This window comes from Bos indicus, chromosome 21 (assembly GCF_029378745.1).
Source record: "Bos indicus isolate NIAB-ARS_2022 breed Sahiwal x Tharparkar chromosome 21, NIAB-ARS_B.indTharparkar_mat_pri_1.0, whole genome shotgun sequence".
Taxonomy (NCBI): domain Eukaryota; kingdom Metazoa; phylum Chordata; class Mammalia; order Artiodactyla; family Bovidae; genus Bos; species Bos indicus.
In genome coordinates this window covers 37,107,071-37,179,159 of record NC_091780.1, presented here as the reverse complement: position 1 = coordinate 37,179,159, position 72,089 = coordinate 37,107,071, and positions in this window count along the sequence as shown.

Here is a 72,089-nt window from a genome sequence, read left to right as displayed (position 1 = left end):
ACATATACAGACAACAAGATAAGAAAAAAGGAACAATGGATCAAAAAAGTCAGAAAACAATTAACAAAATGAAAACAGTAAGTCCTTTTCTATCAATAATTACTTTAAATGTAAAGAGATGAAATTATCCAAGTTATTATCATCCAATGGTTAAAAAAAGACAAAGAAAGTCATTATTCAATGACAAAAGGGTCAATATATCAAGAAAGTATACCAATTGTAAATATTTATGTGTCCAACACTGGATCACCTAAATACAGAAATCAAAAACTGACAGGGCTAAAAGGAGAAATAAGCAGTAATACAATAATTGTTGGGGACTTTAACAACTTACTCTCCATAATAAATAGATCATCCAGACTGAGAATCAATAAGGAAACAGTAATTTTGAATAAAGCTATAGACCAAATGGACCATACAGACACATGCAGAACATCCTATCCAAAAACTATTCTGTACACAAGCACACATGCAACATTTTCTATGACAGACCAGATGTCAAGCAATAAAATAAGTCTTAGAAAATTCAGTAAGAGAAATCATACCACATATCATACCACATATCTCCTCTGACAATACTTTCATGAAATTAGAAATCAATACAAGAGGAAAAGCAGAAAATTCACATATGTGGACGTCAAACAACACTTCAAAAGAATTAATGGGTCAAAGAAAAATTAAAGAGGAAATAAAAGTTTCTTGAGACAATAAAAATGGAATTACAAAATACCAAAACTTGTGAGATGTAGCAAAAGCTGTTCTAAGAGACAAGTTCGTAACAATAAACACACACATTGAGAAGCAAGAAAGACCCCAAATATAGTTAAGTCCCTTTCATAAAAACCTTCAGGTTTCAAACTTTCAAAGCTACAAACATGCATTCCATCAACATCAGGCATGAGTAAATTGCTTGCCTTCTGTCTCCTATTGCTGATCCTTCAGCTTTTTCATCTCCCACCTCCACTCCCTCCTCCAGTCAGTAACTCTTCTTGTCTGTTCACTCACTGCCTAGTGCCTCTATGCCAGCTGTTGCACTCTACTACTGTACTTCTCAAGGTACTGTCTTATAAAATTTTAAATGTTTATATTTTATATATTATCTGTGTGAAAGTATTATAAACATCAGTATTTTATACTGATTGTGTTAGTTGGGTATCTGGCAAACTTTGTTGGACTTTACTATGCCTAACCAGAAAAAAGGGGAAACTGATCCAAAAGTTGACAGAAAAAGAAAAAGAAATAATAAATATTAGAACAAATATAAAATAGAGAACAGAAAAGCAACAGAAAGATAAACCAAACTAAGAGCTGATTTTTTGAAAAGAAAAATTGACCAACCTTAAGCTAGAATTGGCCAAGAAAAAAAGAGAGAGGAAAAATTAACAAAATTATAAATTTTAATATGACATTAGAATGGAAACCACAGAAATTCAGAGAATCATAAGAAGCTACTATGAACAACTATATGCCAAAAACCAGACAACCTAGAAGAAATGGAAAAATTCTTAGAAGCACATAATTTACCAAGACTAAATCAGGAAAAAATAGAAAGTCTGACTAGACCAATTAATAGTAAAGATATAAAATCAGTAATCAAAAATTAACTGAGAAGAAAATCCTAGGACCACACGACTACACTGGTGAACCTTACCAACCATTTAAAGAATTAACACCAATCCTTCTTAAAACTTGGGCTTCCCTGGTGGCTCAGAGGGTAAAGCATCTGCCTGCAATGCAGGAGACCAGGATTCCATCCCTGGGTCGGGAAGATCCCCTGGAGAAGGAAATGGCAACCCACTCCGGTATTCTTGCCTGGAGAATCCCATGGACACAGGAGCCTGGTGGGCTACAGTCCAAGGGTCACAAAGAGTCGGACAAGACTGAGCGACTTCACTTTCACTTCTTAAAATGTTTCCAAAAAAACAAAGAGGAAGAAATACTCCCATACTCATTCAACAAGGCCAGCCTTATCCTGAAATAAAAACCAGAAAAGGACAATATTAGAAAAGAAAACTATAGGCCAGTATCTCTAATGAGTACAAACGCAAAACTTCTTAATAAAATACTGGTACACCAAATTCAACAGCAAATTAAAAGGATCATTAACCATCATCAAGTGGGAATTATCCCTGAGAGGCAAGGATGATTCAACATAGGCAAAACAATGTGATACATCACATTAATAAAATGGGGAAAAAAAGAATCATGTTCATCCCAGCAGATGCAGAAAAAGCATTTAACAAAATTTAGCATTCATTAATGATAAAAACTTAACAAATCAGGCATAGATGGACATATTTCAATACAATAAAGGCCACATATGACACACTCACAGTTAACATCATACTCGAGTGAAATTTTGAAATCTTTTCCTATAAGATCAGGAATCTTATAGGAAATCTCACTATTTCTAGTCAACTTAGTACCAGAAGCCTAGCTAGAGAAATTGGGTAAGAAAAAGAACTAAAATACATCGGAATTGAAAGGAAAGTAGTAAAACTCTTTCTATTTGAAGATACATGATTTTATATATAGAAATTCCTAAACTTTCAACCAAAAATTTTTAATCAGTGAATTGTAAAATTGTAGAATATGAAATTAACATTAAAAAATCTGTACCATCTCTATATACTAAAGAATTCTGAAAAAGAAATAAAATGATTTCATTTACAACATTCTCTAAAACAATAAAACAGAAATAAATTTAACTAAGCATTTGAAAGACCTCTACTCTGAAAACTACAATATACTCATGAAAGAAACTGAAGAAGACACAAATAAATGGAAAGATAGCCTGTGTTTTTAAACTGGAAAATCAAATACTGTTAAAATGTCAATACTACCAAAAGCCAGCTATAAATTCAGTGGAATCTCTATCAATATTTCAATAGCACTTTTTTACAGAAGTAGGAAAGAACACTTAAAATTTATCTGAAACCACAAAAAAACCCAAATAACCAAGAAATCTTCCAAATGAACAAGGCATCACATTTTCTGATTTCAAACTAAACAAAGACATGGGTTTGATCCCTGGGTTGGGAAGATCCCCTGGTGAAGGAAATGACAACCCACTTCAATATTCTTGCCTGAAAAATGCCTTGGAGAGAGGAACCTGGCGGGCAACAGTTCATAGAATTGCAAAGAATAAGACACAACTGAGCAGCTGAACAAAGACAGACACATGGTCTTCATAACAATATGGTATTGTCATCAAAAGACAAATACACCAATGGAACAGAATCAAAAGCCCAAAATAGAGCCACACAAATACGGTCAACTAATATTTGATAAGGGAGCCAAAAATAATCAATGAAAAAAAGAGTATCTCTTCTATAAATATTTGGAGGAAAAAATGGATAACCACAGGCAGAAAAATGAAACTACATTCTTACTCCACACACTGAAATTAACTCAAAATGGATTAAAGACTTAAATGTAAGACCCAAAACTATGAAACTCCTAGTTTAAAAAAAGGAATTAAGCTCCTTTAAGCTCCTTGACATGCGTCTTGGTAATGACATTTTGCATCTAAACCACAAGAAATAAATAAATAAACCAGTCAGATTCAGTTCAGTTCAGTCGCTGTTGTGTCTGACTCCCCACAACCCCATGAACCCCAGCACTCTAGGCCTCTCTGTCCATCACCAACTCCCGGAGTCCACCCAAACCCATGTCCATCGAGTTGGTGATGCCATCCAGCTATCTCATCCTGTGTCGTCCCCTTCTCCTCCTGCCCTCAATCTTTCCCAGCATCAGGGTCTTTTCAAATGAGACAGGTCTCCACATCAGATGGCCAAAGTATTGGCATTTCAGCTTCAACATCAGTCCCTCCAATGAACACCCAGGACTGATCTCTTTTAGGATGGAATGATTGGATCTCCTTACAGTCCAAGGGACTCTCAAGAGTCCTCTCCAACACCTCAGTTCATTGTTCTGTTAGACATAATGCTATTACACAACTAGCAGATTACAATATAGTTTAAACACAACTTTCATATGTACTGGGAAACCAAAATAATTCATGACACTTGCTTTCTTGTGATACTCACTTTATTGAACTGGTCTGGAATCAGACCACTGCAATATCTCTAAGGTATGCCTATATACATGTTTCCTAAGCTCTTTGAACACATGAAAACACTAAGTTTGCAGAGCTTAAAACCTCAAAGTTATAGTTTAGAAGGAAACAGTTGAATAAATTAAATATCTGACTACAAATTGTGATAATTTTATTGAAAGGAAATAGCAAGGGGCAAGCAATACAATGATCCTAATAACTATTCCAACATGGTGGAAGGTCTCTCTGAAGAACCAACAGATAAGTGGAGCTATAAAACTTCCAAAATTTTGAGATAACAAATGTTATTTAATTTTCCAAAAACTATCATCCAAAATGTACTTATTCCAGTCATTTCAAACATTAGTATTTTAAGTGCTTACACATAATATACTTTTCAGAATTATAATTCAGAATCAGAATTATGATAAAAAACAGAAAAATCTTTGCTTGGAGTCTAAGATTGTTTCTATGGAAAAACAAGTTAATCAAACAAACAGCAGGTAAATTCTGGGACTATCCTCATGGTTCAGTGACTGACTCCAAGCTTCCAGTGCAAGCAGCCCAGGTTGGATCCCTAGTAAGTTTATTAGATCCCACAGGACACAACTCAGAGCTCATATGCCACAACTAAAGAACAAAAATTGATGCAATAAAGACTGACAACCCTGTGTACCAGAACTAAGACCTGCCATAGCCAAATAAAATTTTTAAGTAGAATATTTCATTTAAAAGGTCAACAAAATCGAAAAATGGGCAGAAGACCTAAGTATACATTTCTCCAAAGACATACAAACAGCCAGTCAGTTCAGTTCAGTTCAGTTGCTCAGTCGTGTCCAACTCTTTGCGACCCCATGAACTGCAGCACACCAGGCCTCCCAGTCCATCACCAACTCCCGGAGCCCACCCAAACTCATGTCCATTGAGTCAGTGATGCTATCCAGCCATCTCATCCTCTGTCATCCCCTTCTCCTCCTGCCCTCAATCTTTCCCAGCATCAGGGTCTTTTCTAATAAGTCAGTTCTTTGCATGAGGTGGCCAAAGTATTGGAGTTTCAGCTTCAACATCAGTCCTTCCAATGAACACACAGGACTGAGCTCCTTTGGGATGGAATGGTTGGATCTCCTTGCAGCCCGAGGGAATCTCAAGAGTCTTCTCCAACACCACAGTTCAAAAGCATCAATTCTTTGGCACTCAGCTTTCTTTATAGTTCAACTCTCACATCCACATATGACAACTGGAAAAACCATAGCCTTGACTAGATGGACCTTTGCTGACAAAGTAATGTCTCTGCTTTTTAGGTTGGTCATAACTTTCCTCCCAAGGAGTAAGTGTCTTTTAATTTCATGGCTGCAATCACCATCTGCAGTGATTTTGGAGCCCAAAAAATATAAACTCAGCCACTGTTTCCCCATCTATTTGCCATGAAGTGATGGGACTGGATGCCATGATCTTAGTTTTCTGAATATTGAGTTTTAAGCCAACTTTTTCATTCTCCTCTTTCACTTTCATCAATAAGCTCTTTAGTTCTTCTTCACTTTCTGCCATAAGGGTGGTGTCATCTGCCTATCTGAAGTAATTGATATTTCTCCTAGCAATCTTGATTCCAGCTTATGCTTCCTCCAGCCCAGCGTTTCTCATGATGTACTCTGCATATAAGTTAAATAAGCAGGATGACAAAATACATATATACAGCCTTGACATACTCCTTTCCCAATTTGGAACCAGTCTGTTGTTCCATGTCCAGTTCTAACTGTTGCCCTCTGACCTGCATACAGATTTCTCAGGAGGCAGGTCAGGTGGTCTGGTATTCCCGTGTCTTTCAGAATTTTCCACAGTTTATTGTGATCCACATGGTCAAAGGCTTTGGCATAGTCAATAAAACAGAAATAGATGTTTTTCTGGAGTTCTCTTGCTTTTTCCATGATCCAGCGGATGTTGGCAATTTGATCTCTGGTTCCTCTGCCTTAAACCAGATTGAACATCTGGAAATTCACGATTCACATATTGCTGAAGCCTGGCTTGGAGAATTTTGAGCATTACTTTACTAGCGTGTGAGATGAGTGCAATTGTGTGGTAATTTGAGCATTCTTTGGCATTGCCTTTCTTTGGGATTGGAATGAAAACTGACTTTTTCTGTGGCCACTACTGAGTTTTCCAAATTTGCTGACATATTGAGTGTAGCACTTTCACAGCATCATCTTTTAGGATTTGAAATAGCTCAACTGGAATTCCATCACCTCCACTAGCTTTGTTCATAGTGATGCTTCCTAAGGGCCCACTTGACTTCACATTCCAGGATGTCTGGCTCTAGGTGAGTGATCACACCATCGTGATTATCTGGGTCATGAAGATCTTTTTTGTACGGTTCTTCTGTGTATTCTTGCAACCTCTCCTTAATATCTTCTGCTTCTGTTAGGTCCATACCATTTCTGTCCTTTATTGAGCCCATCTTTGAATGAAATGTTCCTTTGGTATCTCTAATTTTCTTGAAGAGATCTCTAGTCTTTCCCATTCTATTGTTTTCCTCTATTTCTTTGCATTGATTACTGAGGAAGGCTTTCTTATCTCTCCTTGCTATTCTTTGGAACTCTGCATTCTAATGGGTATATCTTTCCTTTTAGCCTTTGCTTTTCACTTCTCTTCTTTTCACAGCTATTTGTAAGGCCTCTTCAGACAGCCATTTTCCTTTTTTGCATTTCTTTTTCTTGGGGATGGTCTTGATTCCTATCTCCTGTACAACATTACGAACCTCCATCCATAGTTCATCAGGCACTCTGCCTATCAGATCTAGTCCCTGAAATCTATTTCTCATTTCCACTGTATAATCATAATGGATTTGATTTAGGGCATACCTAAATGGTTTACTGGTTTTCCCCACTTTCTTTAAGTCTGAATTTGGCAATAAGGAGTTTATGATCTGAGCCACAGTCCACTCCCGGTCTTGTTTTTGCTGACTGTATAGAGATTCTCCATCTTTGGCTGCAAAGAATATAATCAATCTGATTTCAGTGTTGACCATCTGGTGATGTCCATATGTAGTCTTCTCTTGCGTTGTTGGAAGAGGGTGTTTGCTATGACCAGTGCATTCTCTTGGCAAAACTCTATTAGCTTTTGCCTGCTTCATTCTGTACTCCAAGGCCAAATTTTCCTGTTACTCCAGGTGTTTCTTGACTTCCTACTTTTGCATTCTAGTTCCCTAAAATGAAAAGGACATCTTTTTTTGGTGTTAGTTCTAAAAGGTCTTGTAGGTCTTCACAGAACCATTCAACTTCTTCAGGGTTACTGCCAATAGTCACATGAAAAGATGTTCATCGTTGCTAACTAGCAATTGCTAATTAGAGAAATGCAAATCAAAACTACAGTCACACATCACCTCACACTGGTCAGAATGGTCATCATTAAAAAGTCTACAAATAAAAAGTGTTGAAGAGAGTGTGGAAAAAAGAGAACCATATTACACGGTTGGTGAAAATGTAAATTGGTTGCACACACTGTGGAAAACAATATGGAAGTTCTTTAAAAAACTAAAATAGCAACCCCCATCCTGGGCATAGATCCAGAAAGAACTACAATTCAAAAAGATACACACATCCCTATGATTATAGCAGCACTATTTACAGTAGCCAAGACATGGAAACCACCTACATGTCCATTAACAGATGAATGGATAAAAAAGATGTAGTACACCCACCCACCCACACCCACACACAGGAATATTACTCAGCCATGAAAAGGAATGAGACAATATCATTTGTAGCAACGCAAATGGACCTAGAAATTATACCAAGTGAAGTCAGACAGAGCAGGACAAATATCATACTACATCACTCATATGTGGAATCCAAAATATGACACAATGAACACATATCTATGCAACAGAAACAAACTCACAAACCTAGAGGACAGATTTGTGGTTGCCAAGGGGGAGGAGAGTGGGAGAGGGAAGGACTGGAGCTTGGGCTTAGCAGAAGCAAACTGGTAAATATAGGGTAGATAAACAACAAGGTCCTACTGTAGAGCCCAGGGAACTATATTCAATATCCTGTGGCAAATCAGAATAAAAAGAATATGAAAAAGAATACATATATATATACACATATATATGTATAATTGAATCATTTTGCTATTTACAGAAATCAATACAATATTGTAAAGCAACTATGCTTCAATAATTTTTTAAAAGTCAACAAAAATGAAAACAGACTTTTAAATGAGTATTACATGTTTTAACTAAATTTACTGAACTAGTCCATGAAGAAAATGCAACCTAAAGCTAAATTAACCAAATCCTTAACCTTAAGGAAAAAAGATTTTATATGAGAATCAAAAGAACTAATTATAATTAATTATAATTATTGTATAACATCTTTCATGTAAATAATGTTGTCTCAAGTGTGAGGAAAAGGTTCTTAGCATTCCTGCTGATACAATATAGGAGGTTAATTATAATTAGTCTATAAGACTGATAAAACATTATTGTCAAAACATTCAAAGAGAGAATTTAGAAAACTATTGTGAGATTGCCTGGAGAATCCCAGGGACGGTGGAGCCTCGTGGGCTGCCGTCTATGGGGTCGCACAGAGTCGGACACGACTGAAGCAACTTAGCAGCAGCAGCAACATTGTGAGATTATACAGGTTTTTTTTTTCATCTTTTGTTTTTGAGAGCAAAAGGTGAAATAGAAACCAGTAAAAGAAAACAAGTTTGGACAAAACTAGTGGTCAAAATCAATAAAATAAAAAAAGAAATGTGAGTCTGGCAGTTAAGAGGACTGATTTCCTTTTATCTAATCAGATTGCTAAATTGCAGGAGTTGGAAGAAATAAAGCAATAAGACATGGTTCAGACACACAACTTAGAGTAAGAAAAGAAGAGAAACTTCAGGACCTAATTCTAATTGGTGGATGTCTCTACCATCAAGTCGGAGATGAAAATGGCAACCCGCTCCAGTATTCTTTTCTGGAAAACCCTATGGACAGAGAAGCAGCCTGGCAGGCTACAGTCCATAGGGTCGCAAAGAGTCAGACACGACTAAACGACTTCATTTTCACTTGCCACTGCCAAGTGACCTGAAATGTACAAGTAAATGCCAAAGTCATTGGCCTCATCTCATCTGACATTCATGACATCTCATTTGACATTCATGATGAATCGTATATCAAGTATACAAGATCTCATTAGAGTGAACCTGCTTTTATAAACCTTTTATTTTTGTTTTCTAGCAGCTAACATCATTTTATAGAAAAAAGTGAAACAGTAAAATTTTGGTGGGTATGTTACAGCTGACAGTTGAACTGAGGCCACTATCCACAGCAAAGAAAAATATAATCAGGTATTAATGACTCAGGCTTTCCTTGTAGCTTAGTGGTAAAGAGTCTTTCTGCCAATGCAGGAGACACAGGTTTGATTCCCAGGTCAGGAAGATGAGCATGAATGGAGAATGAAACAGCAACCCACTTTAATATTCTAGCCTGGGAAATTCCATGGACAGAGGAACCTGGCGGGCTATATAGTCCATGGTGTTGCAAAGAGTTGGTCACAGTTTATCCCCTGTGCTGTGCTGTGCTTAGGTGCTCAGTCGTGTCCGACTCGTAGAGACCCCATGGACTGTAGCTGACAAGACTCCTCTCTCTAAAGAACACTCCAGGCAAGAATACTGGAGTCGGTTGACATGCCCTCCTCAATGAAGCCACTAGTTAACAACAATAATTAATAACTCAGGTTACTTACAGTTATATCACTTATGTGTTATTCCCTACACATCTTTAAGCAAGACACATATTAGCTGCAAAAAGAGCATATAGAAATATGTAAGATACTTCTTTCTCTAGTATTAAAAAATATGTAATTTAAGTATACTTGGGGAAACAAATATAAAGACAAGAACCAGTTGCTGTAAGGGAGGCAGATAATAGTTAGCTTCAAAGTAAAATGATTAGCTAAACAACAAATGTGTGAGGTAGATGTACTGAAAACCTGCTCCTTCTCATATGCTTATAACATTAGCTTGAATTATATATTCATAGATTATATGTACTTTTCTACATTATAACAATTATCTGTTTCAAAAAACTATTTTAGGATTTTTTTTTTCACCTACACTTCTCATTCTTCTTTGCAGGTACTGATTTTAAAATAATTTATTTGGAAAATAGTGCATAGTTTTAAATAATTTCTATGCAGCCCATTATTATTAAATTGGTTAAAGCTTACTTTGGATGCTATTATTTTAAATAATTTAAGCAATATTTTTTGTGTTTACTAAATGGTAGGAGAAACAAAAATCATAAAATATTTAACATATCTAAGTTTTTTTTCTTTTGGGCCTTATAAAAACCATATTGTTAGTAGAAGATATGATTCTCAGGGAAAAAACACTAAGTTTAAGATTATACATTTTATAATATTTCTGTGTAGAAATTTAGCCCACAGTTATATTATATACATACTGACTTCTCATTGAGATGAATATCAATAAATTGATTGACCTAAGAGATAAATATTGAATTTTAGCAAGCCCAAGGTCTAAACTCATATCAGACAATTCTTCTTGATATTTCCTAGGATGCAAAGTCAATAAATGAATTGTGATATTTATATTCTGAATAATTTCCCAAGTCTGCAAGAAAGTTGGTTTTTTACACTGTTATGGAGAAGTGCTGACCAGTTTATGTCTATATTCTGAGAGTACTTCCTAAAAATACGCAAATGAAATATCTCTCATCTTGTTGCTCTAACAATTCACTCATTTTAATAACATTGAATATTATACCAATTCAGTACTATTTCTCATATTCAACATATATTTTCATTTACTAGATTTCTTTTTATATGTCACCACTATATTTAGGCTTTTTTGACAAGAGTCTAGCCTCTGAAGTTAGACCAGAAATAAAATAAAATTAGTTACTGGGTGAAATGTTATTTGTTGATAGTTTGGCAGTAATTAAAATAAGCATAGAGATGTTTGCACAAATTGTTTTTAACTTAAGTGAATAAAGGTTCTGGAATTCTATACGTAAGGTTCCTTTCTGCAACAGAGATACTGCATTCTCCTCCCTATCACCTAAGTTTAATGGCTTGGGTCTAATCAAGAGCTGACAGCAGCATTAGGCATATGCTTAAGTTTTAAACAGGCATCAAGGCACCTGCTTAAAAGTGAATTCACAGCCCTGATGATGATAGCTTGAATTTCTAAACCAGGAATTTGTTACTATCAACAGCCAGTTGGTATATACAGTTAACCTAATAAGTGTTCTGAACAGTGCCCCAAAATATTGTTATCCTGTTGTTTCCACCCTGAGTCTTGATTCCAAGGAAGGGAATAATGTATAGAGCTCTTCCTATCTCAATCTCCTCAAAGAATGTGGTGGTATAACTGAAGATACATGAAGTTACTACAAGTACAGCGTATCTTTAATATTTTTCTTCAGTGTAATTAGAGGGACTTCCCTGGTGGCTCAGACAGTAAAGCATCTGACTACAATGCAGGAGATCTGGGTTTGATCCCTGGGTTGGGAAAGATCCCCTGGAGAAGGAAATGGCAACTCACTTCAGTACCCTTGCTTGGAAAATCCCATGGACAGAGGAGCCTGGTAGGCTACAGTCCATGGGGTTATAAAGAGTTGGACAAAACTGAGCAACTTCACTTCACTTTCAGTGTAATTTTACCAAATGTTAGATATATCTTATATTTATATATACTTGCTGGAGAAGGCAATGGCACCCCATTCCAGTACTCTTGCCTGGAAAATCCCATGGAATGAGGAGCCTGGTGGGCTGCAGTCCATGGGGTCGCTGTCGGACACAACTGAGCGACTTCACTTTCACTTTTCACTTTCATGCCTTGGAGAAGGAAATGGCAACCCACTCCATCGTTCTTGCCCAGAGAATCCCAGGGATGGGGGAGCCTGGTGGGCTGCCGTCTATGGGGTCGCACAGAGTCGGACACGACTGAAACGACTTAGCAGCAGCAGCATATATACTCACTAGAGTTGCCATAACAAATACCGCACAGTGGGTGATTTAACAGAAACTTATTTCCTCATATTTCTGGATCTTTCCTGGTGGTTCAGATGGTAAAGAAGACAATTGCCAATTCAGGAGATGCAAGTTAGATCCCTGGGTCAGGAAGATCTCCTGGAGAAGGAAATGGCAACCCACTCCAGTATTCTAGCCTGGGAAATTCCATGGAAAGAAGAGACTGGCAGGCTACAGTCCATGGGGTTGCAAGAGAGTCAGATACAACTTAGTGACTAAACAACAACAACAACAACTCATGCAAACTAACATAGAAAGCTCTTAGAAAAAAATGACTGACGTGTCAATGAATGAATGGTTATTAGCAGTACTGGTATCTATACAGTCACCAGGTTAAGCAATTTACATGTGCTATTTAATTTTATTTTCTAAATACCCAATGAGATAAATGCTACTATTATTTGTATGTTACAAGTGAGGATAGTGGGACTGACATAGGTAAACTAAACTAGTAAATGGAATAAACATATTCAAAACAAGGTCTTTCCAGCTATAGAATTCACACTCTTAACAACCATGCTACCATTTCTCTCCCATATTTCTCAATGGTGGTAACAGTCTCAGTAAACATTTCCCCATCTGGTCTCAAACCGTAACTGTTTTCCGTCATGCTTCTTCCCTCCCACTTCACTTAGTAGGTGACCATCTTTATTCCAAAATATATTAATAGTAACAGTACAAACAGAACATATTGCACCTATTTCTCCTTTACTTTCTATTCTCCTTTGGTTTAAATTTATTAAGAACTGTATGTTTCTGCAAGATTGTGATTATATTTACAAACTAAACCAACAAATAGGATTGCCTCATCATATGAAAATGATATAATCCCAATTAGAGGGAAAGAGAAGGATCAAACAGTGAAAAAGATTACTATGACAGAGCTGCACCTCTGGAAGAAAGAATACAGATGATTGATGACTTATCCTGTTTTCCTAGCTCCAAATTCAATATGCTTTCCACAAGAGCAAGTTGCTTAGTGAACTGGAATAACTAATTGTACAGATCAAATGTGTTTTTGATGGGTCTCGAATTTCTAAAAAGTTGTTTGCAACGATGCTTAATTACTGTTTGTGAAACCAATATGCTGTCCTGAGTTCTTAACTCTACCAGTTTTCAATTTTTGTCCCTCTTTTTTTCTTTTCCAGTTTGCTTTTACTGCCTGCTTTAGTTCAGTAGAATGAGTATTCCTGAATCTCAAATTTAAAGAGTATATAACAGATTCCCTGAACCTTTCTTGGAAAGACATTAATGAAAAATAAGATGTCAGTTTAATATAATTTGTCACTATTCACTGCAAATCCTTCCTGGTGGACTCCCATGAGCAATCTTTCATGCACATTTACTCATTTTTTGGTCTTATCTGCTCACCTAACCTTTAGAGAACTTAATTAAGTACTTCTAAAAGTAATATCATATACTTCATAGAAACAGAATTTTCCATTAAAAGTTACGAAAACAAATGGGTAAGAACTTGCATAGTTGAAAAGAAAGACAAAGTGAAGATGTCAGCTAAACGAAGATAAAAGATGAAAAGAAAATTACTGTGTCATCAAAAAGATAATGATGTTGAAAGAAATAAAGAAGATGAGACATTTTCTAGGAGGTATAAAACAGTTAGACTAGAGCCAATAAAAAAGAAAGAAACTTTGGTAAAGGAAATGTCACTGATTCGATATTGTGAAAGCTGAAATGAACATTTTATTTTATGCTTTTATAGGCTAACAAATAAAAAAGGGTACTTAAGCAATATCTGATTTTTCCACAGATCAGGGTACAGATTGTATGACATTATCTCTATAGGAATACAACCTAATCATGTGGCACTATGACACCATGAGGCGATGTGAAAATGCATTTTGAAAAAGACCTTGAGCTTGTGTGCCACATACAGAAGGAAGCAAATGCATTTTTTAATCCCTAGAAAGGATGAAAAGGAAATTGCTAGGATATACACCTTTGAAAGAAATCTACAAGGAAACAAAAATCCATTCTAACCCAAACACTCTAACCTAAGATTAGTCTCATTATCAGTGAATTTAAAAATAATAACTGTCTGAAGTATGAAGTTTTGAAAATGTTAGTCACTCAGTTGTGTCTGTGACCCCATGGACTGCAGCCTGCCAGGTTCCTCTGTCCATGGAATTCTCCACTTTATATTTTCAAAATATAATCTCATACTTCAAACAAGTGTGATAACAAGTAATGGTGAGATACCATTGTCATAATCTGACAAAGGTGAAAACACTGCCAATATCTAGAGTAGCTAAAGGTGTGAAGAACAGATACTTTAAGTCAGAGAAGGTGACAGTCCAAAATATGAACATATTCATGAAGAACAGCACAACATAAATGAATGTTAAATGTAGATATACTTGACTCAATGACCTTATTCTGAAGAGTTCATTCTAAGCAGAAACTATAATATGGATAAAGATATAATTCAGAGCAGTGTTGAGTCACGTCTCCTTTCTCTCTCTGTCCTAGTTTCCAAGATGTTCTCTCAGGCAGAGTTTCTCATCCTTGATGCTATTCACATTTTGAGCCAGATAATTCCGTGTTGTGGGCACTTTTGTGCACTGTAGGATGTCTAGAGGCATCCCTGGCCTCTACCCATCAGATAAGTGTTACTCCTCCTGTTATGACAACCAAAAATGTCTCCAAACATTGCCAAATGTCTTGTAGAGAACAAAATCTCCCCAGTTGAGAACGACTGGCCTCCTACTTCTAAGTATTTTAATCCAATAAAGTTATGTGTTTAATATGCCAAAATAATATAGAGTGAAGCAGTAAAGAATAGTGTCTGAAGTCAAAGTACCCGGATGAAATCTCTGTCACTTAGAATTTACTTTTGACAACTGATTTAACTCATTTGTAAAGCAAGAATGGTACTACCTCAAAGTACAATTCATGAAAGAATGTGTGTATATGAAGTACCAAGAACAGCATCTTGCTCATTGCATGCAATTTTATAAATGTTTATAAATAATCAAATGCTATTTGATTATTATAGCCGTAATCTTTCAGGGACATTGAGCTGGTTTTTTGTTGACACACAGAGGACTCTTTTACTTTGTCTCCCCAGCTTAACTACATATCAAATTGGAGTATACACATATAGTATGAATAGCTATCCTTTGGAGGAAATAGTGGCTGATTGTAAGCACCATGAGAATTGGAATTAGTTGTATGCATACATACATCTCTGTATCTTTAAGACTCCAGCTTAAGGCCTGGTATACAGCAGGCACTCAAGAAACAGTTGTAAATGTTCAGATCAATTGCTGGAGGAATGATGCAGACATTGGTAATTTCAGGTGTATTGTCTGAGATTCCAAAAAAAGCCTAAAATGGGTAAGACTGATTTATTATTAATATATATCCAATACTATCCTTTATGATGCAGAATTTATATATCAAAAATCATAGTCATGCTTGAGAGTTTTACAGAAAGCACTACTCTGCTATCAGAAGTAATTATGAAAACAAACAAGTGTTCAGCCATATTTCTTGCATCACTGAGGAATAAATAAAAAGAATAAAAATAATTTAAAATTTAATTTATCTGCATCTACAGTCTGCATCCAAGTCTACACTGTTGACATTTGATGTTTAAACTTCAGTGGATATATTCAAATATTCCCTCTCTTGTGTGTGTGTATGTGTTGTGTTGTGTATCCTTGCCAAACAGCTCTACAAATGAAAACTGAGAAGAAACTTTTGAAATATAATTCTCCCAGCAATAAGGATTTTTATTGTCAATCTAAAAACAGCTGACACTCCCTGAAAGTAGGAACATAAAAATAAAATATAGCACACATCCTCCATTTGCCTACACTTGAAGGAAATGAGAAGTTCTCACAATTGTTATGGCAGTTAATGTTACCACATTTGGTAGTTTTCAACAAAAGAAAAAGGGGGGAAAAGATCTCCTGAGCCTTAGGATACCTCCCCGCTTTTCAAATTGAAGCAGATTAAGAAGCTATACACTGAAAATAAATCTTCATGAGGGAAATGTAGTTCATCTTCTTCATCGTTCTTTTCGACAATCATTTTCTGCTAATTATAGGACCAAAAAAAGCAACCCTTGCACTAAAATTGCTGGAGTCCTTTCTTTTTCTACTTTCAAAACTAAAATTTTTCAGAGCCAGAACTTTTGATTCCTTCTCCTACTGGTCTCCACAAATATTCCAGACCTTCACTACTCTTTTCGAGACTTCTACTCCTTCTGCTCTAGAGAAACCTTTCTTCCTACTTCCCTGAAAAACATAGTCAACCAGGCATTAAGTGTCTCAGTGACCTGCTTAAAATGTATCTGTTTTAAAGATCTTCCCATATTAGCTGCATCTATCTCAACCCCTTCCCAGGGATGGCGATTCATCAAGTCTTCTTTTTCCTACCCAAATCTGCATTCTCTCCTTTCTCAATGGACTCTTTTCTTTTTAGAATTTTAGATTTAAATTTGGAATTTTAGATTTAAATCTAAATCTAAAATTTAGATTTTAGAATGCAAATTTGTTCAAATTTTTCAAATCATAAAAAACTTGTACTTGACAGTACCTCTAGCTTCCCTGTAGCTGGGAGACCTGGGCTTGACCCCTGGGTTGGGAAGATACCCTGGAGAAGGGAAAGGCTACCCACTCCAGTATTCTGGCCCGGAGAATCTGACCCCACTATACAGTCCATGGGGTCACAAAGAGTTGGACATGACTGAAGGAAATGGCAACCCACTCCAGTATTCTTGCCCGGAGAATCCCAGGGACGGGGGAGCCTGGTGGGCTGCCGTCTATGGGGTCGCACAGAGTTGGACACGACTGAAGCGACTTAGCAGCTGCAGCAGAGTGACTTTCACTCACTCACTAGCTTCCCTGTAGCTCTTGCTCTATTTGAGCATCCCTCTGCAATTATCATATTAAAGGAGTAACTAGTGCTCTTTTTCACTCATTTCAGTTCCAATATGGCTCTACCCATTCCAACGTAGCCTCTGATCACATTCACTAAAGTCCTTCTTGGGAAGATCAGCAACAAATCCCACATTTCCACAATCTAAACTCCTCCTGAAAAATGCAAAACAATTAATTTATAATTATTTTCAGGCCTTTCTTCCTCCCCAACCAAAGCTCTCCGGTTCTGTCCTTTCTTCTATATTACTTTTCTTCTAAAGAGGGATCTCCCTTGCCAAGCGGGTTTCTTTGGGATTTTATGATGGAGGGTCAGGAAGAAAAAGCAAAGAGCTAAATATGCTGAAGGAAATTAGGGAGAACCTTTTTATTTTTTTTATTATTTTTTTAATTCTATTGTATTTTTAAACTTTACAATATTGTATTAGTTTTGCCAAATATCGAAATGAATCCGCCACAGGTATACATGTGTTCCCCATCCTGAACCCTCCTCCCTCCTCCCTCCCCATACCATCCCTCTGGGTCATCCCAGTGCACCAGCCCCAAGCATCCAGTATTGTGCATTGAACCTGGACTGGTAATTCATTTCATACATGATATTATACATGTTTCAATGCCATTCTCCCAAATCATCCCACCCTCTCCCTCTCCCACAGAGACCATAAGAGTGTTCTATACATCAGTGTCTCTTTTGCTATCTCGTACACCTTTTTAAAAATGGTGTTCAAAGTGTAGTTATACTGAGGGAAGTAAATGAGATAAAAGTGAGAAAGTTAAGAAATTTGAATGTGGTTATAAGTTTTCTCCATAATATTAGACATAAAAAGGGGAAATTATGTTGCTTAGAAATTATTTTTATACTGCCTAAAAATATGCTTTTTATTATGACATTTCTCAGAGAATGGACAATTGTTACACTTAGTTTCCCTGACTTCTCATCATTTTACGTGGCTAATTACACTCACCTTCTTGAAGGTCTCTAGTTTCTTCTCTCCTATAGCTTTCCTGGACCTCATTTTAGTATCTCCATCATCCTTATTAATATTACCCATGAACTTCTCTTCTTTCCTATTCAAGAAAGTCCTAGATTGGAGACTAACCTCAATTCCTTCCTCTCTCTAGCAAAACCATCCCCTCTTGCACTGCGAAGGTACTTATTATGGGCTGAATTGTGTGCTCACAATTCATATGTTAGGTCATATGTTAGGGCCCTCGTCTCCAGTACCTCAGAAAGTGACTGTGTGTGGAGATAAGATCATTAAAGAGAGGATTAGGTTAAAAAGAGGTTTTTTCAGGATAGGGCTTAATCCACTGTTAATGATGTCATAAGAAGAAATCCAGACTCAGAGACACTAGGACCATGTGGCCAGAGGAGGGACCATGTGAGGACACAGCAAGCCAAACAGGAAGGAAAACCTCAGAATAAAGCCAAACTGCCTGACAGCCTGATCTTGGACCAGCTAACCTCCAAACTGTGAGAAAACAAAATCCATTGTTTAAGCCAACCAGTTTGTGCTGTTTCATTATAGCAGTCCTAGCAATAACAATACTTACTTGTTTTGGTATTAGACCAAATAAAGATTAAGTCCTGCTGAAGTCTGGTTCTAATTCTATATTCTGAAACAGAATCATTGGATATTAAAGCTGGAAATGTCTTAGATACTACTTAGCTGAGGTTTTCATTTTTGTGAGGGTCACTAGAGTCCTTTGTAAAATTCATGAAAACCAGAGTCCTATCCTCAGCACAGTGAACATGAGAACATATACATAATTTTGCACATATTTTATCTCACCAGGAACTGATTTTCTTCATATAGGTGGAATACAAATTAAAAAAATATATATTTATCAATAAATAATTCTCACCTATTTTTCAGAAAAAAATTAAAAGTCACGTTCTAAAACCAAATAGAAATGAACGGCAACTATGGTAAAAACTAATCTGACTCAACAGTAAATTCCAATGAGAAATCTGATTTAAAAGCTTTAACTTACTTTAACATAGCAGTATCTTTGGTATTCAATAATTTGTGACTGTTATCATTTGGGGATATGATGTAGTGAAAAAATCTGGCTCACTATACAAGATGGCAAGCCATACTACATAGAATTAGAATAACCATTACTCTCTCCGCCAGTCAAGGATAGGATTGTGAGAAGAGACAAACATTCTCCTAAACCCTTTGGAGAAATTCTAGTCACATCATTTCCTCCAGTCAATAAGGTCACTTTTGGCAAGCACTGCATCACTGATCCTGTCTATTTCAGCAAGAAAATAAAATAAATCCATATTTTGATGTTAAGGTCATCGTCACAAAGGTAACTTTCAAAAAGTTTTTCACTACTTTGATATATCCAGAGATTTCTGCCAATGGATAAACTGACAAGACTGTCGTTCTCAACTCTGGGCTTTAGAAGCTCTTTGCCTGGAATTGGAAACTATGTATATTTGTCAGCTCCCATCCTCCTCTCACAGAATGAAAACTTGGCCAAAAGAGCCCCTTCTTTTCAACAGCATTCACAGGCAATAGAAGGGCCTTAAATCAGAAGATTTGCCTTATTCACTGAAGCAAAATATCTGCCAACTGAGCCAATCCATAACTGCATTTCTCCCTGTCAAGCTTTTCTGTGACTGGGCTTTCCTAGACTCTCCAAAGAAGTGAAACTTCGGCTTTAAAGTTAAGTCAACAATTAAAAAGGCAGCCAACTTCTTGGTTCTCAAAAACTTGGTTATGCATGAATTTGTGACAAAACTTCTGGAAAAGAAAACAATTTTAAAACCTGGCTCTGAGGAAGCCGGTATCTTTCAAAGCAGTAAACAAGCTCCTTTTCAAGACTGCTGGCTAGGTCTTTGACACCAATACATGCTCCTGACAAAAGCAATGAGAAGTAATAAAAATGTGACTTATCTAAAGTGGGAAATCCAGATGGATAACCATGACTGTATATCCTTCGCTGGGACACAGTAAACTTTTTTTTTCCTCCTAGCCAAAGGCTTCCTCAGTGAAAAATTCTCACCATTTTGAAAGCATCTATGGTCACTGTCATTTCTAAAAGTGACTCAGGTATTAAAACCTTTCTTTAGCTCTGTGTGTGTGTGCTCAGTTGTGTCCTACACTTTTGACCCCATAGTCTGTAGTTTACCAGGTTCCTCTGACCATGGAATTTTCCAGGCAAGAATACTGAAGCCGGTTGCCATTTCTTACTGGAGGGAATGGATCTTCCTGATCCAGGGATGGAACTCGTGTCTCTATGTCTCCTGCATTGGCTGGCAAATTCTTTACCACTGCACATAAATCAAGAAAACCAAGGTCTGACAATATGGAAAAATAATAGTAGTGTCATCTAGGTGTATGCTAAGTCACTTCAGTCGTGTCCAACTCTGTGCGACCCCATAGACGGCAGCCCACCAGGCTCCCCCGTCCCTGGGATTCTCCAGGCAAGAACACCGGAGTGGGTTGCCATTTCCTTCTCCAATGCATGAAAGTGAAAAGTGAAAGTGAAGTTGCTCAGTCATGTCCGACTCTTAGCGACCCCATGGATGGCAGCCTACCAGGCTCCTCCATCCATGGGATTTTCCAAGTAAGAGTACTGGAGTGGGGTGCCATTGCCTTCTCCAATCTAGGTGTATATTGGAAGGAAAATGACACAGTTGTGAATCCCTCCTACTTTCAGAGTCTTAGAAAAAATGTCAGCAAGTCTGATGTGTGTGAAACTATTTCTTAAAGACATTGTTTCTATTTTCTACTGTGCCTTTGATCACAAAGTAGCTTAATAACACCCAAAGAGTAAGAGGGTACAAAGTGTGTTCAACTTTCTGTGACTTCCTGTGCTTAGCAATATAGCAAGTGAAATTTTACCTATAGAAGAAAAAATATATAAAGCTACAAAGCTCATTCCCACATCAAAGAATCACCAGGAAAGTACCAACAGGAAAGAGACAGCATGTACTCATTAATAGTCTCTTCTCAGTCACCATGCAGTACTGGCCACTTTCCCCTCTCTGCCTCAGGCTCCTGCAGTGATGAGTGGTACTGGTGTGTAGTGTTGCTCTTGCTTATCCAAGTCACTATGCCATAGCTGACACTGTGTGTGATGGCTGCCAGTACGTGTTAACGTGTCTGCTTCCGATCTCAAGGGAAATGATACCCGCACCAACTAGGCTTTTCGACTGCTGCTGCCACCAGATAGTCTGGAGCTTCTCGCTGCTGAAGCTACTGGTACAGCCAACAAGCACCCAAAGCAATCCAGGGCAGGGCTGTGTCTTCTGCCAAGATGAAAAAATCTAGATAGTACGTTAAAAAGCAGAGACATCACTTTGCTGACAGAGGTCCATATAATCAAAGCTATGGTTTTTCCAGTAGTCGTGTATAGATGTAAAAAAAGGCTGAGCACTGAAGAACTGATGCCCTTGAACTGTGGTACTAGAGAAACTCTTGAGAGTCCTTGGACTGCAAGGAGATCAAACCAGTCAATCCTAAAGGAAATCAACCCTGAATATTCATTGGAAGGACTGATGCTGAAGCTGAAACTCCAATATTTTGGCCACCTGATACAAAGAGCCAACTCACTGGAAAAGACCCGGATGATTGATGGCAGGAGGAGAAGGGGTGACAGAGGGTGAGATGGTTGGCTGATATCACCAACTCAATGGACATGAATTTGAGCAAATTCCGGGAGGTGCTGAAGGACAGGGAAGCCTGGTGTGCTGCAGTTCATGGGGTTGCAAGAATTGGACACAACTGAGTGACTGAACAACAAAAGTATGGATGTGAGAGTTGGGCCATAAAGAAGGCTGAGCAGTGAAGAATTGATGTTTTCAAACTGTGGTGCTGGAGAAGACTCTTGAGAGTCCCTTGAATAGTAAGGAGATCAAACTAGTCAGTCCTAAAGGAAATCAACCCTGACTATTCAAAGGACTGATGCTGAAACTGAAGCTCCAATACTTTGGCCACCTGATGTGAAGAGCCGACTCACTGGAAAAGACTCTGATGCTAAGAAAAACTGAGGGCAAGAGGAGAACTGGGCGACAGAGGATGAGATAGTTGGATGGCATCATTGACTCCATGGACTTGAGTTAGAGCAAACTCAGGGAGTTTGAAGAGAGTTTGAAGGACAGGGAAGCCTGGTGTGCTGCAGTTTATGGGGTCACAAAGAGTCGGACACAACTTAGCAACTGAATGACGACTATCAGTAAAGTATTCTACAGGGAGGTAGACTTTACTGAGCTTTAGACAGATGCCTCAGCTATCTCCATTAACTGACATTAAATAACAGAAAATTAGTTCATTGTGTCTGTCATTCACATATATATACACACATACACACACAGAGTATCAGAGAGGTATCTGTTCTCACAATACCTATAACAGAACTATTCCTTATTTTTAATCACCTTAACCACAGTCATCACAGAGACCTGTTCTACCTCCTAAGGCTCTCTTTCAAGGAATGACACCACCATCTAATCCGTCAGGAAATTGAAATCCTAGAGCCCGTTGAACAGTATTAGTGGCAGTTCATATGACTTTTTTAAGTGTAGTAGATTTCAGTGTACAAAGAGATTCACAAGTCAACTTGGGAAGCCTTAAGACTCCTGAGAAAAGAAGAGAGGTGAAAGGCAAAGGACAAAAGGAAAGATATACCAATTTGAATGGAGAGTTCCAAAGAATAGCGAGGAGAGATAAGAAAGCCTTCTTCAGTGATCGATGCAAAGAAAAAAAGGAAAACAACAGAATGGGAAAGACTGGGGATCTCTTCAAGAAAATTAGGACAGAAATGGTATGGACCTAACAGAAGCAGAAGATATTATGAAGAGGTCTCAAGAATACACAGAACTATACTTAAAAGACCTTTATGACACACCCAGATAATGATGATGTAATCACTCACCTAGAGCCAGACATCCTGGAATAAGAAGTCAAGTGGGCCTTAAGAAGCATCGTTACAAACAAAGCTTGTGGTGATGGAATTCCAGTTGAGCTATTTCAAATCCTAAAAGATGATGCTGTTAAAGTGCTGCATTCAATATGCCAGCAAATTTGGAAAACTCAGCAGTGGCCACAGGACTGAAATAGGTCTGTTTTCATTCCAGTTCCAAAGAAGGGCAATGCCAAAGAATGTTCAAACTACCACACAATTGCACTCATCTCACACACTAGTCAGAGAAGGCACTGGCACCCCACTCCAGTACTCTTGCCTGGAGAATCCCATGGATGGAGGAGCCTGGTGGGCTGCAGTCCATGGGGTCTCGAAGAGTCGGACATGACAGTGACTTAGCAGCAGCAGCAGCAGACACTAGTAAAGTAATGCTCAGAATTCTCGAATCCAGGCTTCAACAGTATGTGAACAGTGAACTTCCAGATATTCAAGCTGGATTTAGAAAAGGCAGATGAACCTGAGATTAAATTGCCAACATCCATTGGATCATAGAAGAAAACAAGAGAATTCCAGAAAAAAATCTACTTCTGCTTTATTAACTGTGTGAAAGGCTTTGACTGTGTATATCACAACTAACTGTAGAAAATTCTTTAAGAGATGGGAATACCAGACCACCTGCCTCCTGAAAGATCTGTATCCAGGTCAAGAAGCAACAGTTAGAACTGGACATGAAACAACAGACTTGTTCCAAATTGGGGAAGGAGTATGTCAGGGCTGTATATTGTCACCGTGCTTATTTAACTTCCATGCAGAGTACATTGTGCAAAATGCCAGGTTGGATGAAGCACAAGCTGGAATCAAGATTGCTGGGAGAAATATCAATAACCTTGGACACAGATGACAGCACCCTTATGGCAGAAAATGAAGAGGAACTGAAGACCCTCTTGATGAAAGTGAAAGAAGAGAGTGAAAAAGCTGGCTTAAAACTCAACATTCAAAAGACAAAGATTATGTCATCCAGTCCCATCACTTAGTGACAAACAGATGGAGAAACAATGGAAACAGTGATAGATTTTATTTTGGGGGGCTCCAAAATCACTGCAAATGGTGACTGCAGCCATGAAATTAAAAGATGCTTCCTCCTTGGAAGAAAAGTTATAACAAACCTACACAGCATATTAAAAAGCAGAGGCATTACTTTGCTGACAAAGGTCCATATAGTCAAAGCTATGGTTTTTCCAGTAGTCATGTATGGATGTGAGAGCTGGACCCTAAAGAAGGCTGAGTGCTGAAGAATTGATGCTTTTGAACTGTGATGTTGGAGAAGACTCTTGAGAGTCCCTTGGACTACAAGCAGATCCCACCAGTCAATCCTTAAAGGAAATCAGTCCTGAATGTTCACTGGAAGCAGTTGGTGAATCTGAAACTCCAATACTCTGGCCACCTGATGAGAAGAACTGACTCATTGGAAAAGACCCTAATGTTGGGAAAGATTGAAGGCAGGAGGAAAAGTGGACCATAGAGGATGAGATGGTTGGATGGCATCACCAACTCAATAAACATGAGTTTGAGCAAGCTCTGGGAGTTGGTGATGGACAGGGAAGTCTGCTGTACTGCAGTCTACGGGGCCACAAAGAGTTGGACATGACTGAGCGACTGAACTGAGTGACTGAAGACTCCTGAACACACAGCTTCTATCTATGAGGTGCCAGTAAAGGCAGATCATTCCTCAATGATTCTAATCAAATAACAGTGTTCTCTCACATTCTACAGTGCCCCTGCCCAAACCCATGTACACCACCACAGCCATCACCTTTGCCTCTACATTGTGATGTGGCACAAGGAGACATATAGGAAAAAGCTGCACAGAAAAGGCACCACAAGGCTCCACGTATCCCATAGGTAACTTCAGGAGAATATTCTGAATAAGCCCCAATAACCTAAAGTGGCCCTTGGAGCAGCAGCAAATAGTTTTCGAGAGCTTGCACTTCCTGCCAGTGACTTGAGTCAAGTTTTGGAACACCTCCCAAGGGCTTAGAAACTTCCAAGAAAAACCTCCTTTGGCATTCATAAGGTTCGCTTACAATGCATCAATAGGCAGCTGTGTATCGATCCACTGTGAATTTGGAGGATACATGTTCATTTTCCATCTTGTTGGACATTAAATGTGCCTTCATTTTGATTACAAGTTTATGACTCCCAAGTTCTAGCCCTGAATAAATTATTGGTTTTATTATCCTATTTTTAAAAATTTTTGGCTATACCACATGGGATGTGGGATATTAGTTCCCCAATTAGGGACTGAACCTACACCACCTGCTGTGGAAACACAGAGCCTTAACCACAGCCCCACTATGGAAGTCCCTTTATTAACCTATTATTAAGAGCAAATATTTGTATCTGTATGTATTAGTCAGGGTCCTCACACCTGTACAACACTGATATATTCTGAAGACCTAAGGTTTAAAATTCATACTGATTAAGAATAAATCCACACAGTGCATTGTGCTATTTTACAACATGATAGCATGAGACAACAAGAAAACTTTATGGTTGACATAATTTATTTCATTGCTTTGCATCCAATCTAGTATTATTAAAAAAAAGTATAGTCACATTTTTTCAAAAGAAGTCAATTTCTGTTTTTTTGAAACTTAAAAAGTTAAATTTATAGAAAAGTTGCAAGAACTGACATATATCCTTCACCCAGAAGGCCCATTCAGTTTTATCAACTGTTTCAATAATCTCCTCTGTGAAATTGGCCAGTACAAAATAGCTCCAACTGTCATGTCTCTTCAGTCTCCTTCAGTCCAGCATGGTGGGTATGGACCACCTTCCTAGTCAGTCACTGTCCTCATGAGGGTCCCTGTTGTGTCATGCCCTTGAACCACCTTCTTTCTCTGAATGAAGACCTCACATGGGGCCACCGCTTTGCTCAAGCCCTGATTCCTCCTGGTTCCACAATTAACTTCCTTATTCCAAACAGCCTCATGAATTTGGATTGAATTGTTTGCATTATAATCTCTCCCTTTAAAGGGTACTGAGTTCTGATTTAGCTGCTAGTGAAACTGTCAAGGCTTCTTGATCCTTTAGGGCTTGTTTCGTGCTTTATTCAGTCAGTTTAGTCACTCAGTCATGTCCGACTCTTTGCGGCCCTGTGAATCGCAGCACACCAGGCCTCCCTGTCCATCACCAACTCCTGGAGCCCACCCAAAGTCATGTGCATCGAGTCTGTGATGCCATCCAGCCATCTCATCCTCTGTCATCCCCTTCTCCTCCTGCCCCCAATCTCTCCCAGCATCAGGGTCTTTTCCAATGAGTCAACTTTTCGCATGAGGTGGCCAAAGCATGGGAGTTTCAGCCTCAGCATCAGTCCTTCCAATGAACACCCAAGACTGATCTCCTTCAGAATGGACTGGTTGGATCTCCTTGCAGTCCAAGGGACTCTCAAGAGTCTTCAACACCACAGTTCAAAAGCATCAATTCTTCGGTGCTCAGCTTTCTTCATAGTCCAACTCTCACATCCATACATGGTCACTGGAAAAACCATAGCCTTGACTAGATGGACCTTTGTTGGCAAAGTAATGTCTCTGCTTTTTAATATGCTACCTAGTTTGGTCATAACTTTCCTTCCACGGAGTAAGAGTCTTTTAATTTCATGGCTGCAATCACCATCTGCAGTGATACTGGAGCCAAAAAAAATGAAGTCTGACACTGTTTCCATTGTTTCCCCATCTATTTCCCATGAAGTGATGGGACTAGATGCCATGATTCAATTTTATGAATGTTGAGCTTTAAGCCAACTTTTTCACTCTCCTCTTTCACTTTCATCAAGCGACTTTTTGCCATAAGGGTGGTGTCATCTGCATAACTGAGGTTATTGATATTTCCCCTGACAATCTTGAATCCAGCTTGTGCTTCTTCCAGCCCAACATTTCTCATGATGTACTCTGCATAGAAGTTAAATAAGCAGGGTGACAATATACAGCCTTGATATACTCCTTTTCCTATTTGGAACCAGTCTGTTGTTCCATGTCCAGTTCTAACTGTTGCTTCCTGACCTGCATACAGGTTTCTCAAGAGGCAGGTCAGGTGGTCTGGTATTCCCATCTCTTTCAGAATTTCCCACAGTTTATTGTGATCCACACAGTCAAAGGCTTTGGCAGTGTCAATAAAGCAGAAATAGATGTTTTTTCTGAAACTCTCTTGCTTTTTCAATGATCGGATCTATTTTAGTTTTGTCCTTGGTCCTAGTATATAGCCCTTATTTAATTTTCTAGCACTTATTCCTGAAACATGGCCTCCCTGGAGTGCCAGCCAAGTGGCTGAGTTATTTATCAAGGCCTCCCTGCCCTAGTGGCTCTGCATACAACCATTCCCAGTACTGCATGACCTCTAGTATCTCTCTCTAGCTATCAGCCCTGCTCTCTGCTAGGCCTCATAATCTTGCCCTGCACAGAGGCAGCAGTGGCCCCACAGAGACCCCCATGCAGATCGCTGGAGCTTCCCTCCATAAAACTCCTAATAAATTCCAGCCACTTGAGCCATCCCGACCCTGATCTCTACTTATTCAGCTTAGAGGTACTGTGGCTCTGCTAGGGAAATCTGTCCTTGCTCTGGAATACTGATGAGGCAGAAAGACATAGTGAAACCACGATGCACTTTGCAGGTTTCCCTTCTTTCGAATGTCTGGATAGTCTCTGGTCCAACCCCAGAAAATAGGTGCATAATAGATTTTGTTTAGTTTTTTAATTGTTTACAGCAGAAGAGTAATTTCGCCACCGGTTAGTCTATCGTGGCTGGAAGAGGAATCAAGTCTGTTTTTAAAAGTAAAGTTAATTTAATGCATGAAAATACAGTCAGATACACTGAATATAAATTAAACTGACGTGCACACGTTTGGAGTTCTTTAAGGGTCTTAGAAAGCAAAATGGATGAGAACAGGCTTTTTAGAGAACTGAGTGGGAATGACCACAGCAATACTGGATTTAGCACAGCAACGTGGTTATGGCTCTTCACAACACTGATCAGCCAGTATGGCAGAATTTACTCTTATTCCAATAAATGTTTGGCCCCTTTCCTGAACTTTCCTCCATTTTCACAGCAGTTTCTAATCTCTTTATTTTGTTTACCCCCAAAATTCTTTTAGTGCTATTATATACTATTATCTGAAGAAACTCTAATTATTTTACAAAGAATTAGTAATCATGGTTTGCAGTATGGGTTATGTTAAAAGGCCAGTTTTACTGTGTGACTAGCAAGTGAATTCTCAGATTGAGGGAAATCATATAAAAACCCTAGCAAAATCTAGGTCAACCCTAGCAAAACTGTTCTAACTTGTTCTAACAATTCTAAAGCATATAGAAATATAAAGCTATCAACCAATAAACATCTTATTGTACATCAATTAATTTAAATAAATAATGTTGGGGATGCAATCCCAAAGGGACTGGGCCAAGTTGACTGTGATAGCACTGATTCATCTAACACTGCCATTTCCTGGGATGCATTCACAGTGCTAAGCTTAGTACAACTGAATTATTATTAATGTATATGTAACTCTAAAAAAATCATCTTTAAAGTCTGTTCAATTTTTGCTTGAAGATTGCCTAAGAAAGATAGTACACAATATTAGACACTGATTATAATATTAAATTGTTATATACCTTAGAATACATGCATAATTATCTGACTTATAAACACGAATTTAATCATATGCCATAGCTGAAATCCGGAGAAGACAATGGCAACACACTCCAGTACTCTTGCTTGGAAAATCCCATGGAAGGAGGAGCCTGGTAGGCTGCAGTCCATGGGGTCACTAAGTGTCGGACACGACTGAGCAACTTCACTTTCACTTTTTACTTTCATGCATTGGAGAAGGAAATGGCAACCCACTCCCATGTTCGTGCCTTAAGAATTCCAGGGATGGGGGAGCCTGGTGGGCTGCCATCTAGCGGGTCGCACAGAGTCGGACATGACTGAAGCAACTTAGCAGCAGCAGCAGCATAGCAGAAATAAATATTCTTGAGGCCTACCATTAGAAGAGAGTGCTAAGAACTGGAAAACAGATGCTAGGTGATCACTGTAATTTAGCAAGGGGTGAGACATGTATATCCTCTTACATACATATCCCCTGAGATTGTTCACAGTCAGTTCAGTTCAGTTGTTCATCGTGTCTGACTCTTTATGACCCCATGGACTACAGCATGCCAAGCTTCCCTGTCTATCACCAACTCCCAGAGCTTGCTCAAACTCATGTCCATCGAGGTGGTGATGCCATACAACCATCTCATCCTCTGACATCCCCTTCACATCCTGCCCTCAATCTTTCCCAGCATCAGGGTCTTTTCTAATGAGTCAGTTTTCACAATACAAGAAGCAATTCCCAATCTACAGCTCTGACTATTTACATACTAGAGAAAACAGAAGCACTATGAGAAGAATGCTTTCTCTCATGTAGTCTCTCTTATCACTTCTCTCCTGCAATCACTTAGGACTCAACTAATTCCATGTTTTCAGTAAGATGAAAGCGATCAAAACCACTGTTTTTTCAAGAGATACAGCTATTACTACAGATATTTCACTGAGATCTAGATTGGCAAAGAAATCTTTGTTACTCAGCAGTGTAGAATGTAAATAGGCTTCCCTCGTGGCTCAGATGGTAAAGATTCTGCCTGCAATGCATGAGACCTAGGTCTGATCCCTGCCTTGGGACGATCCCCTGGAGAAGTGAACTGCTAGCCACTCCAGTATTCTTGCCTGGAGAATTCCATAGACAGAGGAGACTTGTGGGCTACAGTAGAATGCAAGCAACATGCAAAGAAGTCTCTTCAGAGTCTGTGGAAGACATCTCAGTTGGAAATTACATTCAGCAGTATTTAATTAAAATCTGAAAACAAAATACAGAATGATTTTTCTCTCTCATGTAATTGAAATGGCAACCCACTCCATTCTTGCCTGGAAAATCCCATAAACAGAGGAGCCTGGCTGGCTAGAGTCCATGGGGTAACAAAACAGTTAGACATGACTTAGCAACTAAACAACGACAAAAAGGAAATACAGGGCTGATTCAGCTGCTTGAGAAAGTGTTCATGATTTAAAATAGCAATCCTTGTAAGAGTATTACTGTGTACTATACTATAAAGAGGGGCTTCCAAGGTGACTCAGTGGGTAAAGAATCTGACTGCATTGCAAGAGACACAAGATACGTGAGGAGTTTGATCCCTGCGTCAGTAAGATCCCCTGGAAAAGGAAATGGCAACCCACTCCAGTATTCTTTGGAGAATCCCATGGACAGAGGAGCCTGTATGGGGTCGCAGAGTCAGACACGACTGAGTAACTATACACACACAACACACACACACATAAGATAAAGAGAAGAGCTTATTCATGTGAAGGTATATGTTTTCCATTCTGTAATTCATTTAGAAAAGTTCTGAAAAACATGTATTAATGACAGTTATATTGAGTGCCATGTGCAAGATCCTTTGACAGCTGTGTTATTTCAGGGAATAGGTATAATAGCTCTTCTATGATGTATTTATTTTTTTTATGATGTATTTAGAGTAGTATTTTAGAACATGTAAATTAAAATAAAAATGAAATAAAGATGTTTCTAAAATAAACACCTAATAAAGATGTTTATAAGAGTTGTATGTGCAATATATTTGAGAAGTGCATTATTTCAGGGAGTGAATGTGATAGCTCTTCTGTAAAACATTTAGAAAAGTGTTTAAAAACATATGTAATAAAACTGTTTAAAAGAGTAGTACCTGTTGTCTAAGAAGAAAAGTGATTTTTTGAGTTAAGGGATATTTTGCCATTCTGTAATGCTTTTAGAAAAGTGTTTAAAAACACTTTAAAATTTCTAAATAGAAAATATTCTTGGTCCTGGGGTCTCATCTCATATGAAAAGATGCTACTCTACCTCCTAGTATATGTATTTTCTAAGCAGGAAGAAAGTGGAAGAACAAAAGACAACAAGGTCCAAAACAGCAAGCAGACCTGTCCCCTTTAAAATGCTTTCTCAGAAACCTCTTTTCCCAAACACAGAAACTTCTGAATATACCTCATTAGCCAGAATTCTGTCACATCAACACCCCTAATGGTAAGGGAGGCTGAAAGATAAGTATTCAAGTATACTGGATTCTGTTATTAAGCAATGGGAGAATAGTTATTGGATAGAAAACAAACAATGTCTGTCCAAAGGTCTTTTAAATAGTTTTGCATTTCTTTGGCTGTGTCTGGTTTAATCTTATTTATCTCTGCAAGATCAATTGAAATCTTGAATTTTATTGACTCCCTATCTACTCCAAGTGAAATCTTGAATTTTATTGACTCCCTATCTACCTCAAGCTCCAAACTGGATATTACTTTGCCTCCTTACTTGGCTGTTAGAAAATAAAGATAAATTAAAAGTTATATATGACACAAAACTTTACATTTAAATAGATCGGACAATTATTAATGATAATAATATCTGTATTAATACTATTAGGAGAGCACAAATTATCAAGATTATTAAAAGAATACTGTTGGTTTTTAAAACTATAGACTTGGTACCTTAGCTATAAAATCATCTAAGCAAGATAAACCTTAAAAGAGTGGTTCAAAATGTATAGATAACCATATTGAAGAAAGTAAAACCATAGTATTCATTCCACTGATATAATACTGTGTATGTGAGCACTATCACATGAATTAATAACTCCATGGCATACAACATTAGTGAGATTGTTCTGAAGAGAGCATGCACATGGCTTTACCTAGACAAGAAACAATTAACTATGGCTGGATCCTCTGAGGAAGCTTCTCTGTACTACATCAAATTATTTTTGGAAAGGATTATGGCCAGTGAAACAGATGAGACATGCTGGTTCCTGAGTTATGGCAACCTATAACTCTCAAGTAATGTTAACCAACAGCTGTAGATCCTACACTACACATCATAGACACAGGATTATTTGCTTACTCCTTTCTCTTACTCCAGTGATTTTAAAAGTACTTGTCTCACAACTTTTTCTGGTGAAATTAAGGTAAGTACTAGGCAGTAAACTTTAAGCAGTTTAAATTAAAAAATAAAATAACAGTTTGTGACATGATGGCATATGATGATAAAAGTTTATTCTCAAAGAGTATAATTTAGCACCACAATTCTATTGATGCATTTCAGCTTAAGAGTTTACTCAAGATAAGAACTGGTAAAGATTAAGGAAAATATCTGGAAATTATATTAAAAATTATTACTGTTTTTTAGTTGCTCTGTCATGTCCAACTCCTTTGCAAACCCATGGACTATAGCCTGCCAGCCTCCTCTGTCCATGGGATTATCCAGGCAAGAATACTGGTATGTATTGCCATTTCCTTCTCCAGGGGATCTTCCAAGCCCAGGGATCAAACCTGTGTGTCTTGCATTGGCAGGTGGATTATTCACCACTGAGCCACCAGGGAAGCCCGTATAAAAATTACTCTTTCATCCAATTAAAGTACTGTTAAAAATACTGTTAAATCTGGACACTAATTACTATTTGTCTAAATTCTAAAATGAATACAAACATCCTCAGAGGAATTTAAATGGGACAGGTGGCTAAAATATAATGGTCTATTCCTTATTTTTACTTTGCAAAGGAGTCTGTGGTGAGAAATATAAAACTCTTAATTTATTAACCACATACAAAAAGTTATGATACATTTATAGAAGCAGGAGAAAGATTAAAACTGTCTGTGAAAGGATGATACCAATGAGAATCAACTTGATGCTTATTTTGATAGAAAAACCTCATTTTAATAGAATATTCGGGAAGAGCTCATGATTTTGAAGCACCAAATATTTCTGAAAGTCAGAGTGAAGGGTGAGTTTGCAGCCAAGAGGTGTGATGGATAATTTGCTTCAAAAATTGAAACTAGATCCTCTCCTTTCTGAAACTGCTTCTCCCTCACCTGGGAGGAATAGATAAGGTTACCCTATAAAGAGTGTGAACAGCAGAGCTGTGTACCTAGAGACATAGCGAAAAACAGCAGGCCAATGTGTGGCCATACTCAAAGCAAATGAACTCATGAAATCCTGCATTCTGACCAGGAGACCCCACTGCGGGGTCCCAATCTACTGACAGCAAGACAAATGCCCAGAAAAACAGAATGGAAACTTTATCTCTAACAAAGAATCAACCCAAGAGAAAAGACATATATGTACTAACATTGATTCCCCAATCTGTCTACTTCTCACCCAATAGCCCTATATTACTGCTATAAAATGACAAGCCTTAGCCATACACACAAATTTCAAAGATCTTTTCAGTGCCTCACTCATAAAATTAAAATTATCAGTTTACTATCATTAGATATTCAAAGAAAGCTTCTAATATGAAAAAAAAAGTCTAAAATAAACAAAAGGCAAAAAGACCTTTAAAGAAAAAACAAACTTTAAAAATATAAATGCTGATGTATGGCAAAACCAATACAATATTGTAAAGTAAAAATAATAATAATAAAGAAATGATAAATGGCTAAAAATATATATATATACACATGACCAATAACATCAGAGAGATCCTAAAAACAATGAATCAAGAAAATAGTATCAGAAGGATATGAGAAAAGAAAATAAGAATATGAGAGATCAATGAAATAAGAGCTAGAAATTACCACTATCAAAAAAAAGAAATTTTTAAAATTTAATAGAAGAGCTGGAAGATAAAGCCAAGCTAATCTCCAGGAAAATAGATGAAAAGAGATTTTTGTTTTTAAACTAAAAGATAAAGAAATGGAAAATAAGACAGAAATAATAAGAAAATCATAATATCAGTTCAAGAGATCTAACCTCCCTCTCATGAGAGTTTCACAAAGAGAAGAGATAAAACAAAGGAAAGAATTTTCAAAGAAACATACAAGAAAATGATGTTGAACTGAAAAAAAGTTTGAGTTAAAAAATAATGAGATAAGGAAAAAGCAATGAAAAAAGTTGCATAACGCATAGTGTTGCGAAATTTCAAACTAAAAGGAGATAGAAAAGATATAAAAGCTTGTAGAGATAACAAAGTTATATGTAAGACTCAGCCTTCAGAATAAAATCAGTCTCAGCAGCAGCAATATTGAAGATTAAAAACACTGGAGCAATGCCTTCAAAATTCTAAGGCAAAATTACTCCTAAACTATAATTAGTTACCTAGCCAAACTATCACATCAAAACAGAAGTCAAAATTATCACATTTAGCCATGCAAGATATAAAAAATAGCTATGTTTAAGTACCTACCCGTTCTCTTTTTTTTTTTTTTTTCTTTTTGCAGCTCAATGTGTTTCGCTGCACAAAATTTTGTCTGTATTTCCAGTAGCTTAGAAGCATAAGTTCTCCAATGCTCAGCAGGCTTTAAGGAATATAAGGAGTGGGGGTAGGAGTTGGCATAGAGAAAGAGAGCTGGTGTCAAAATTCCTAGCAGGATAATTTTCCCAAACAGTAAGACACAGTAGATTCCTGAGGCACAATAGGAAAATAGAAAATGGCATAGGGTCCAGGAAAAAAATGGTACAAACCAGAAATCAGGCAAAGAAAATCCAACGTAAGAAGGTAAAGGAAAAAACCAAGGATAACTGGTTATGCTGCTGGTCCAGAAAACACCAGTCCAAACTAGAGAAAAGTCACAAGGTTCCAGGAAGTATTTCTCAAAAAAAGGAAAGAGTAGGACTGATGTACTTAACAGGGTAAAAAAAGTGTTCTTCATTCTATTGGTTAGTATGGGTTGAATGTGTACCTGAAAAAGAATAAAACAAGGAGATTATTACGTGGCAGACTTTAAGGTGGCCCCCATGATCCTGGCCTCCCAGTATTTATACCTTTGTGTAATTCCCTCTCCTTGAGTATTGGTGGGACCTGTAAACTGCTTCTCACCGAAAGAGTATGGCAAAGATATCGGGATGTCACTCCTGTTGTTACATTTTAAGATTCTGTCTTGCTAGCTGGCTTGCTCTCTCTCTCCCACTAGCCTTATAGAAGCAATAGAAAACAAACAAACAAAAAAATACCTCTGGGGAAAAAAGTTGCACAAGACAATAATGTATAGTACACTATGTGACTTAGCCATGAATACTATTTACAGTCATAATAATATACATTCTGAATGTTGACTCTATGAAAATTCTGAACTGAAAATGAGGGGGAAAGCATGTATTGGTAGAAAGGAGATTTATTAAAAACTTAATACCTCATCTTCATAGTATAGTAATAACAAAATCAATTTTTGGATTTCCATACACTGTGCCAAGCACAGGATACATTATTGCATACACTGATCAGCAGTTTTCACCCTTCTTAGCTTTCTGAGCTCACTTGCTGTGGCTCACTTCCTACCTTCCCATCCACCATTCCTGACACTCTCTTACTCCAATTCTTTTTAACTACTCAGCTCCTGTAACTCCCCTAAACACACCTCAATCTTCCTTTACTAAAAAGGCTGTATATGGACATGCTGAATGAAGCCCTCTGGAGAGAACTAATCTCCCCAGTGAGAAGCAAATGATTTAGACCACATGTAATGCCAAACCTCCTGGCTTATCTGAAAGAGGAATCAAAACTGCTGCTATTTAGACCTATTGTATAAAACAGAGGGCTTTCCCTGAGAAGGAGATGTATAAAGTTTTACACAGGGTAGTTCAACACAGTTGAAGCTGCTGAAAATCCCTCCCAAATTTCAGCCATATCAAATTTCAGCCATATCAAAATTAGCTCTGAACACATTATTGGAAGGGGAAGGGAGGAGAAAGCTGAAATCAAAGAAAGTCATAGGGACACAGTGATCAAAGATACATTTCATAAAATGTATAAGGGTATTTACTTATCAAGTGTTTTACTTTCATTGGTTAATCTTATTTTATAAAATCTGAACACTTTTACCAGTTTTATTTTTTTCAAAAACATGCTCAGGATTTGTAGACTAAAATATTAAGCAAAGTAAATATTGAAATGGAATGTGATCAATACACAATAGGAAGCCAAGAGATACTATCTAAAATTTTATAATAAAGACATAGTCACAAAAACAAATTATTTCACACGGAGGCAAATACCAGAAGGATTTGGAAATTACCTGTTTATTCTGCAAACTACTGAGGTCATAGTTCTATATGATATGGACATATATCATTCAATATGCATTTTGAAATTTTAATAATTTAGAAAGCTCTGATGTTGACCTAGAAGTCAATAAACCGACTGATGTGCCACTGAAGAAATTCAAATACTTTTAGAAACGAAGTTTGTGATAAGACTTTTCAAAGAAGCTAGGAAAGATGATCAAATAATTGGCATAACTGGGTAGATAATGCAGATAATCACAAGCCTCATACAGAAAACTAAGGCAGGATGCCTCAATGTAGAAATGGTAGAGTACTGTCTTGGTGATTTTCAAATTTACCCTTGCATTTTTTGTGAAGAAAGCCTGCTCACAGCACTAACATAAAACTTACATATTCTTCACAAAGTATAATCCGTCCTTCCTTGAAAAGAGTAAACCTCTTTAAACCTCTTCTACAAGTTAGATTCTGAGTCAGAGGGCTGACTTGAAGTTCCATTTCTGCACACCAACTTTGTAACTTTGGGTAAACAACATTACTTTTGCTTCGCTGTTGAAAAAAAAAAAAAGGAAGAATAACTGCTGCTAAAAACAGGCTGTCTCATTTAATTTCATGGCAATCCTATGTAGACATGCTTTAAAAACAATAAAGCACTTACAGAAGTAATTGTTACTAGAGTGATTATTGCTTAATAGGACAAATTCATCTAGAACTCTTAAGAGAAAAAGAATATTTCCAGGACTTGTTAATAGATATATATTTTTTCCTAAGGGTTAATGTTTCTAATTAGAGAATATTGCACTTTTTTATAGTTCTATTTTAGAAATATCACATTCCAAGAATGAATTACTATATTCTACTGCTAAGAAGTACCTGAACTCAACTATAAAAAATAGAAGTAAGCAAAAAATCTAAACAGACACTTTACCAGATAAAATATACTGATGGTAAGTAAGCATATGACAAAATGTTCAACATCATATGTCCTTAGGGAATTGCAAATTAAAATGAGATACTACTACACACATTATTAGAAAGGGAACAATGCAAAACACAACACCAAATGTTGGTAAGATGTGAAATAACAGGAATTTTCACTCAGTGTTGGTGAGAATCTAAAATGGTATTGTCACTTTGGAAGACAAATTAGTAGTTTCTTACAAGACTAACATATCCTTACCACATGAGCCAACTATTGTCCCTTAATAGTATTTATGGAAGAGAGTTGAAAATGTGTGCCCACACAAAAACCTGCATGTGAATGTTTATAGTGGTTTTATTCTTAATTGTCAAAACTTAGACACAATCAAGATGCTTTTCAGTAAGTGCATAGATACACTGTGGTACATCCATACTATGAAATATTATTCAGCACTAAAAAGAAATGAGCTATCCAGCTCTGAAAAGACATAGAAAAAACTTAAATGTATATTTCTAAGTGAAAGAAGTCAACTGAAAAGGCTACATACTGTATGCTCCAACTATTATATATGACATTCTGGAAAGGAAAAATTATGGAAATAGTACAAGGATCAATAGTGGCTAAGGATTAGGAAGGAGAGAAGGATGAATAGTTGGAGCACAGATGATTTTTAGGACAATAAAGCTACTCTGGGAGACCAGTCAAGATGGTAGAGGAGAAAGACCCTGACTTCACCTCCTCTCACAAGGACCCCAAATCACAACTATCTGCAGAAGAAAATCCATGAAAAAAGCTCTTCTACAAATAAAGATATGAACAAAGAACCACAGTAAGATGGATAGAAGGGGTAGACTAGAAATATAAAAATGCCATACCCCCCAGGTAGGCAACCCAAAAACTGGAAAATAATTCTATTGCAAAGGTCTCCCACAGGATTAAGAGTCCTGAGTCCTACTTCAAGCCCCCAAACCCAGAGTTCCTGCTGTAAGAAGATGAACCCCTTAAGCATTTGACTTTGAAGGCCAGCAGGGCTTAATTTTGGGAGCCCCACAGGACTGGGGGATACAGAGATTTCACTCTTAAATGGTGCATATAAAATCTCACATGCACTCTGGTCCAGAGAAAAAGCAATAATTTGATAGGAGCTTCAGCAAGACCTACTTGATGGTCTTGGAGGGTTTCCTAGAGAGGAGGTGGGGTTGAGGGTGTCTGTGGCTCACCCTCCAGACACAGACACTGGTGGCAGACATTGGGAAACATTCTACCTTGTGAACACTGCTGTTGGCAGCTGCTATCTTAGTTTATTAGCACCAAGCCTCCCCCCACCCAACAGCCTGTAGGCACCAGTGTTGGGACATCTCACATCAAACAAAATATTGGGGACACACCCCCATTCACCAGCAGACAGGCTGCCCAACACTTCCTGAGCCCATAACAGCCTCTAGACTGCCTCTAGACACAGCTCACCCATCAGAGATTCAAAACCCAGTTCCACCCATCAGTAGGCAGGCACTGGCCCTTCCCTCTAGGAAGTCCACACAAGACTCTAGACGAGCCTCACCAACCAGGGGGAAGACACCTGAAATCTACAATCCAGCAGCATGTGGATCCAGCCCACCCATAGCAGGACAAACCCTACTCTGAAGCCAGCTGGGTCCTGGCTCTATCTGCCAACAGGCCAACACAAGCTTCAGGACACTCTGGATCCTATATCCAATTGTGTCAGGAGCTCCCCCACCACCACCACAAATGATTTAAAATGAGCTCAGGGATTTCTGAGTCCCACAGCCAGATTCCATGAAACAGTTGTGCCTGTCAGTAGCCTGGCACAGACTCCAGGGCCTGACTTTACCTGCCAATAGGTAGGCAACAGTCCCAGAGTCACAGAGACCCTGAATCCACCCATCAGTGAGCTAGCAGTAGCCTGTGGGACCCCTAGAGTTCTGCAATCAGCTGCCTCATGACCAGGCCCTGCCAAATAGCAGCCAGCAGCAACTGTACAAGGCAGGACCTGGCAACTAACTAGGCCAGAGACAACCAATAGGCTGGAGACTGCCCACATAATCAGCCCTCCACAATAGGACATATGCAGCCCTCTTAGGGGAACCCCTGGAGCATATAGCTTGAGAGATGAGAGTGAAGTGCACTTCTGGGAAACATAAGAAGTCTCCTACAGAAGGCCACTTCTCCAAGGATGAGAAATGTAACTAACTAACCACATACATAAAAATACAAATAGCAACTTAGATAAAATGAAGTGGCAGAGGAACATGTTCCAGACAAACAAACAAGATAAAACCCAAGAAAAAGTTGAGGGGATGGAAAAAGGTATTCCACACAATGGAAAACAAAAGAAAAGTAGAGCTGCAGTACTTATATAAGACAAAATAGACTTTAAAATAAAGACTGTTACAAGAGACAAGAAGGACACTACATAATGATCAAGGAATCAATCCAAGAAAAAGATATAACAATTGTAAATATATATGCACCCCAAAAATAATCACCTCAATATATAAGAAAATTATTAACAGACACAAGAGAAATTGACAGTAACACAATAACAGCGGGGAACTTTAACACCTCACATTTACATGAATGGATGGGTTATGTAGACAGAAAATCAAAAAGGAAACAGACTTTAAATAACACTTTAGATTACATGGCTTTAATTGATATGAATAGAGCATTCCATCAGAAAGCAGCAGAACACACATTCTTTTCAAGTGCACATGGAACATTCTCCAGAATAGATGACATCCTAGGCCACAAAACAAATCTTGGTACATTTAAGAAAGTTGAAAATGTATCAAGTATCTTTTCCAACCACAATGCTGTGAAACTAGAAATCAACTACAAGAAAAGAATTACAAAAAACACAAAACAGGAGAAACCTAAACAGTATGCTATTAAACAACCAATGAATCACTGAAGTAATTCTTAAAAATAAAAAATTATAAATCAATATCAGTGATGAATATAAACACAAAAATCTTCAACAAAATTCAACATGAATTTATGATAAAAGGTCTCTAAAAGTGGGCATTGAGGGAACATGTGAAGTCGCTCAGTCGTGTCCGACTCTTTGCAACTCCATGGACTGTCGCCTACTAGGCTGCTCAGGCGACAGTCCATGGAGTTTTTCAGGCAAGAGTACTGGAGTGGGTTGCCATTTCTTTCTAAAGGGGATCTTCCTGACCCAGGGATGGAACCTGGGTCTCCCGCATTGCAGGCAGACACTTTACCATCCGAGCCACAGGGAAGCCCATGTGGCTTATAGAGGGAACATACCTCAACACAGTTAAAGCAATATATGACAAAACCATAGCAAACATCATACTCAATGGTGAAAACATTTCCTCCAGAATGAGGAACAAGACAAGGATGTCTACTCTCACCATTTTTATTCAACATAGATTTGATAGTCCTAGCCATGACAATCAGAGAACAAAAAGAATACAAATTGGAAAGAAAGAATTAAAATTGTTTTGCAGATGACATATACTACACATAGAATATCCTAAAGATGTCACCAGAAAACTATGAGAGCTCATCAATGAATTTGGTAAGGGTGCAAGATACAAATTAGTACACAGAAATTTTGCATTTCTATACACTAGCAATGAAAGATCAAAAAGAGAAAGTAAGAAAACAATTCCACCTACCATCACATCAAAAATAATCAAATACATAGGAATAAACCTATGCACAAGAGGCAAAAGGTATATACTCCCGAATCCATTAGACATTGATGAAATAAATTATAGGTGACACCAACATATGGAAATATATCCTGTGTTTTCGAATTGGAAGAATCAATATTGTCAGAATGACCATACTACCCACATGCAATCTACAGATTCAGTGAAATCCCTCTCAAATTATCAATGGCATTTTTTTACAGAACTAGAACAAATAACCTTAAAATTTTTATGGAAACACAGAAGACTCCAAATAGCCAAAAAAATCTTGAAAAAAAAGAGAGTTGGAGGAATCACACACTTTGATTTCAAACTATAGTAAAGTTACAGTCATCTAAACAGTATGGTCCTGGCACAAAACCAGACACATAGATCAACAGAAAAAAGTAGGGAGCCTTGAATTAAACCCACACACTTACAGTCAATTAATCTATGACAAAGGAGGCAAGAATATACACTGGAGAAAAAAGTTTCTTCGATCAACAGCTCTGGTAAAATTGGACAGCTAAATGTAAAGGAATGAAATCAGAATATTCTCTAACACTATGTACAAAAATGAACTCAAAAAAGATTAAAGACTCAAATGAAAGACTGGATACCATTAAACTCCTAGAGGAAAATATAAGCAGGACACTCTTAGTCATATATTGCTGAAATACTTCTTTGGATCTGTCTTTTAAAGGAAAGGAAATAAAATAAAAAATAAACGGGATATAATTAAACTTAAAAGCTTGTGTACAGCAAAGGAAACCACTAATAAAAAGACAACTTACTGAATAGGAGAAAGTATTTGCAAATGATATGATCAATGAAGGATTAATATTCAATATATATAAATAGCTCATTCAATTCAAGATCAAAAAAAACAATAACCCAATTATAAAATGGGCAGAAGAACTGAATGGGCATTTTTCCAAAGAGAAAATGTAAATGGCCAATAGGCCCTTAAAAAGATGCTCAACACTGCTAATCATTAGGGAAATTCTTAATCAAAACCACAATGAGATGTAACCTCACACCAGTCAGAATGGCTATCATCAAAGCAAAGTAAAATATATTCTTTACATTTTAAGAAGTACTTTTTTCCATATATATATATATATATATATATATATATATATATGATTTAATTTGCCAGAAACATAGATACAGTTTTAAATCATAAAAATTAAAACTGAACTGCCACATAGGATGGAGAAGGCAATGGCACCCCACTCCAGTACTCTTGCCTGGAAAATCCCATGGAAGGAGGAGCCTGGTAGGCTGCAGTCCATGGGGTCGCTAAGAGTTGGACATGACTGAGCGACTTCACTTTCACTTTTTACTCTCATGCATTGGAGAAGGAAGTGGTAACCCACTCCAGTGTTCTTGCCTGGAGAATCCTGGGGACGGGGGAGCCTGGTGGTCTGCCCTCTCTGGGGCCGCACAGAGTCGGACACAACTGAAGCAACTTAGCAGCAGCAGCAGCCACATAGGACAGACCAGGATTTTTTTTTTTTGGGGGGGGGGGGTTAGTTTTTTAACAGCACTATATTTAGAATTCTAAACATCTGATTTCTAATTTACTCTTTGCAAAGTTCAATATTAAATCCTTGAATGAATTTTAGAGACCACAGAAGCCATCTGAATGGAGATAATTGGTTTAATGTATTTAGATTCCTTCATTTTCAAAAATTTGACAATAAAAACTTTAAAGGAGTTAAATTTGGGATACTATCAACACCATTATCTGTTTATGAAAAGCACAGATCTTAAAGTTAAGCCAGTCAGTTCACTTAAGAGTTTTTAAACACTAGAAAACTAGTAAAACATAGGCACACTTCATACGAGGGAAATATCTGTTTGAAAAGTATATTAGTTGAGACACTTCAAATTTCAAATGATGGAATTCCAAGTCAAACTTATTTAAGGAAAACAAAAGAAGTTTGGTGATTTATACTGTTTGCTGGGATGAACAGGGATAAGTTCCAGATACTAGATTAGGTCTTCCTCTTTCTCCTTACTTTGCCCTCAGCCTTAATGCCTTCTTTTTCGCGCTCTCTCTCTCCCACACTTTCTTTTGCTCACCCTAACTTTGTTCATCTCTGGATTCTTTTCCTCACTTTTTCCTATTGAGGATTTGATTCTTCCAAGTCATGGGAAATAGTAATGGCCTTAAATTTACTCTAGGCTCACAAATTCTGAGTTAGCCACACCAGACAAAGAACATTTATTTCCCAGAGCCTCTCCATAAAATCCCAATGAAGTAATCTGATTGACCAGTTTGCATCAAGTGCCCATTCCTAGTCAAATTCTGTGAAAGCATCATCATAATCTCATTTGGCATAGAAAAGAAAGCGTCCCCCAAATAAAGTTTGCAAGAAAGAAAAAAGAAGTGAAGAGGGAAACTGGGAAAAGAACAGTTCTATTGATATATTTAATTTGGTTAATTTTAATTAATATATTTAATAAAAAATGCTATTTTAAAACAAGTCTCAGAAGTAAAATTATATTTTAATTGGCAAATCCAGAAAGAGGTTATTTCTGAGGATAATCTGGAATCTGATAATAAAGATGTAGAGTAGCTTAGTAAATCAGATGATTAAGTATTCCAGGAATTAATTTCTGGAAAGCCAAATGTGATTGACATTGTCTTTTAACATTAACTGGATGAGATGGCTGGATGGCATCACCAACTCGATGGACGTGAGTTTGAATGAACTCCGGGAATTGGTGATGGACAGGGAGGCCTGCTGCTGCTGCTAAGTCGCTTCAATTGTGTCTGACTCTGTGCGACCCCATAGACGACAGCCCACCAGGCTCCCCCGTCCCTGGGATTCTCCAGGCAAGAACACTGGAGTGGGTTGTCATTTCCTTCTCCAATGAATGAAAGTGAAAAGTGACTGTGGAGTCGCTCAGTCGTGTCCAACTCCTAGCGACCCCATGGACTGCAGCCCAACAGGCTCCTCCGTCCATGGGATTTATCAGGCAAGAGTACTGGAGTGGGGTGCCATTGCCTTCTCCACAGATAGTGTCTACTCTGTTCAATAAGACCCCAGTGAACATAACAAGAGGAGTTATGAAGTAAAATTAATGTTCTATTCCGTTGTTTCCAAAGATTTTAAGAACAGTTCTCACAAATGTTTCACAATCCTCATTCATAACTCAGGAAAACAAACTTGCAGGCCCTGTTCACAGTCCCATTTTCATATTATACTTCAGTAAAAATGTAAACTCACTTGCTCAGTGGCATCTCAGTTCCAACTACACCATCTCTAGCCCACCTCACAAATATCCACCAATACCTCTCCCTCTTAATTTCCCTGCAGTGTGTTAAGTATTCACATATTTTTACTGTAATCAGTTCTGGTAAACAGCTTGATGGTGTGAGGAGATGCGAGCTTTTAAAAAGCTAATGTTCTTCATTGTGTAAAGGCTTTTCCAGTGCTTTCAGTCACAATGGAATGGGAGACTCAACCACAATCAACCAGGAAGCATACACCAAGAGACGGACTCGACATCGTAGTCAGCGATAAACTGAATTCAACAGCTTTGGGGTTTGGAATTATAACCGTCATCAGGAGAAGGACTTTTCCAATATGGAAGAATATGTTTCTGAAAGCCCTGGCCTTGTCCTTGTTCTCCTAAGTCCCCAGAAGTTTGATTCATTTCTATACAACTGATTGCCACTGCTAAGTGCATCAGGTTCTCATCTGCCCCCTGTTCAATTTCTTTGGTTACCTGGATGCAACTGCTAGATTCTGGCCTCTCCCTGTATATTGGCTTCTTCTCATTTTTAATCTGATTTAAACCTAAAGATTTTCCTGTATCTATGTTTATCTAATTTCATTCAGTGCATTTGGACTTCTGGCTTTTACTCCCAGACATATCCCTGTTCTGGTGGTCTGTTGACCAAAAAGTACCTAGTATTAAAACGTGTTTGTCTTTTTTGAGTACACAACTGATGGCAATAGGAAGAATACAGGGAGGAAGGTATCCTTCAATTAAACATTCTCTGTACAGAGTCTAGAATGATACAAATAGAGCTAGACAATCAAAAGTTGGTTATAAAGACAAACTGATTAACTATCCTTAAATATTCCATTCTTGATTACTTAAGCTATTTCCATTTCTTTGCTTTTTACAGCCTCTACCCTTTTAACATTTCACTAAATCAAAATTTTAATGTTTCTCGACCATCTAAAATGAGACAGAATTTGTGAATTTCAGTGATTTGGACACCATTGTCAAATCCAAAATCAATATACTCTGAAGAAAAAAATTAAACCTAGATAGTTCCAAATTATTTAAATATCTTGTCGTTATAAAACAGAGGCATCTAGGGATTGAGGGAGGAAAATATGTATTGTCAACTTTTTCTGAAGAGTACGGGGGGGGGGTCAATATATTGATGTTAGTAGCTAAAACATTTCTTTAAACTAGTGTGATTTTCTTTTGGATATTTTGTACAATACATTATCCACTCATCCAAATTGACTCATTATAGTACATATATTATTGTTTCTGGGTGTTATTACATGAAATATCTGCTTCAGTGGCTATTTAAAATTCAGGGGAATAACAATAAAAACAATTTCAGCCTTCCACATTTTAGCATTTCACTGCACTGACAAGGATATACAGCACTGCAAAAAATGAGAATATCATTTATACTTATGTTTTAATCTTACATCTTAAATCTATTCTTGTATCTTAAAATCAATTCTTTATTATAGTTTAAGCTATTTGAGTATGGCTGCTTTGTTAGGCAGGATTTTTTTCCAAGCTTCCTCTTTCAGTTGCTTTCCAAAGGTGCAAAAATAATCCTGTCACAACAGAGAAGAAGAGCTTATAAAGATGCTTTAAAAACCTTATCACTAGGAAACAGTGCACAGTGTATTGTATAATATAGTGTCTTAAAATACTTCTGCTTACCTCCTCATTGATGCTGCTACAATATTTACATAACACTGCTAACTAATTCTTCATTATGTAGGTTATTTATCCTTTCTCTCAGACAGTGTCTTCCCAGAACATTTAATATCATCAAATTGAGGCATTGTTTTTATTTCTACCCACTGCTTAGCTGCAGTGTATCTCCTCAGTTCTGGGGCTGCACTAGTGGGTCAGGATTTATGTTTACTGCTCCTTGGGGTAAGAAATGAAAGAGTTGGAGGACATCTGTGGCAGGGCAGAGTCTTAGCTAGCCATCAAGGCAAGTTGTTTATGTCTTCAGGATGGGTTCTTTCAGAACCAGAAAAAAAATGGAAAAAATAAAAAAGAAAGGTGCTGTTTGGGTTCAAAGGAATGGTTGTCCTGGGAGCAAAAAGTAAAAGTGGAAACTAATATTTTAGAGAATGCTTCAGCAAGAAGACATTTTTAGTGCAAGATATCTCAAAGGCTAGGGAAAATTATTTGAAGTATTAAATATTATCAAGACTTTCTGCATTGAATACAGTGCTAAACCCTAGGCTAGACATTTTTGTTAACATTTCATGTTGAAGAGTTCAAATCAGAAAAAAATCATATTTCTGTGTGACCGAGGAGCACTCTAAGACAAATACATGTAGTGCATTCGACTCTACCTACTTTCAACCTGAAGGTCAATCCAGATGGACAAGGTCTTTGAGTTCCCTCTTTAACACTTCACTCTGTTAAGCCTAGTTTCTCATTAATCTTCTTGCACATGTCTACCATTATAGCACAGTGCCTCGGGCTGAGATCACCTAGATTCCAATACAGCTGCCCATCCCACTCCACAAATAAGTCACCTCATCAAGTAGCAACCAACACGTCTTGGCTCATTCCCACATCCTAATCTCCTGGAGCTTAAATACACTGCTTCCTAAACGCATTCCTCTTTCAGCTAGAGAAATGAAACCTGGAGGGAACTTCAAGCTAGATTTTTCCATATGATTTCAACCAATTCCCAAGCAACCCCAAAAGTTTACAGTTATAGAGCTGCTGAACTGCCTTAGATTTGCTAAAAAATAAAAATAATTCCAACTTAACATTTTTTTCCTCAGCTGAAACAATAAACATCTAAAATTTTAGAGGTTCTATAAACCTGTAGATATTTTTCTTTATGTACTAAACTTGGCTGTGTATATATAAAGTGACCATATACATTTTTTTCTAAGTAAAGCTATAAAATCAGGATTGTTATCTCAAATGTGGTAGTTTGTCCAAAACTAAAAATTCATATTGTCATTTAATGAGTATATTAAACCTCTTAATGTTAAACTTCTAAATATTGGGCAGCTAAATACTGAAGTTATGCATTAATTAAGGCTTTAAATATATCTTATTAGATATAACTGCCCCTGATTCTTATAAAATAAAACATAAATATTTATTGACTAACTAGAAGAAACCTGACACTGACTTCTGTAAAGTTGCCTATCAATGATGCTATGAGTTGGATTTTATCATCCCCTAGACTAAAGAGAAAAACAGCCTCAGAGAGGACAATTGACTTCCCAAGGTTACTCAACCCATAAATGAGCTCTGATTCAGTTCTTCTAACTCCAGCCCCAGTGTTATTTCCACTACTTGATGCTGCGACTCTTCACTTGAAAATTTAATCACAAAGAATACTACATCATTAATCTACAAACATGTTTTCGTTCTACCCTGTAAAACTTGCTGAGTACAAAAGGCTGTTCTCTGTTAAACTGCATAACCTTGGGCACAGCTACGGTAAGTTTTGATTTACTGAAATAGATCTGATTAAAAACCTAAATCAAAACACAGGACTAAGAAATTGAAAACCAAAAGTACATTTTCAAACTCATGATAAGTTCTGTTTTCAGCAAGAATGTTCTTAGATGATTAATAATGGAAAATTTTCAAATTACTTATTACAATAAAAATACTTGATTGTATTTAGTGACTGTACATAGGCATAGTTTAAACCATTTTGAAAGGATGAACATGATTTAAGACTCTTTATACTAATTTCTGCCTGATGTAGAAGACTTACACCAGATGCATTAAGGAGATTAAATGAACTTCACAAGGATAAAACTTACAACCGAGCACTTTTGTAAAAGCTGAATTTTAACTCTCATACACTAGCTTAAGAGTACATTAATGAGCTTTCAAGAAATCTAAGTAGATTTAAAGCATTTGGGGTTTTATTTTTTTGTCTATCCATAGTGCAGAAGAGTATGCTGTTTCATATGAAATTTTGTTGAACTATAGATAAGATTTCATTTTTATGAACCTGTAAATAGCAGTACATATTATACTAAGTGTGTTTAGTAAGTGTTAAATAATAATTTTGATTTGGTTCCACAATTTACATGTAATACACTAATTTAAATTCCAGACCAAAGAATAGTATGCTGAAAGTGCTCTTTGACAATGGGACATAAAAGAAGGAGTACTATTATGTTAAAACTGAAACTAATGACAGCTAATACTTCAGAGGTGCAGCCATTCCACGTGCAGTGTACTCACGTCTGGAACATTAGATTCTTATGTGATTTAAGTCATAATATAAATAAAATACATTTTATCCTTTCTGAATGATCCCAGAGGGGATTTGTTGGCATTTTCTATCAGCTACGCAACTTATCATTGTTTACAAAGGAAAATCATGGTAGAACAAAGAGGTGGGGGGGGGGTAGAAAACACCTACTTTAAAAAAAAAAAAATTGGGTTAATCGTTTTCCATGTCTATAAATTACTCTAATCAGCAGGTAAGTTATTTAATCCTCCCCCTCTTTATTTTTTTCTTTCTTATAACTTGCTTTGTTGCTATCTGAGCCAATACTAGTTTCAGTCTTCCTGAACACATTGGTTTTCCATTATTTTAAGTTTAAAAATCCTCTTCAGTGTTTCTGTATGCTAGCAACTTGGTTCAGGCAGAAATTATAATCCCTGGATAATCCAAGAGAAATAGTTTATGTGCGTTTAGGGTGACTTACAAATCACAATAGTCTTATCAATACATTTGATACTCCCAAGTCCACAAAAATATTTGGAAAGTTTATGTTACTTACATAAGTACCACTCACTTTACTGCAGTCCTGATTTTAGAACTCTTAATCTTCCAATGGGTAGAACCTTAGTAGAAACACATATAGTGATATCTAGAAAAAAATTAATAAGTAGACTAAATACTTGGGACCATGGGAAGACAAAAAGGAGCAAACGTGAAATGACCTAGAATTAAATGTTCCCAAGGCTGGCTGCTGACTTTCAGGAAAAAAGTCCTGAAGAGTTTAAAGACCACCCTACTCTCATGAACAAATCAGTGTCTACATTTTCTGCTCCTTGACGTCTTACTCATATAATGGAAATAGCAGATGTATGTCTAAATCCTCTTTGATGTGTCTCCATGTTTCTGCAACCAGACCTTCCTAAGCAACATGTTTTTTGATTTCATTAATATCATATAAATATTGTCTCTATGCTATCTGTACTTTAATAATTTCATTTCACTGGATAACAAACCATACCCAATTAAATTTTCAGTTCAGTTCAGTCACTCAGTCCTGTCCAACTCTTTGCAACCCCATGGACTGCAGCATGCCAGGCTTCCTTTCCCATCACCAACTCCCGGAGCTTGCTCAAACTCATGTCCATCGAGTTGGTGATGCCATCCAACCATATCACTCTGTCATCCCCTTCTCCTTCTGCCTTCAATCTTTCCCAGCATCAGAGTCATTTCTAATGAATCAGTTCTTCACATCAAGTGGCCAAAGTATTGGAGTTTCAGCCTCAGCATCAGTATTTCCAATGAATATTCAAGACTGATTTTCTTTAGGATTGACTGGTTGGAACTCCTTGCAGTCCAAGGGACTCCCAAGAGTCTTCTCCAACACCACAGTTCAAAAGCATCAATTCTTTGGCACTCAGTTTTCTTTATAGTCCAACACTCACATCCATACACGACTACTAGGAAAAACCATAGCTTTGACTAGATGGACATTTGTCAACAAATCTTAGAACTATAATAAACATCTGCATTATTGAAAAAAAGCACTTAAAAACTTCCTGATAATTTTTATGAAAAAAGCTAGTGGAGGTGATGGAATTCCAGTTAGGCTATTTCAAATCCTAAAAGATGATGTTGTGAAAGTGCTGCACTCAATATGCCAGCAAATTTGGAAAACTCAGCAGTGGCCACAGGACTGGAAAAAGTCAGCTTTCATTCCAATCACAAAGAAAGGCAATGCCAAAGAATGCTCAAACTACTGCACAATTGCACTCATCTCACACTCTAGTAAAGTAATGCTCAAAATTCTCCAAGCCAGGCTTCAACAGTATGTGAACTCTGAACTTCCAGATGTTCAAGGTGGATTAAGAAAAGGCAGAGGAACCAGAGGTCAAATTGCCAGCATCTGTTGGATCATTGAAAAAGCAAGAGTTCCAGAAAAACATCAACTTCTGCATTATTGACTATGCCAAAGCCTTTGACTGTGTGGATTACAACAAATTGTGGAAAATTCTTAAAGACACGGGAATGCCAGACCATCTGACCTGTCTCCTGAGAAATCTGTATGCAAGTCAGGAACCAACAGTTAGAACTGGACATGGAACAACAGACTGGTTCCAAATTGGGAAAGGAGTATGTCAAGGCTGTATGTTGTCACCCTGCTTATTTAACTTATATGCAGAATACATCATGAGAAATGCTGGGCTGGAGGAAGCACAAGCTGGGATCAAGATTGCTGGGAGAAATATCAGTAACCTCAGATATGCAGATGAAACCACCCTTATGGCAGAAAGTGAGGAAGAACTAAAGAGCCTCTTGATGAAAGTGAAAGAGGAGAGTGAAAAAAGTTGGCTTAAAGCTCAACAATCAGAAAGTGAGGAAGAACTAAAGAGCCTCTTGATGAAAGTGAAAGAAGAGAGTGAAAAAAGTTGGCTTAAAGCTCAACATTCAGAAGTGAAGATTATGGCATCTGGTCCCAACACTTCATGGCAAATAGATAAGGAAACAATGGAAACAGTGACAGACTTTATTTTGGGGGACTCCAAAATCACTACAGATGGTAATTGCAGCCATGAAATTAAAAGATGCTTACTCTTTGGAAGCAAAGTTATGACCAACCTAGACAGCATATTAAAAAGCAGAGACATTATTCTGCCAACAAAAGTCCGTCTAGTCAAAGCTTTGGTTTTTCCAGTAGTCATGTATGGATTGAGATTTGGAGTATAAAGAAAGCTGAGCACTGAAGAATTGATGCTTTTGAACTGCGGTGTTGGAGAAGACTGTTGAGAGTCCCTTGGACTGCAAGGAGATTCAACCAGTCCATCCTAAAGGAAATCAGTCCTGAATATTCATTGGAAGGACTGATGGTGAAGCTCAAACTCCAATACTTTGGCCACCTGATGTGAAGAACTGACTCATTTGAAAAGACGCTGATGCTGGGATTGAAGGCGGGAGGAGAAGGGGACAACAGAGGATGAGATGGTTGGATGGTGTCGCCGACTCTATGAACATGAGTTTGAGTAAGCTCCAGGAGTTGGTGATAGACAGGGAGGGCTGGCGTGCTGCAATCCATGGGGTCGCAAAGAGTCAGACATGACTATGTGACTGAACTAAACTGATCATTCTTAACATGGCAAAATAACTCTGAGGTTACTTCCACAGAGACTATAATTTTTAATGAAAGAAAATTAGGATGAAGATAGACATTCAGAAATAAATTGAAATTACATATTTTGATGACAAACATATCTATCCCATCCCCCGACTGTCTCTCTCATTTTTCTGTAAGAATCCAGACACATACAATTGATGATCATATTTTGTAATTCAAGGCCACAATAATCACTGGACTGTGAAAAAGACAAAAAGCATCTATAAAAGAGAAAATGCACAAAAGAGAGAAGAATGTAGTATAACAACTAACAAATATTTAAGACTAGCTAAAAAGTATAAAACCTTCCCTAGTAGATCAGATGGTAAAACACCCGCCTGCAATGCCAGAGACCTGGGTTCAATCCCTCAGTCGGGAAGATCCCCTGAAGAAGGAAATGGCAATGCACCCCAATATTCTTGCCTGGAGAATCCCCATGGACAGAGGATCCTGGCTGGCTATAGTCCATGGGGTTGCAAAGAGTCAGACATGACTAAGCAACTAACACACACACAGACAAGAAGTATAAGAATGATTTTAAAAGGCCAATAATCAGAATGCAACGAGGTTTGCCAAAAAAAAAATGCTAAAGATACAAAAAGTAGGGTTTTGAAGTTATGTTCAAAGAAAATGAACATGTTGCTTCAAAATAACATTTTTATAACACATGACAAAGAAAAAGCCATACCACTCAACTTTTATTTTCTCTGTCAAGGATAGCAAACATAAGTTGGTAAGGGGAAACTGAAGCTGAAAAACTGTGAGTTTGTAAGAAAGCAATTCTTTCCCTAAACAACTTTACATCTTTGTCTCAAATAAATTATATTCAAAGTTATATAAAGAACTTTCAAATAAATTTCTATACCATTGAACTATTTCTTGAGGCACTGTGAATAATCAGAAAGATAAACCAAAATACTAAACAAGAGAAAAAAGTTATAATTTATTTTCAAATTAAAAATCAAAGGATTCTAAAGAGTTTGAAATTAATTCCATAGAAAGGGTTGGAAATTATTATTAAAATATGGTTCATGAACAATTGGAAATAAATGATCAGTAGGAATTAACATGGGTTCACTAAACATAAAGAATGCATATCTTAGTTCATTTCTTCATTGACAAATTTAGTCCATTTTGTGAAGAAAGCTGAGTGCCAAAGAACTGATGCTTTTGAACTGTCGTGTTGGAGAAGTCCTTTGGACTGCAAGGATATCCAACCAGTCCATTCTAAAGGAGATCAGTCCTGGGTGTTCTTTGGGGGAAATGCTGCTAAAGCTGAAACTCCAGTACTTTGGCCACCTCATGTGAAGAGTTGACTCATTGGAAAAGATTCTGATGCTGGGAGGGATTGGAGGCAGGAGGAGAAGGGGACGACAGAGGATGAGATGGCTGGATGGCATCACTGACTCGATGGACGTGAGTGTGAGTGAACTCTGGGAGCTGGTGATGGACAGGGAGGCCTGGCGTGCTGCGATTCATGAGGTCACAAAGAGTTGGACATGACTGAGCAACTGAACTGAAGTACCAGGTGATTTCTATACACATATTCTAATTTAGACAAATTATCTACTGAATACAATCTTGGATGATATATTCATGGACAAGAAAAAGATATGATTCAATTCCACTATAATTTGCTAATGGTTTGAATGGTTGTACTAAAAATATGTTGTTTATAACAACCTGGAAGGACATTTTTTGTGGAACAGGATTTTGCCTTAGTCAATATTTTCATCAAATGTATTTAAGAAAAATATTGCGTAAGACTTGATTGAACAGAAAAAATAAGTGGTAGCTGCAGGTCATAAGAATGTACCTCAAAGATCAACTACGGGGAACATAATTGACCAAAGATACTAGGTTCTGTGCTGAAATTCATCTGTGTTTGCACTGAATCTTTCTCCCAACGGCTGCTCCCAATCAGCCACTGAGCCTGGCAGGAATACTAAAGCAAGCCTGTGCCTGGAAGATGTGGGATTCCTTTGACAAGTGACGTTAGCTCCAGGGATCCCTGGTGGCTTTGTTGAACCTTCCTTCTAATCCAGGATTAGATACATAAAAAAGGGAAGATCCCACTAAGAAAGGCAAATAAATGCATAGTAAGAAGTGAGGATCAGCCATTTAAATAAGCTGAAACAAATATTAAAAGTAAAACAATGTAAAAGCAACAATAACTAAAATAAACAATTAAGGTATAAACATGAGGATGTACAATATGACATTGAAAACACAAAATGTGGGAGAAGGAAACTAAAATAGATATCTTAGAATGTGTTTGAACTTAAATGACTACCAAAAACAAGTAGACACAGTTATGTCAGCATGTATGAGCCCCATAGTTATGCCAAAGCAAAAACTGACAATAAGTATACAAAAACTAAAAATAAAGGACCACAAGCATACTGCTAAAGAAAATCATCAAACCACAAGAGAAGAAACTAAAAGAAGAAATGAACAGAGAAGAACTACAAAAACTGGAAAACAAGTAATAAAAGGCATTAAGTATATGCCTATCAATAACTATTTTGAAATGCTTCAATAAAAAGACATAGGGTGGCAGATTGGACTGAAAAAAAAAGACCTTTCTATGTGTTGCCTACAAGAGACTCACTTCAGAGCTAAAGACACACAGAGACTGAAAGTAAGAGAATGGAAAAAGATATTTCATAGAAAAGAAATTACAAGAATGTGGAGACAGCAACCCTCATATCAAGGTAGACTTTTAAACAAAGACTATAACAAAAGGCAAATAAGGGCGTTAGATAATGAAAAAGGCATCAACACAAGAAGACTATGTTGTGGTGGGTGTGGTTCAGTTGCTAAGGCATGTATTTGTGACCCCATGGACTGCAGCACACCAGGCTCCCCTGTTGTTCACTTTCTCCCAGAGTATATTACACTCATTAAAATATATGCATCCAATACAGAAATATCTAAATATATAAAGCAAATACTAACAGAGTTAAAGGGAGACAAAGACAATAATACAATAATATTAGGAGATTTTTAACACTACTTACATCAATAGACAGATCATTTAGACAGAAAATCAGTAAGGTAATAGTGGTCTTAAATGATACAATATACCACTGGACTTAATAGATATCTATAGGACATGACATCCAAAAACAGCAAAATTATTTTAAGTGCCCAGGGAATATTCTCCAGGATAGATCACATCTAAGCCAAAAAACAAGTCTTAAGACATTTAAGAGGATAGAAATTATATCAAACATTTTTTTTTCCAACAACAATGGTATGAAACTAGAAATCAATGACAGAAAGAAAAATGGGAAAAGAACAAACACATGCAGACTAAAAAATGTTGCTAAAACCTCAGTGGGTCAATGAATAAAAGGAAATCAGAAAATACCTCAAGACTAATGAAAATGGAAACATAATTTTGCAAAATGTATAGGATGCAGCAAAAGTTTAAGCTCCTAAAAGGGAAGTTTACAGCAATACAAGCTTTTCTTTAAAAAAAAAAGAAAGAAAACTAAAACAAACAACCTAACCTACCTCCTAAAGAAAAAGAAGAACAAAAAAAGCCCCCAAAGTCAGTGAAAGAAAGTAAATAATAAAGATCAAAGAGAAAATAAATAATATAGGGAGGAAAACACAGTAGAATAGATGATTGAAAAGAAAAGCTGGTTTTTTTGAAAAGATAAAATCAATTAACCTTTAGCCAGATCTACCTTTTTTTCACTAAGAAGAAAAGAGACAGGATCTTAATAAACAAAATAAGAAATAAAAGAGAAGAAACAACCCATACCACAGAGATACAAAGAAATCATGAGAATACTGTGAACAGTTATCTGCCAACAAACTGGATAAACTAGAAGAAATGGATAAATTTCTAGAAATACAAACTTGCCAAATTGAATCAAAAAGAAACAATTTGCACAGACCAAGCACTAGTAACAAAATTGAATTTGTGATTAAAAAAAAAAATTCCCAGCAATCAAAAGTCCAAAATCAAATGGTTTCACAGAAGAATTCTATAAAACATTTAGAGAACAGCTAATATTATCTTCCTCAAACTATTCCAAAAAGCTGGAGTATGGAACACTTACAAATTCATTCTCCTGCTAAGTCACTTCAGTCATGTCCAACTCTGTGCAACCCCATAGATGGCAGCCCACCAGGCTCCCCCGTCCCTGGGATTCTCCAGGCAAGAACACTGGAGTGGGTTGCCATTTCCTTCTCCAATGCATGAAAGTGAAAAGTGAAAGTGAAGTCGCTCAGTCATGTCAGACCCTCAGCTACCCCATGGACTGCAGCCTTCCAGGCTCCTCCGTCCATGGGATTTTCCAGGCAAGAGTACTGGAGTGGGGTGCCACTGCCTTCTCCACAAATTCATTCTATAAGGTCACAATTATCCTAATACCAAAAACAGATAAAGATAGCAACAACAACAAAAACTACAAGCCAATATCTTTGATGAATACAGATGCAAAATTCCTCAACAACACATTAGCAAATCTAATCTATCAATATATAAAAAGGATCACATACTGTGATCAAGTTGGAGTTATTCCAAGTACTCAAAGATGGTTCAGTATTCACAAATCAATCAATGTGATCCACCACATTAACAAAAGGAAGATAAAAATCACATGATCATTTCAGTAGATGCAGAAAATACATTTGACAAAATTAACATCTATTCATGATTAAAACTCTTATCAAGGTAGGTAAAGAGGAAAACATCTCAACATAATAAAGAACATCTGTGACAAACCCACAGCTAACATCCTACTCAACAGTGAAAAGCTGCAACCCTTTTCTTTAAATTCAAGAGGAAGACAAGGATGCGCACTCTAGCCACTTCCATTCAACACAGTATTGAAAGTCTTAGCAATAGCACTCAGACAAGAAAAAGAAACAAAAGGAGTCCAAATTGGCAGGGAAGAAGTAAAACTGTCACCATTTGCAGATGATACATTACATCAGATCAGATCAGATCAGTCGCCCCGTCGTGTCCAACTGTTTGCGACCCCATGAATCGCAGCACGCCAGGCCTCCCTGTCCATCACCAACTCCCAGAGTTCACTCAGACTCACGTCCATTGAGTCAGTGATGCCATCCAGCCATCTCATCCTCTGTCGTCCCCTTCTCCTCCTGCCCCCAATCCCTCCCAGCATCAGAGTCTTTTCCAATGAGGCAACTCTTCGCATGAGGTGGCCAAAGTATTGGAGTTTCAGCTTTAGCATCATTCCTTCCAAAGAAATCCCAGGGCTGATCTCCTTCAGAATGGACTGGTTGGATCTCCTTGCAGTCCAAGGGACTCTCAAGAGTCTTCTCCAACACCACAGTTCAAAAGCATCAATTCTTCAGCACTCAGCCTTCTTCACAGTCCAACTCTCACATCCATACATGACCACAGGAAAAACCATAGCCTTGACTAGAGGGACCTTTGTTGGCAAAGTAATGTCTCTGCTTTTGAATATGTTATCTAGGTTGGTCATAACTTTCCTTCCAAGGAGTAAGCGTCTTTTAATTTCATGGTTGCAGTCACCATCTGCAGTGATTTTTGGAGCCCCCAAAAAATAAAGTCTGACACTGTTTCCACTGTTTCCCCATCTGTTTCCCATGAAGTGATGGGACTGGATGCCATGATCTTCGTTTTCTGAATGTTGAGCTTTAAGCCAACTTTTTCACTCTGCACTTTCACTTTCATCAAGAGGCTTTTTAGTTCTCTTCACTTTCTGCCATAAGCATGGTGTCATCTGCATATCTGAGGTTATTGATATTTCTCCCAGCAGTCTTGATTTCAGCTTGTGTTTCTTCCAGTCCAGCGTTTCTCATGATGTACTCTGCATATAAGTTAAATAAACAGGGTGACAATATACAGCCTTGATGTAGAAAGCCCTAAAGTCTCTGTGCAAAAACTATTAGAATAAGGGAATTCAGGAAAGTTTCAGGATAAAAAGTTATTACACAGAAATTTGTTGCTTTTCTGTACACTAATAATAAACTATCAGAAAGACAATATAAAAATACCGCAGTATTGTATGACATCACTTTTATGTGAAATCTAAAAAATAAAGCAAATGAAAGTATATAGCAACACAGAAACAGACTTACGATTATAGAAAACAAACAAGTGGTTACCAGCAGAGAGAGGGAAGGGGGAAGAGGCACAGAAAAGGTATGTAATTCAGATGTACAAACTACTATGTGTAAAATAGATAAGCAGCAAACATATATTATAACTAAGGAATTACAATCATTATTTTGTAATAACTTTTAATTTTGTATAATCTATAAATATACTGAATCACTATGCTGTACACCAGAAACTAATATAATACTGTAAGTGAACTATAATTCAATAAAAAAATTAAAAACTCAAAAAAACAAAAAGCATAGCTATTAAGTGAAGTTTTTACTAATTTTATTTTTATTTTTGGCTGTGCTGGGTCTTTGCTGCTGCATGAGCTTTTCTCTAGTTGCAGAAAGTGGGGGCTACTCTAGTTGCAGTGCATTGTCTTCTCATGGCAGCAGCTTCTCTTACTGCAGAGCTTGGGCTGTAGGGGGTGTGGCCTTCAGTAGTCCAGGCTCCTGGGATTTAGAGCACAGGCTTGATAATTGTGACACATGGGCTTAACTCCATAGCATGTGGGATCTCCCCAGATATGGGACCAAAGCTACGCAGGCAGATTCTTTAACACTAAACCACCAGGGAAAGCTTTTAAATGAAGTTTTTAATCTCTAATTCAACATATAAGGTAAATGGTTGTCTGAATATCTTCATTGAGCTCTATGCTTTCATTTTTCCTTGGACATAAGCGTCCATTATGCCTTCTTTCTTGCATCAGCCACTGTCTTAACCCCTCTTTAGGAGATACCATTTGAGAAATTATCTTAATACTTGGGGCTTCCCAAGTGGTGGTGGCAAAATTAGACTTAGCACAGTATTTATCAACTGCTTCTATCCACGGCCCATGGTTAAAAAATCAGTTCTATATTACTGATCAGCAAACACACAGTTGAACACGTGTGTAGGTATTTGAAATAACTCCTATCCTGCTGCAGCAAATAATAGTGTTTTATATTCTACTCCTTTTTTTTTTTTTTTTTTTTTTGCTGTTGGTTATTACCTATTAAACTCATCTGGCCATCTATTGAAAAATTCAGAACCAGAGATCATATCATGCTTGAAGATAAGAAAATGAAAGGCATTCTTTTAGTCTTAGAGGGGTCGTCTGCATTTTCCTGAACCTCCTGGCAGGCCTCATCTACAAGTCTTCTGCCCTTCTCTCCATTTTAACATATTTATTTGTACTTTCAGCATTTTCCCATATTTACTCATACTGAGTCAAGAAGAAAGGGCTAAAACTCTGGCAAGAGCTGTTCCTAATCTCCAGGACACAGAATGAGGCCACAGGTAATTGCACTTGTCTCATATGCTTTCTCACACATCACTCTTGCCATGAGGTCTTCCATGGCCATCCCATTCAGATCCAGACACCACAAGGCATACATCCCTTTCAACATTTGCTTTTGCTTAGCAGTTGATACTAATATTCTATATATTTAAAATATTTATTATCTGGCTCTCCACTGTAATATTAATTCTACAGGGATAGGTGCGAAAAAGCAGAGAATTTCTGAACTAACAAAACTTGTAAGCAGAGGAATAGTAAAGCAAACATTTTTCCCAAGTTCTGTTACCCTAGGAGAAATGCGCCTAGGTCAGGTATGGCTAGATTGCATGCCCTGTGGCAGAAAAGCAGCAGAGAACTCTTAACCCTATCGTGCTCTACACATTTATAGGGACAAGAAAAACAGCTTTGTATGCAGCAATGGAAACTTCTGGTCAAGTAGGCTTCTAACTTTCTCTTAAAACCTACATAGTGTCATTGAAGATTTTAAGGAAAAAGACATGATCAGACTTGCCTTTTATAGAGTGTGCTTTTATTAAAGTGTGGAGAAGCTGGTCACAATAGCTAATATTAGGAGTTTCTTTTGAATTTGGCTGCCCAAGACCTTAAAAAACCTTAGGTAGCTCAGGGAGACACTGGTTCCATCTGCTGTAAGGGATATACTTAAAGGCTGCCTGAAGCAGTCATTATGTGCAAGGCAGAGAAAACAGGGACTACAATATAATTTCTTCTACTTTATTCCAATTTTTAAAATTATAATAGACAAATCAGAAAAAAATTTCTTTCCACATTGTAACTCTAAAGAGGCTAATCAAAAATGTTTGCTAGCTGTTAAAATTTGCTTTTTACAAGAATGTAATAAAATATGATTCCTCTCTACAAGGACTCTAAAGTATGAAAACACAGTAAAAACTTTCATGGATTAAGAATATTAAAAGAATTTTGGCTTTTTTAAATCGTCTCATTTCTAGATGAACACTCTTCATTAGAGATATAATGTGAGACACAAGTACATATAATTTAAATTTTTAAATATAAAAAAATTTAAAAGCAGATGAATATTTATGTACCCTGAAATATCTAAAATAGCACTTTCAACATGTAATCAGTATAAATAATTATTAAATATGATATTGATATCATACTTTTTTCATAATAGTCTTAAAAATCTGGTGTACTATATATTTTACACTTATATCACATCTCAATTCAGAGTAGCTACATTTCAAGTGCTTAACAGAATCACCTGGCTGGTGATTGCCATTTTGGACAATGAAGTTCTATGTCATTTTTGAGAGAAAACATTGATAAAATTAGGGCAGAGAGGAAATGTTTACTGAGTACCTTATTGTCAGGCAGACTGTACAAGGTAATTTTACATTGATTTAAAATGTAATCCCCACAAAAATATGTGAAGTAGCTCTTAAAATCCTCATACTTCAGATGAAAAAGACCGCTACTCAAAGGTTTAACAAGCTTCTCAAGAAGTCATCTAGCTAATAAACCTATCTCGGCCAAGATATCCTCTTTCCACGCCTCTTTTCTTGTTCAAAGCAAGTGTCTTTACTGAATTTTCATTATTAATAAATGCTTAAGCTTGCGAGTCTCTTGGACAGCAAGGAGATCCAACCAGTCCATCCTAAAGGAAATCAGTCCTGAATATTCATTGGAAGGACTAATGCTGAAGCTCCTATATTTTGGCCATCTAATGCGAAGAACTGACTCATTGAAAAGACCCTGATGCTGGGAAAGATTGAAGGTGGGAGAAGGGGACAACAGAGGATGAGATGGTTGGATGGCATCACAGACTCAATGGACATGAGTTTGAGTAAACTTCAGGAGTTGGTGATGGACAGGGAGGCCTGGCATGCTGCAGTCCAGGGGATCACAAAGAGTCAGACACAACTGAGCAACTGAACTGAACTGAAGCTATAGTTGTTGTTCAGTCACCCAGATATGTTCAACTCTTTGTGACCCCAGACTGCAGCACTCCATGTCACCCTGTCTCTCACCATCTCCCAGAGTTTGCCCAAGTTCAGTTCATTGCATCGGTGATGCCGTCTAGCTGTCTCATCCTCTGATGCCCTCTTCTCCTTCTGCCCTGGATCTTCCCCAGCACCAGGGACTTTTTCAATGAATTGTCTGTGTACAACAGATGACCAAAATACTGGAGTTTCAGCTTCAGCATCAGTCCTCCCAGTGAATATTCAGGGTTGATCTCCCTTAAGATTGACTAGTTTGATCTCCTTGCTGTCCAGGGGACTTTCAGGAGTCTTCCCCAGCATCACAGTTCAAAGGCATCAATTTTTTGGCATTCTGCCTTACTTATAGTCCAGCTCTCACAACCATATGTGAACACTGGGAAGACCATAGCTTTAACTATATGGACCTTTGTTGGCAGAATTATGTCTCCGTTTTTCAACACACTGTCTAGGTTTGTCATTACTTTCAAGAAGAAGTCGTATTCTGACTTCATGACTGCAGTCACCGTCCACAATGATTTTGGAGCCCCAAAAGAGGAAATCTGTCACTACTTCCTCTTTTCCCCTTCTATTTGCCATTTAGTAATGAGGCTGGATGCCATGATTTCATTTTTTTAAAATATTTATTCTTAAATAGGCTCTTTCACTGTCCTCCTTCACCCTTGTGAAGAGGCTCTTTTAGTTCCTCTTTGCTTTCTGCCATTAGAGTGATATCATCCTCATATCCAAGGTTGTTGATGTTTCTCCTGCCTATCTTGATTCCAGCTCATAACTCATCCAGCCTGATAGGTTAAACAAACAGGGCGAGAGCAGACAGCCCTCTCGTACTCCTTTCTTGATCTTGAACCAATCAGTTGTTCCATACAGGGTTCTAACTGTTGCTTCTTGACCTGCATACAGGTTTCTCAGGAGACAGGTAAGATGGTCTGGTATTACCATGACTCTAAGAGCTTTCCACAGTTTGTCATGATTCACACAGCCAAAGGCTTTAGCATAGTCATGAAACAGAGATACATGTTTTTCTGAAATTCCCTTGTTTTCTCTATAATCCAGCAAATGCTGGCAACTTGATCTCTAGTTCCTCTTCCTTTTCTAAACTCAGCTTGGACATCTGGAAGTGCTTGGTTCGCATAATGCTGAAGATTTTAAGCATGACCTTACTAGCATGGGAGATGAGTGCAAATGTCCGATGGTTAGCATGTTCTTTCATATTACCCTTCTTGGGAATGAGGATGAGGACTGACCTTTTCCAGTCCTGTGGCCACTGAATGGTCTTCCAGATTTGCTGCCATAATGAATGCAAAACCTTGATGGCATTCTTCTTTAGGGATCTGAACAGTTTGGCTGGAATTTCATCCTGTCCACTAGCTTTATTAATAGCAGTGCTTAAGGTCCACTTGCCTTCATACTCCAGAATGTCTGGCTCCAGGTGACTAAGCTATAGTATATATTACCAAATGCCTGAATTGTTGACTGTTAAGGTAAAGGAGGCCTGGCGTGCTGCAATTCATGGAGTCGCAAAGAGTTGGACACGACTGAACGACTGAACTGAACTGAACTGAAGGTAAAGGAAAGAGGAACCTGTATTCATTTTATTATTTCAAAGGACATGCATACTACCATTACATCACTAAAAATTGTAATTTTGGATCCACTAATTTTTATACTTCAAGACACGTTTTTCACATAGATCATAAATTTGGAATTTCTAAAATGATATCTAAAGCTACTGCCTGTCAGCTTCAGTCCTCTATCAAATCTTTTTTTCCACAAACTGTGAATTTCTTAGTCTTGGTTATGAAGGGCATATGAATATGACAGTGTCAAGGTCTGACAAGACTGAAGAAAATGTTTGTTCAGATTTGCTGTGCATGAAAAATATTAATCCCACAACATGTAGGCCAACATTTACAAGCCATTGCAAATTGATGCTCTGCATATTTTGGTCACAGTTAATTCTGACATAGATGAATGTGAAATTGGCCATGTAGCATTAGGAAAATAAAAAAAAAGTAATTGTATTTATTTTGTTGTCTGAATTTGATACCTACTACTAGCTGAGACTTGCTCTATTATGATAACCCTGCTATTGATTAAAAATTCTTGAAGAGTTTATAAAATGTTTTATATTCTGTGTGATTGAAAGAAAATAATTTCCTTCAAAAGCATAAAATTCCAAATACTATTGTTGTGAAAAAATAGATTACACAAACAATACTATTTTTTAAGCATAGTCCTACAGAAAAAATGACACACGTATCATGATAGGTAAAAATAATTTCATAAAACAATTTTTACAGTTTTATCTAGCTATATGATTTCAGCAAAACTGAAATGCAGTATGTATATATGTGTGTGTATATATATATATGTGTGTGTGTGTATATATATATGTATATATGATTGCTGTTCAGTTGCTCAGTCATGTCCGACTCTTTGCAACCCCATGGACTGCAGAATGCCAGGCTTCCCTGTCCTTTACAATGTCCCAGAGCTTGCTCAAACTCAGGTCCATTGAATCAATGATGACATCCAAAGGAAGTTAAATAAAAACCAATAAGAAAGTCTTTATTTTTGATAACTTAGTAAATTACTGACTAATGAATAATTCATATACTCTTACTGATGGACTGGAAGTTCACTTTTCTTGAAAACACTATTGATTCTCTTTAGTTTGGTTTCTTTTTAAAAATTAGATTATTTACATTTTTTGATTTATTGAGATGATGTTGTCTGTAAACAACATGGCTCATTGGTAAGAATCTAGGATTCAATCTGAAGACCTGGACTTGAGATGGTTTTTGGTTGTATATCAGTTTTCGTCATGAAATTAAGGCAATAAAGAATTTGACATAACTATAAATGTTTGAAAAATCTGTGATTTTTCAAATAAATATTAACTGAATTTCATTAAAGGAAAGAATAAGAAATGAAAATGTTAACTTCAGTATAACCACACTTTGTTAGTTTAAATTTAAATAATATAAAGCAATTAAATAAGAACAATGATAGTTTCCTGGAAATTTTAAAATTACAATTATGGATGCTTCACAGTAGCTTAAATCTCAATACTTAATGAATTTCTAAATTTTGTTTTGGTTAACTATTATAAGAAAACTCTGATTCAAACAAAATTACTGTTCAACCATAACAGTTTTCAATGGCCTGCCTTGCAATCTCAACACACTTGATCATGTATAATCCACAAACATGAACGAAGATTCATAGGAAATTGTTTCAAAGTTGAATTATTACAAGGTCTAATACAATAGTACTTAAGAACAGAATATTTGAAGTCGAAGGACCTGGGACTAGACTTTTGCCCCCTCTCTTATTTAATTACTATCTTCACCTTGACCTCCTTAAATATTTTCCTTGAGATGTAAACCAGAAATAGTAATCTACCTGGTAGGATATTGAGTAAGATGATATTTACAAATGAATTAGTTTAAATTATGACAAATAATTAAAGCTGTGTTAATTTTTAAAGAATGTGGATAAATTACCTCTTAAATTTAAATATCTGCAATGAAATATTCAGTTGTCAATTTTTATGTTCAGATAACATGCTTTCTGTTAAATGTTCCCTCAAAATTTCAAAATAATTTTCTTCTCTGTCAAGTAATATTATTACATTTACAAAGTAATAAATGCCCTTTTATTCACACATAGCAAAAAAATAAGCAAATGGGGAGTTCTAAAACAGTTTTTCCCTTGTCCAGTTGAACTTAAGAGATTTCATGTATGTCGGTCCATAAGCTAATTAGTCAAGTAACTTATATGCACATTTTTGTATTCTCTCAGCTTTATTTTCAGATAATGTACTAATTATATTTTCCTAGCTCCTTACTAATCTAACTGTTGCAATATAATAGGATGTCATTTAATAAGTGCATTTTCAGCATCAGATTCAAATTGTGTTTTCATACATTTTTGATAGCATTAAGCTGTTTCATTTATTCTGAAAGAATTTGAAAGCCTTATTTTTACGCTCACTTTGTTTTGTTTCAAATGATGTTGTAACTTGGCAGAGATTGTGGAACTCTTTTCAGAATTTCACTGCATAAACATACTGAGGATTTGAGTAATTTTAATTGCCACAAAAACGATTGCAAACAAAAATAACTTCTCTTTAACTTTCTTGTCATATTTTCTATGACAGAAATTTCTATGTCTTTAAATTTCCAGTGATTTTGTAGAAGAATTTCTGGCATAATGTTTTATTTTCTATGTTGTTGTTAATGTGGATGACATCCGTTGAATCATCTTAATATGTTATTTCATCTTAAACCAGATCAATCTCATCACTAGATTCTTTCCAAATTTTTGAATTTTTACTAATAATTTTAGTTTTAAGAGTAACTTTAATACATTTGAAAAATAATAGATATAAATGCAAAAGCTTTGCAGAAAGCTTTAAATAATAACAACACTACTATAAACAGTTACAGAAGAATCCAAAATTTAAAGTAAGTGCTAAAATTATTTTAATACTATTTGTATTAGACTTCTTTAGAAAATTGGAATCAATAGGATGATTTAGAGATAGAGATAGGGATTATAAGGAACTGGTTCCTATGATTATGAAGGTGGACAAGTCCAAATATTTGCAGGGTGGGTTGGCAAGCTTGAGACCCAGGAGAGCTAACAGGGTCAGTACCGTTAGCCAGGTGGTTAGGCTGGTGAGGTTCAGTTCAGTTCAGTTCAGTCACTCAGTCGTGTCCGACTCTTTGTGACCCCATGAATCACAGCACACCAGGCCTCCCTGTCCATCACCAACTCCCAGAGTTCACTCAGACTCATGTCCATCGAGTCAGTGATGCCATCCAGCCATCTCATCCTCTGTCGTCCCCTTCTCCTCTTGCCCCCAGTCCCTCCCAGCGTCAGAGTCTTTTCCAATGAGGCAACTCTTCGCATGAGGTGACCAAAGTACTGGAGTTTCAGCTTTAGCATCATTCCTTCCAAAGAAATCCCAGGGCTGATCTCCTTCAGAATGGACTGGTTGGATCTCCTTGCAGTCCAAGGGACTCTCAAGAGTCTTCTCCAACACCACAGTTCAAAAGCATCAATTCTTTGGTGCTCAGCCTTCTTCACAGTCCAACTCTCACATCCATACATGACCACAGGAAAAACCATAGCCTTGACTAGACGAACCTTTGTTGGCAAAGTAATGTCTCTTCTTTTTCATATGATATCTACGTTGGTCATAACTTTCCTTCCAAGGAGTGTCTTTTAATTTCATGGTTGCAGTCACCATCTGCATTGATTTTGGAGCCCAGGAAAATAAAGTCTGACACTGTATCTGCTGTTTCCCCATCTATTTCCCATGAAGTGATGGGACCAGATGCCATGATCTTAATTTTCTGAATGTTGAGCTTTAAGCCAACTTTTTCACTCTCCTCTTTCACTTTCCTCAAGAGGCTTTTTAGTTCCTCTTCACTTTTTGCCATAAGGGTGGTGTCATCTGCATATCTGAGGTTACTGATATTTCTCCCGGCAATCTTGATTGCAGCTTGTGCTTCTTCCAGTCCAGCATTTCTCATAATGTATTCTGCATAGAAGTTCAATAAGCAGGGTGACAATATACAGCCTTGACGTCCTCCTTTTCCTATTTGGAACCAGTCTGTTGTTCCATGTCCAGTTCTAACTGTTGCTTCCTGACCTGCATACAGATTTCTCAAGAGGCAGGTCAGGAGGTCTGGTATTCCCATATCTTTCAGAATTTCCCACAGTTTATTGTGATCCACACAGTCAAAGGCTTTGGCATAGTCAATAAAGCAGAAATAGATGTTTTTCTGGAACTCTCTTGCTTTTTCCATGATCCAGCAGATGTTGGCAATTTGATCTCTGGTTCCTCTGCCTTTTCTAAAACCAGCTTGAACATCTGGAAGTTCATGGTTCACGTATTGCTTAAGCCTGGCTTGGAGAATTTTGAGCATTACTTTACTAGCATGTGAGATGAGTACAATTGTGCGGTAGTTTGAGCATTCTTTGGCATTGCCTTTCTTTGGGATTGGAATGAAAACTGACCTTATCCAGTCCTATGGCCACTGCTGAGTTTTCCAAATGTGCTGGCATATTGAGTGCAGCACTTTCACAGCATCATCTTTCAGGATTTGAAAGAGCTCAACTGGAATTCCATCACCTCCACTAGCTTTGTTCATAGTGATGCTTTCTAAGGCCCACTTGACTTCACATTCCAGGATGTCTGGCTCTAGGTGAGTGATCACACCATCGTGATTATCTTGGTCATGAAGATCTTTTTTGTACAGTTCTTTTGTGTATTCCTGCCACCTCTTCTTAATATCTACTGCTTCTGTTAGGTCTATACCATTTCTGTCCTTTATCGAGCCCATCTTTGCATGAAATGTTACCTTAGTATCTCTAATTTTCTTGAAGAGATCTCTGGTCTTTCCCATTCTGTTGTTTTCCTCTATTTCTTTGCATTGGTCACTGAGAAAGGCTTAGAAGAGTGATGAGGTTAGAAGAGCCAATGTTTCAGTTTGAGTCAGGCCTTCAATTGACTGAATGAGATCCACTCACATTATAGAGTGATCTGCTTTACTCAGTCTGCCCATTTAAATGGAATCTCATCCAAAAACACCTCCACAGAAACAACCAAGATAATATCTAACCAAGTATCCAGGCCATCTGTGGCCCAGCCAAGTTAATCATAAAATTAATCATCATACCATGTTATACATATAATTCGTATGTCATTATTTGCCACTGTACAACAAAATATCACCCTATGATTCCAGTCTACACCAGTTGCAAGTCTGCATTAGTAGATATAAATGAGCCTTGCCTGGCATTTAACTGAGTGCAAAAACATGCATATATGCTCTAATATCAATAGTATTCTCCCTTCCACAGTTTACAATTCTTGGCATGCAGGTTTATGAATCTTTTTGGTACTATTGCAGCATTAAATTATAATGATTCAATGAAAAGTTTAAAATATATGCACAGAGATGACAGAATAAGCTTTTTCTGATATATGTAAAAAATGAGTTAACCTGGCAAAACAAGTGAACTGATCGCCTCTGATGTTTTAAATTCAGCATACAATAACCTTGATATTTTGTGCTGCTTTATTTTAAAGTTATATCGTATTTAATTTTTACTAACTTTTGTGGAATTTGAGCCCTCTTTGTACTAATCCCTAGCAGCTACATTTTGCTCATATTTATGGGTCACAGATCATTACTTGAGAAAGTAGCACTTTGAACATCAACTCTCTGAAATTCACTATAAAATATCCATGAAACCATCTGGAAAAGAAGAATTTTTCACATAATAATAAGTAACAAATGTATTCTAGATTCTGATAGGAATTTTAATAATCCTCCACTGATAGTTTGTGATTAAAAGTCAGTGGCTGTCTGGAATCCTCTCCTTTCTGCTTATTTTCTGTTTTCTCTCAAGTCACTGGGTTTCTGAGTATTTTTGATAAAATCATTGTGCCAATTCAACATTTTGCCATAGAGGAATCCTCTCTACCCATTAACTTTCTGGCTTCAGACCCTATACTGGCAAAGCAAACCACCTCAGGGCATGTGTACACTCTGCAGTTTTAGTGTCCCTCAAAAGCACATCAACAGAAGCATTTTTTGGTTTTAGGCTTTTTCAGAAAATTTAGAACATAAATCATCTCTCTTGTCTGCCCACCATATTTTTGGCCTTTGATCCCTTCCTGCAATCCGAGTAAGCCTAGAAAGTCCATTGTAGTTTACTAAGAAACAAATCAGTCTGACATCTAAACCCAGACAAGTTTTCTTAATCCCTGAGTACATAAGTATACAAAATTTTATATGTATGTGCATGTATACACTTTTCCAGGGTAGAGAGTCTAGCTTCACTGAATCTTAAGTATATTCTTCATCCCAAATAGGTGAAGACACTGAACCATTAGGAAAAATCTAAGTTTCACCAATTTCCTTCTGTATCAGGGTTCTCCAGAGTTCCAAAGAGAAACAGAACACACATATACAGAGAATGAATGAGAGATTTTAAGCAATTGGCTCATGTAATTATGGGTGCTAGCAAGTCTGAGATTCACAGGTCAGGCTAGAAATTCTGGCAATAATAGGCTTTGCAATCTTGAGTTCAAAGATAGTCTAGAAACAAAATTTCTATTTCTTCAGAGGACCTCAGTCTTTTCTCTTAAGGCTTTCAACTGATTGGATAAGGCGAAGTCACATTATGATGAGTGATCTGCTTTACTCAAAGTCTACTAATTTGAATGTTAATCACATCTTTAAAAATGCCTTCACAGCAACATCTAGACAGATATTTGTTCAGAAATTGGGTACCATGACCCAATCAAGGTGACATATAAAATTAAGCACCTTTCTGGGTACTCTTTTGATAGCAATACTCTGACTCACAATAAATATTCAATAAATGTTAGCTTTGTATTTGTACATTTTAGTTTACTCTTTGGCTTCAGATCTGTAAGGGAAAACCTACCATAGCTAAGCTAAAAGCAGAATGGATTCCAATCTCTATAGCCTTGCAAGTGTGCGTGCATGTTAAGTAGCTTCAGTCATGTCTGACTCTTTATGACCCCATGCACTTTAGCCAGCCATGTTCCTCTGTCCATGAGATTCTCCAGGAAAGAATACTGGAGTGAGTTGCCATGCCCTTCTCCAGGGGATCTTCCTGACCCAGGGATCAAACATGCATTTCATATATCTTTTACATTGGTGAGTAGGTTCTTTACCACTAGTGACACCTGGGAAGCCCCTCTAAATCCTTACTGCCCTCCAAAAGCTTGCCTGAATCTCTTCATCTCTATGCAAGAAGGATATCATATATGCTGGAGATCCAGCTTCCCAAGATCCACAGGTAATGTCGATAAGACTAACTAGTCTAGTTAAAGATCAACTTGACAGGAAAAAGAATGCCTATAATGAAAAAGAAACAGTATAAGGAGAAAATAAAAAGACAGTAGAGGTAAATCTTTGACTTTGGCTTTCAAATTACTAACTGATTTTCTTCCTGAAATAGGACAAAGTCATAGAATCTTGAAGACCCAGTTTTCCAAAATGTATAGTGCCTAAATTTAAACTGATAATCACTGCTGTTTAGTAAGTTCATCTTTAACTATTGCTCATTCCCTATGAAAATAATTGTTAAGGTCAAGAGGGAAGTTGGGGAGGAAAGAGACTGTAATCAAAACCATTTTTCCTTAAGATGAAAATGTACTATCTTTGGAGGATCTGACCCCCACCTCAGAAAACACCTGCTGTAATAACTGTAATAGATATGGGTACATCATATTCCTCAGAGATGATGCACAGACAAAAGTCTGAGATTACTTCTGCAGAAGAATCACAGAATTGTTTTTAGCTGGAAAGAGCTTCAAAATTCTTGATGCCTAATCTCATCACTTAAGAAAGTAATCATGTCTTCCCAAACAGCTTCAGAGCCTCATCACAGTCACTCAGCTGTAAGAGCTATTTCAAACCTTTTCTATGCTTTTCAAGCTTCTTCTGGCCTGTCTCCTCTCCCCTTACTTGCCTCCTGAAACATCACCTTAAAGCCTTGAAATTAAATTACTATCTTTATTCCACCTCAATTCAGTTCTTTCTTGATACTCAAATATTTACATTCTCTTAACTCTCAGGAAAAAATATACCTCTTTCTTTGTCTTCCCGACCCAGGGAATAAACCAGTGTCTCTCCATTGGCAGGCAGGTTCTTTACCACTAGCGCCTCCTGGGAAGCCCTTCCTTGTCAAAACTAATCCCAATCTTTGTTTTTCTTTCTCCTCTCCCCGCCTCTAGAACCTGAATACTTCAACACATGATCTGAAGACACTACCATCCAAAACACCTTTTGCTTATAGTTCTCTTTTTCTGTCTCCACCTTGGCATTATTGAATCAAAATTTCTGAACAGACGTCCAGAATCTGTATTTTTACAAAAACTCTCCAGCTACTTTTTACACATACAGAAGTTCTAGAAACATTGCTCCTGACAATAGTTGTCAATAGTTGCCTCTTTTTCTAAAAAATTCAGAAACTTCCATTTCACTGTCTCTGAAACTTGACTCCCATTCCTCAATATCATCTATACATTTTACTCAGAGGTCCCTTATAATCCCCTTAATGGACACTAAAATGGCCTTTCCTCAGCCCCTATTCTTCCTGATCTTTCTGCAGCATGAAAGAATCACATCACAAAACACTGAACTCTAAAATTTCAGTAATGCACAGTTGACAAAAGGAAAGAAAATGATAACATAAGCAAGTGATTTATGAGCTATTCCAATCAGTGAACCTCTGGTCGAAAACAGGCATGGGATGGAATACTTGAACCTGCTATCACCTCAATAGGTCTCTCATAGTATGGGCTACTTGTTCACTGAGTGGGAGTCCAGTATTGAAAATGCTTTCACATTCAATATGGTCGCTACATGAAATTCAGCTATGTCTTATTAGGGCACTGGAAAGGAAAGAAGGAGAAAGGAAAGATCTATTACAAATTGGGAGGGAAAAAACTTGTGTTAAATTTTTATAGAAAAACAGTGTGTCAATATCTAATATAGCACCTTTATTATAGCTTTGAAAAATAGTTTTGTTATTTTCAACGCATGTTAAGAATCTAACCCCTAAGATGAAAAATTCACTGTGTAATTAACTATACTCTTTATTATACCACTTAATTCCTTAGCTTCAGCAATGTATTCTCATATGGGTTTTCTCTCATTCCTACTGTTCTTTCTTGGATCTCCCTAACTGGTTCCTTTCTCTAAAAATGAAGGCATTAGCCCCTTTCTTCCTCCTCCTGACTTTACTTTTTCTGGCTTCTTCCACTAATGAGTCCCATTGTAGAAAAAGACTATTGTTTAGTTTCTGAATTAAGTCCAGCCAAGGGTAAAAGTCTTCTGGCAACATCAACTCTACCATTTAAGCAGATCTGAGATTGAGTACTGCTTCCTAATGATGGAGCCCAGTGGTCTAGTCAAAAATGTCAAGAACCTGTGTTGCGCCCCCGAACTTCTTGTTAGCTTTCAGATCCATTACGTTGGTGCTTGAAGACAAAATGCTAATGCCTGTCACTTGAAAGTCACAGGAAGTCTCTACCCTCTCCTATGCTGACTCTGTTGACAGGTTTAAGTTTCTGCCTTGACTCTCATTCAGACGGCTGACTTGTTGGTCTATGGTCTCTATTAGACATTATCAGCTCCTCTACTTTTAAGTTCTACCAAATTGTGGAAATGATAACGTGGCTGACAAGACAGACCAAAGCCTGGAGAAAGAGTTCCAGTGGAGCCTGGTGTAATGACAATGGAAGCTGAAAGTAAAAGAAATGGAGGGATGGGAAACTTAAGGGACACTCATTTTGTAAGATTTTAGCCTTTCATAACTATTATCCAATATTAGACTAAAATTTAATAGTTACTTTTAGAATTTATGATGTGCTCTTTTATTCAGAAAAGCACACACATTTCTATATTTGAAAATGTCAAAGAATCACTATGAAATTAGTTCTAATCAGATCCTTGCCATTAGTGAAGTGTGAATTCAGCAGCATTCAGAGGAAATGGCTTTAGGAACATAAAAAT